This window comes from Eumetopias jubatus, unplaced genomic scaffold, assembly GCF_037043125.1.
Source record: "Eumetopias jubatus isolate StellerSeaLion01/CBP00866 unplaced genomic scaffold, mEumJub1_p1.0 scaffold_5, whole genome shotgun sequence".
Taxonomy (NCBI): Eukaryota; Metazoa; Chordata; class Mammalia; order Carnivora; family Otariidae; genus Eumetopias; species Eumetopias jubatus.
The window spans coordinates 103,404,908-103,476,996 of record NW_028274811.1 but is presented as its reverse complement, the minus strand read 5'-3'; the positions used below and the strand labels follow the sequence as shown (position 1 = coordinate 103,476,996).

At 43.7% G+C, this 72,089-nt stretch overlaps 1 long non-coding RNA gene across 4 annotated transcripts; it reads left to right on the top strand.

Annotated features, from left to right (window-relative positions):
• The first annotated feature begins 34,085 nt into the window (after positions 1 to 34,085).
• Positions 34,086 to 67,132, top strand: LOC114211845 (uncharacterized). Of its 4 annotated transcripts, XR_003609850.1 has the most exons (3): positions 34,086 to 34,312; positions 48,744 to 48,800; positions 63,548 to 67,132. It is a non-coding gene; the product is annotated as an uncharacterized LOC114211845 (long non-coding RNA). The 4 variants fall into 4 exon arrangements; XR_003609852.1 differs by lacking the exon at positions 48,744 to 48,800 and having other exon boundaries at positions 34,086 to 34,192; XR_003609851.1 differs by lacking the exon at positions 48,744 to 48,800.
• The last annotated feature ends 4,957 nt before the right edge of the window (positions 67,133 to 72,089 follow it).

The following is a 72,089-nucleotide window of genomic DNA, read 5'->3' as shown; positions in this document are numbered from 1 at the left end:
AGAGCCCAACTTGGGGCTCCATCTCACTACCCTGAGATCATGACCTGAGCCGAAACCAAGAGTTGGAGGCTCAACTCATTGAGCCACCTAGGCATCCCCCTCTCTCTCTCTTAAAAAAAAAAAAAAAATTGGAAGTTTGTACCCTTTGACCAGCATCTCCCTGTTTCCTTCACCCCACAGCCCCTGGTAACCAGTACTCCATTCTGTTTCTATGAATTCAGCTTTTTAGATTCCACATGTAAATGAGATCATAGAGTATTTGTCTTTGATTTGTTTCACTTCACATAATTCCCTCAAGGTCCGTCCGTGTTGTTGTGCATGGTAGATCTTCTTTCTCATGCCTGCATAGTATTCCACTGTATATATGTACACACCATATTTTCTTTGTCCTTTCATCTGTTGATGAACGCTTAAACTGTTCCCGCATCTTGGCTATTGTGAATAGTGCTACAGTAAGTGTGGGAGTGCAGATACCTCTTCAAGATGCTGTGTCCACGTTCTTCGGATCTATACCCAGAAGTGGGACTTCTTGATTATATGGTAGTTCTATTTTAACTTTTTTGAGGAATGAAGTAAGACTCTTAAAACTCCATCCACTGTTGCTGGATTGGGAGGTTTTCCAGCCTGGCTGTTGGGAGCAGACAAGGCTTCCCCGTCCTAGGTGAGCTCCGGTGTTCCCTCTCGCTCTCAGGCTGTTTCCTCGCCGGCAAGCGATGAAGCCCTAGAGGGGACTGCAGATTCCCAGGGTCACCTCCGTGCGGCGCTCTCCTCTCCAGTGCTCTGGCCAGCTGACTAGCTCTGTGATCTTCCCTGACTCTGTCTCTTCAGCTCAAGGAGTTGGCTCAGTCTTCTTTCTTCCCCACTCTGGCTGGAAACTCTCAGACCAGTGAGCAGGGCCATCATAGGGGGCTCACCTCATTTATTCCCCATTCCTCTGGGACCACTACCCTTTGTTGCCTGTTAGCTATTCTCCGGGAAACCATGTTTCATGTGTTGTTTTTCAGTTGTTTCAGGCAGGAAGGTAAATTCGTCCTTGTTCCGCCATCTTGGTTGGCATTGAAAGTTCCCTCCAAGTGTCATTTACCTTTTGTTTTGAGATAAAATTCACATAACACAGAATTTACCATTTAAAAATTTCAACCATTTTGAAGTGTACAATTCAGTGGCTTTTAAGACATTCACAGTGTTGTATGAACATGACCACTACCTACTTTCAGAACATTTTCACCCTTCCCCCCGCAAAAGCCTGTACCCATTGAGCAACCATTTCTCATTTCATTTTTTTTTTTTAAAGATTTTACTTATTTATTTGACAGAGAGATACACAGCAAGAGAGGGAACACAAGCAGGGGGAGTGGGAGAGGGAGAAGCAGGCTTCCCGCGGAGCAGGGAGCCTGATGCAGGGTTCCATCCCAGGACCCTGGGATCATGACCTGAGCCAAAGGCAGACACTTAACGACTGAGCCACCCAGGCGCCCCTCTCATTTCATGTTTAAATGATACCCCACTGCCCTGAGGAGAAGGCCCACGTGACTCCCAAGGCTGCCTGGTGGCTCCTAGGGTGAAGAAGTATGATTCCTGTCCTGGAAAGCTCTTCTGATTTGCTGGCTCACACCTATCCATCCTTTTGCTCTCCACTGAGCTAATTCTCTGACCAGAAGCCTTTCTTGATACCCCAAAGAGGGGGCTACATTCCCTCCTATTTGCTCTGCCCCACACACTGAAACTTCTCCTAGCACTTCACATGCTAAGCTGTGTCTGCCCCTTTGTCTGGCTGCTCTTCTGCTACACTGGGAGCCAGTTCAGGTCTGCTGTGTGCCCTTGTATTCCTGTGCCTGGCACACGGTAGGTGCTCAGGTATTTACTGAAATGAAGGTATGTGTCATCCGTCCCTGGAGACCCAGGTTCTAGAGGCCCAGTGACTGCACCATGCCCACTGTTAGCATTGTGCTGAGTCAGGGCCAGGGACTTTGGCTTTATCCCAGGTTCCCCCAGAGAGAGAGGCGGGGGTAGAGCACAAGCCCAGGGGGCCAGCTTCCCACCTGCCCTGCAAGGCAGCTCCCGGCCTGTTTGAGTTCTCCCAGTACTGCCTGCCTGTGTGCAGAGAAGGTCAAGTCGACAGGGTGGAAATGGGGACTCATTTTCTTTCTTTAGTAACTGCTACCGATGATGATGTTTTGACAGCTTCTCCTCTGTGCTGGGTGGTGGGGGATGCTTCACAGCATCCTACTAGATTCCATAGCTTTCTGGTTCCTTTTGGTTAAAACCAATTTTTGACTTAGAAGGTAAGCCTCAGTCTTATTCATTTTAAAACTTCAGTCTCAAACTCATTGCAAGCTCTTCTCCTCCGCCCCTCCCCACCCCCACAGGCTAGAGCTGGGGCTGGAGCATGGGTGCTGAACACACCTCCTCTCTCCCCTGCAGATGTTGGGCTCTTGTGGGCCTCCTGCAGCCCAACGCCAGGGAGGATAGCTGGAAGGAGCAGAGACTGTACTCGTGTGACAGGCTGCGTGTTGGTTATGAGCCGTGTCCTGGCTTCGGTCTGGGTGTTGGGCTCTGTGAGGGGCTGGTGGCCTCCACTCTGTGTAGGGGCATGTGTGACCGCGTGTTTCCACATGGATGGAGATTCCCACCCCTCTGAGAATGGCAGCCATGCCTCTTCCATGCCTTTCCTGGGTGGGGCTTCCTACTGCGTTGTCCAGGACCCCCTCCCTTAATAACCACTGGGGTCCTTTTCATACCCTTTGAGGGCCATGGAGAACAGGCATGGGGTGAAGGTTTCCTGGGCACACCATATCTGAGGATCTTCAGGCCCTATAGTCCTGGGCTACTCCAGCAGGTGAGAAATCTCTGGACCAGGAGCAGCCACCAATATTTAAGTTCAAGTCCCCACATGCCAATGATCCTCATTTTCTCTCTGTTGTTTGGTAAGAAGACTAAAAAGGAACCATATTCTTAGGCTCCCAGAATGCTCCCCTAAGAGCCCTGTCTCACTGTGCTTGGTTCCGTGGGTAGCACCAGGCAGGCCCACAGTTTCTGCAGCTCAACAGGCATGCATCTGGAGGACAAAATACCATTCTCCCCTTCTCGCAGGTCCCAGTCCTCAGGTGTGGTTCATTTGGAGCCAGTCTTGGCCACAGGAGGGGGAGGAACCCCTTTCTTTCACAGTGGACGTGGCTCTTCCCTGCAGACACCAAAAGCTAACCACCTCCTTTCCTAGGCCCCTTTCCTCTCCTGGTGGCTTCGTTCTGCCTCTCTTAGCAAGTGCAGAGCTAACTTTAGGACATGCTGTATGTGATGACTTTTGGAGACCTTAGCCACATGCGCTCAAGCAACAGGGCAATCAGTGGCCCATCTTCCATTCTTCTGCTCCAGTTAGAGCAAGCGCTTACTAAGGGGTGGTTTATCTTTTTTTTTTTTTTTAAAGATTTTATTTATTTATTTGAGAGAGAATGAGAGACAGCATGAGAGGGAGGAGAGTCAGAGGGAGAAGCAGACTCCCTGCTGAGCAGGGAGCCCAATGTGGGACTCGATCCCGGGACTCCAGGATCATGACCTGAGCCGAAGGCAGTCGCTTAACCAACTGAGCCACCCAGGCGCCCCGGGGTGGTTTATCTTTGCAGCCTTCAAGTCCACAGCCCTGCCTGGGACAGACAGTTTGTGGGATTGAATTACAGCAGGAAGTTGGACAGCAAAGTGGCTGCCTGTATTCCTGAATGCACAGGCTCCCAGGAGGATCTGTGACTACACTCCTTATGAAGAGGCCTCTTTTCCTGTAAGAAGGGGTTGGATTGACGAGCCACTTCTCTGAGCACACAGTGGAACAGACTGCAGGCGCTGCCTTCCTCTGGTGCCTGAGGAGTGGGAGAGGGTTTCCATGGTGATGGCACGTACCATCCCTGCCCTCCATGTTGCAGGGCCACTGCAGAGGTGGGAGCTGCCTGCCATCGGTATGCTGCTCAGAGCCCAGGCCACAGCTGGTTTTTGGCTTCCTGTACCCTTGCACTGACCCTGGAAGGGACAAAGCCCATCGGGGGCACTATGGGAGACTAACCTGGAGGTGTCAGGGGAGAGCACATAGTTAAGAAGCATCTTCATCTTCCTAGAAAGATCAAAAGCTAGTTGAGCACAGTGTTCTGGATTGGTAGGTTGAAAACTGGGCATGTAACTAGAGCAGTAAAACAGATCGTCTTTCCGTCCTGCATTGTAGGTGGAGGCAGAGGGCTGAGGATTGTGTGGAGAGATGCTGACAGGGACGGTCGGGTAAAGAGAGGGAAAGCAGGTACTTTGTTATTTACAATTGTATGTGTTAGATGACTTAATAAGCTCTTATTTTTTATTGTTTCAGAATCTGCACAATCCAATTCCCTTCATTCATACAGAAAATATTGAGTGGTCCCTATGTGCCAGGCACTGTTCTAGGTACTAAGGATATAGCACTGAACAAAACATAAAAATCTCTGCCCTCAGCCAGAAACCACCACCTATCTACAAAATAATAGTAAGGTATACCATATGCTAGAAAGTGGTGGGTGCCATGGAAAAGATAAAGTAGGGAAGGAGAAATGTCCTATGGGTGAGTGGATGGATGGGTGGGTTGAGATTTTAAATAGATTATGGGGGTCCTCATTGAGAAGGTACTTCTGAGCAAAGATTTGAAGGAAGTGAGAAAAGAGGGCTGAGAATATCCAGGGGTAGGACTATCCAGGCATAAGCGAGAGCTAGTGCAAAGGCCCTGAGGTAGGAATGGACTTGGCATGTTTGAGGAATTGCCGGAAGGTCAGTGGGGCTGGAGCATAGTGAGTAATAGGGGGTTAGGAGACAATGCCAGAGAAGTAGCAGGGGCCTAATCATGTAGGACATTGAAGGCCATAAAAAATGAGTTTGGATTTTAAGTGTAGGTCCCTGGGGGGGTAAAAGACTATTGGAAATAGGGTATTGTTGAGCTGGGAAGATGGAGACTTTGGTGCTTGAAGGTCAGATTATGGAGAGTTTGAAGTTATTGGTAGTGATAATGTCTAGCAGATGACCACAGGAATGAGTGACAGGCACATGGAGGACAAGCTCATGGGAGAATTGTCCAGTAATTTTGAGAGCAGGGTCCTGAAAGGAAGAAACAGAATGAAGGAGTGGTGTTAGAATGGTACTGAGTTAGGAGCCGAAATCTCCAAGGAGGGAAGGGAGTGACTCAGGTCTTTGCAACAAGATAGGCCAATGGGTAGTATAGTCTGATGACATGAGGTTCTGAGCTGGGACTTTGGGGCAGAGAAAGGGAGAGTGGTCTGGAAGCAGCAGTGAGGATCCCTGGTGGCAGTGGATGGGGCGTCCTCTTCACTGATGCTGACAGGAGGCCAGGGGGAGGGTTGGCAGCTGGGAGCCAAGGTTCTCCTGAGGTGTGATGTATACCCGCTATTAAGAACTCCTCTTTATCTTAGTGAAAACTAAATGGGAGTATCACTGCTCAATACTAGGTTTCTTAGTCTGGGTGAATTTGAGTGAGGATATTTCAGAAGTTCTTTTCCCTAGAAATGGACTAATAGGAATTAACAGCTTATACTTCTTGGTCTTTAGATTGAGGCATCTGAGATTAAAACAGCCCCTCTTTAGTGCTTGTAGGATTCTGTCTTGAGGTTCATCACCGCCCTTTATTATATAAAGGCTGCATCCAGGGCATGGAGGAAGAAAAAGTTGACTGAGAAGACATGCAGTTGGCAGGAAAAGAATAAGAATGGAGAAAAAAAGGAAAAAGGAAGAAAAAGCAGTTGAGAAGTCATTAGGAATGTTTCAGGTGGAATGAACTCCCTGCAGAAGTGACTCTCAGGAAGACAGGGCCTTTTGCTCATTTACCCTATAGATAGTGGTGCTTCTCTGAGAGCAGCCCGAGACCCCAGGGCTCCCCAAGGCCCTTTCAGGGGTGCATGAGGTCAAGACTATTTCAGTAATAATACTAAGATGTTATCTGCCCTTTGCATTCCTGTTCTCTCACAAGTGGACAGTGAAGTTTTGCAGAAGTTACATGAAGTGAGATATCCCAGCAGATTGAATGCAGAAGCAGATAGAGAATCTGGCTGTCTTTCTAAAGTCAGATCATAAAGAAATCCATAAAAATGTAAAATAATGTCAGTCTTCTCACTAAATATTTTTTTTAAATCTGGGAAAATAGAGTTATTTTTCATAAAAATATAATAATATTAGGAGGGCTATTGCAATGTTTAAATCAATGAGTAAATATTTTTGAAATTCCCATTTTAATTTCTGCAATATCCACAATAGCCCAGATATGGAAAGAGCCCAGATACCTGTCAATAGATCAATAAAGATGTCATATTATATATAATTATGTATAAATATACACATATTACATACATATAATTATATAATATATACATATATGCATACCTATGTATATATGTACATATAAATACATATTACATACATATAATTATATAATATATAATTGTATATAATACTATATTTAATGGAATATTACTCAGCCATCAAAAAGAATGAAATCTTGCTATTTGCAGCAGTGTGGGTAGAACTAGAAAGTATTATGCTAAGTGAAATAAGTCAGTCAGAGAAAGACAAATACTATATGATTTCACTCATACGTGGAATTTAAGAAACAAAACAGATGAACATAGAGGAAGGGAAGGAAAAATAAAATAAAAACAGAGAGGGAGACAAACCATAAGAGACTTAACTCTAGGAAACAAACTGTGTTGCTGGAGGGGAGCTGGGTGGGGTGATGTGGTAATTGGGTGCCTTAATAGGCCTTAATGCCTATTAAGGCAGGCACTTGATATAATGAGCACTGGGTGTTATATTCAACGGATGAATCACTAATTTCTACCCCTGAAACTAATAATATACTATATGTTAACTAAATGGACTTTAAAAATTAAAAATTTCTAATACTATAAATATTGATATCCATAACCCTTATAAACAAAAGCTCTTTGTGGTCCTTAATAAATTTCCTTTTTTTAGAGAGAGAGAGTGAGAACTGGTTGGAGGGGCAGAGAGAGAATCTTATGCAGGCTCCACGCCCAGCAAGGAGCTGGACATAAGGGCTTGATCTCAAGATCCTGAGATCATGACCTGAGCTAAAATCAAGAGTTGGATGCTTAACTGACTGAGTCACGCAGGTGCCCCTGGCCCTTAATAATTTTTAAGCATAAAGGAGTCCTGAGACCAAACAGTTTGAAAACCAGTGGTTTAGTAGATAAGAGACCAGGCTCTGGAGTTAGTGCACTTGGGTGTGAACTCAGGCTTTATGATCTTAGGCAAGTTACTTAACCTGAGAGTTGGTTTCCTTATCTGTAAAGTAGACTACTTCAATGCAGTTATTATGAACAGCAAATAGAATAATCTATTGATAGTACTTTGCATAGTGTTGGACACAGAATGATCATTTTATAAGTGATTACTCTTTCATTATAGAATGGCTCAGATATCTATCACATGCATGACTGTGCTAAGTCCTGTGAAGGATGTAAAATGCATTAAGTCATGGCTCTTACTCCTGAGGGCTTTGCTGCCCAGCAGGGGAGAGATTTCCAGATTTGTGGTTGGCACCTTTGGTTTTAATTTCCAGCCCTGTCCTTGACTAACGACCTGACCTTGAGTGAGCCACATCCTGTGGGATAAAGTCAAATAATAAAGTCATCCACTCTGGTCCGCTGAGGAGACAGTAAGTTCCCACTTGTAGCTTTCAGGCATCACTGCCTCCTGCCTCAGTTTAACACTTGACTTTGTCCTTCTCCTTGAAAATTACGCTAAATTCTCTGCTTTCCATTTCCGAATACGCTTTTCCTCCTGAGAGAATGTAACCAGGCCACGAGAGGGAGCCCCCTGCCTTCTTATTCATTCATTGCTGCTTTCTCTAATTTGGAAATCTTTTAGCTGAGTTCCGTGGCAAGTGCAGATTTTGTCTTCAGGACAGTCTCAGCTTGGTGATGTGGTAAGTTTTATCTGAAAATCTTGACTCTGTTTTTTATCAGTCAATACTTATTGAGACTTCTTGAAATAAGACTGGGGAAGATGGGTTGGTGGTGGAAGGGATACTGTTGGTTATCCCCACCATCACCAGACATCATCAGGCATCTATCCCAATGCCAGGGCCATGCTAAGTGCTTCCCGTGAATCATCCAGTGGAATGTCAGAGCAACACCAAGGGGTGTTTTTAATAGCTGGAAAGCCAGGCTCTGATGGGGTAGGTAACTGGTGTAATGTCCATCGTGATGGAGCTAGTTCAAGTCCAAGTACTCTGAAGGGAGAGTTAAACAGTGATCCTGGATTAAGAGGCTCCAGGATTGATTAATTTTGTAGAGAAGTGTGCTGATTACAGAGGAGGGTGATTGCTGTGAGCTGGAGTGAGGGAGATCTGGGCCTGGTTGGAGGCAGGATTTGGACAGAAGAAGACCGGAGACAGTTTGGTCAGGCAGGCAGTAACACTTTGTATAATGAAATCTGCCATAGGGGCTCATCAGCCCTGGCTGTAAACCTTCACGGTAGGGAGCAAGTCTTACTTTTCTAGGACAGTGGGTCTCAGTCTTAGCCGACATAAAACCCCCTTTACTATCCTGAAGTGAAATTCAAAGGCAGTACAGATCTATGTTTACAAGTACGCTTATATATAATACACAGGAGAGGACTGCATAACAATTGAATTTCAGGCTTGCCTCTGTACACACACACACCAGAAAACAAAAAAACTGGCCTCACTACTTTCCAAGCTGTCCACCAGGGGGCGGCACATCCCTTCCGTTGCTGTGAGCCGCCCACCCAGTCCGTCCGCCCCGCCGGGACTTTGGGGCTGCTTCTTGCTCCCGTCGCAATCGCGTCCTGTTAGACTCCTCCCAGGGTGGCGGGATGGTCTCCCTGAGGGCCCGTGAGGGGTGAGGGTGGGGTTATAAACACAGGAAGTCAGAGAGTGTGGGGCCGAACCTCAAGTTAGTGTGATAGATTTCTAGTCACGTGAGCACAGCACGATTAGAGTCCTATGCTTAAAAGTTGTAGTTATTGTCATTTGCTTTTTAAAAGAGTGATTATGAAGTAACACGTTTGTTTTATTTTCATTGAAGTTTTCGAGGTTACTTTGTATCATAACAAGCGATCAGTATTCGTTTAATATTTTTCCTTAAATCGATCAAACCTTTCTTTAAACCTTTCTTTAACCTAAATACGTATGTTTAAATGGAAACTTTAAATTAATGTATAAATGGAAAACTTGTATCACCTAGCATAATTATAGGTAAGCTATTAAAAAAAACCACATAAAACAGTGTTGCTACATTCTTGCTGATTCTTTGTTTCCCACCAAAGGTCCATTCTCTCTTTGTAGAAGGGAAGTTTAATAAGTACTAAAGAGCTGTTGCCGACATATTCACACGTAACTGAGACTCTCCTTGATCAGGAGTAAAAGAGAAGTCAAGGGGTATTTTTTTCATTAGTTAAGAGAATCCACATTATTTAAAACTTTTCTCTGTATGTCCCTAAAATCATCTCCCATACAACAGAGGCCAAAATTTCTCCTGCTCTGGGACACTGGTTCAGCAGGTGACTTCCTGGACTTGGGGTCAAGGGACTATTCACTAGCTGTGTGTTCTGCACATGTCACTTACCCTCTCTGGTTCTTTATGTCCTCACCTGTAACTTGAGAAGGTTAGAAGAGACCTCTGAAATTCCTCTGATATAGTTGAAGACTCTCTGAAGCCCCATGCTCACTGGAAGATGGGAGCACCTTTCTGCTTTGTACTTAGAACTTTTGATGAAGGGCGCTGGAGAAAGTCAAGGATTCTCACAAACCCCAACCAGCACACTTTCTCCTGAGAGGAAATTTAGCCTAACATTGCAGAGCAGCTAAGAGCTGAGTATCTGGAACCCATGAGACCTGGATATAAATCCTTGCTCTGTCTCCTAGTTTTGTGACCTTAACCAAGCTACTTCTTTGGCCTTACTTCCTTATCAATAAAATAGGGATGGTAATTGTATTTATCCTTAGTGTGAAGATGAAATTATAATATGTATGCAGCTACTTACTACAGTGCCTGGCCCATATATTAGCAGTTATTCCTGTGTGTTGTGGTAATTCAGAATTGGTAAATCCTAGAAATAAGCCATTGGGGGATGCTGTTTGGTGGCCCTGTCCCCAATATTTTTAAGCTGATATAATGAAATGAATGTTATAGGCACCCAAGATAAAAGGCCTTGTCCCACAAAAGTGAATGTGAATGTACAAGGTTGTCCCACCCACATGTGGCCTTGATGGTAATGTGGGGGCCAAGCATATCTGTGTGGGTTTAGGACTAAAAAAAAATTAAAAGTTATTTATTTATTTTTGTTGTTGTTTTAAAGCACTAGCTGAGTGACTTGTGGCTTTCCAGCCTATAGGCTTTCTGCATCTCTGACTGGCCCCTTGGTACAGGTGCCTGCAAGTGTGTGAATAGGATGAGAGAGTGGGCGGGGGATAGTAGAGGGCCAGGGTTTACCCTTGATCTGGCCTACCACTAATGCAGGCCTGTTCTAGGCCAGATGGGGGAGGACAGGGTGGCCGGGGCACCAGGAGCCTGGTGTTTGGAAGACCAGCACTGCTCAGGCTCAGGGACACCTATCTATGAGCTCTTGCTACCCCTTCTGGGACATCCCAGACCAGGGAGAATTCTCTCTCGATGAAGACACCTTGTTGGCATGATTGTGTGAATGCTACTTAAAGCAGAGAGAATTCTGTTATTTAAGCTGTGGACCTGGATTTTCATTCTGACTTGACCACTAGTGAATTCTGTGACCTTTCTGAACATTTCTGTTTCTTCTTTCCTTATTTGTAAAATGAAAGATTAGGTCATACCAGTGGTTGTAGAGTTACAATGTGTGTGTGTGTGTGTGTGTGTGTGTGTGTGTGTGTGTGGTAGGTAGGTCACAGAGGCTTTAGACAAGCTGATGACAAATAGACTTCCTCTCCAAAAAAATGTATGTCCCACACATTTTATATAAAATTCAGGGTGTTTTAAGACTCCCCTGGGAATCCATTCCAACTTGCAAGCCACTAATTCTGTGCTTCATTCAGCTTACAAGCTTCTGTGAAGCCTATGCCTTCTAAGTTGACTTTCCTATGGAGCCCAAACCAAATGAAGGACCTGTCCATTTTTTTAAACATGTGCTTAGCACATTCTTCTGTCACTCCACTTCAGCCAGCCTCAGCCCAGCAGGGCCATGGAGAGATGTGCCACCTGGGCCTCTGCACGAGGCCACGCAGGTCATTCCTTGCACAGGGCATCCCAGCTGATGGCCATGCCTTTTCCTAATTCACACAAAGGTGGGACATGGGCCAGCAGCAGATATTGCAACATTTACTTGGGCACCAAAATATAAGATGCAGCAGGTGGTTCTCCACCCAAGGGCTTGCTCTCCCTGTGTGGGCTCAGTAGACGTATTAATTAGTGGCTGGGGAGAAGGGTCATTGAAAGGCGAGAAATATACACCGAAAACTCAGGCCAACACTGAGCTCCTTAAATTACGAGTCTTGTGGAAAGTAACTGGATTCATTGGAGTTCTTAGTTGCCGGTAACAGAAACTGATTTGCTGACTTAAGCAGAAAAGGAATTTATTGAAATCATGTTGGGTGGTTCACAGAAATGTCAGGCAAGCTACAGACCAGACACGAGATAAAGGGCAGTGACAAGGGTGCTCAGGTGTCTGTCACAATAGCAGTCTCTGTGATGACGCAGCCTCAGTCTGGCATAGATGCCACTGTCCTCAAGCAAACCAGGCTTGTGCTGCTGCCCCTAGGAGCGTGGGATGGACAATGTCGCTGTCACCACCCCAGTAAAATGAATTCTCCACAGCCTTGTTTCACTGCAAATGCACATCTCATTGGCTGAACCTGGGTCATGTGCTTAACCATCCCAGCTGCGAGGGACACTGGGAAAGCCAGTGACTGACATTTCCCACTTCTGTAGTGGGAGGTGCTCTCTGCTTCCCACCAAGACCAAATGATTGAAGACAGCTCTCCAGCATCAACAGACATTCTGCAGAAACAGAAACCAGCCAGAGCTAGCTTTACTCAAAGAAGACTCTCAGAAGCTACAGGGTGTTTCAGGGCAGGAGGGAAGCCAGACCTCTGGAATGGCCTGGAACCAGGTACTTGAAAATCAGACCTCTTTCTCTAGGTCTCATCTCTGCTTCTCCCGGCTGCTCCTTCATTTTCTCTCTTTGCATTCTGACATTTAATTTTTCAGTCCAGGAGGCAGGATCTTGTGGTAAACATGGGGTTTTTAGAGCCCCCTCCTGTGGCTCTAAGGGTCCCTCCCAGGAAGGAGAGTGAGGCATTCACTACAAGAGGTGGTTTCCACCCCCTCACACCTTCATTCTGGCCTCCCAGGATGGGTCTCTGCTGATCTGTATGGTTTTCACCCACTGTGGAGGTTGCTTGAGGTAACCTGAACATCCCTCCTGATGTCTCTCTGAGGCTGCAGTTAGAGGGCTTCCTCGGTTTACTGATGGAGGGGTCTGGGGTCTCAGACTTGAGCTTCTGACTGTCCTGTGAATGAGCTGGTCCACATGCAGTGCTTAGAAGAGTGCTCAGCATGTGGACAACTCTCAAAAGATGTTGTGTCCCTGGGATCTCTTTTCTTCCAAAGTGTATTTCTTTCTTCTTTTTTCTTTCTCTTTCTTGGCTCCCCTTGTCCCTTCTTCATTCATTTTTTCCCCACAAAATATGTACCGAAGGCCTTCTGTGTGCCTGGTACCATTCTAGGTACTGAGAACTCCTCTCTGCCCCAAGGCTTTCATTTCAGTAGAAAGCAAGTGCACAAAAGCATTTTTGCTGGTGACAAGTGCCCAGAAGGGGGTGAACATGAGTGGCGTGGGGGGCTCGGCTCCTTCTGGGAGAGGGCTCCTTTTGGGAGAGGGCCACTTTGAATTGGTGATTAGGGAAGATGCCTCTGGGGTAATGATTATGAACTGAGAAAGGAAGGATGAGAGGGAGGAGCATGTGCAAGAGCCCTGAGGCGAGAACCAGCTGGGAGGAAAGAGAGCAAGCCTTTGTGGTTGGTGCAGGACAGGGTGAGTGTGACGGGACGTAAAAGTGGGGGAGAAGGCCGAGGCCACACCAGGAAAGGCTCTGTGACAACAGGGTTGATCTGAGTGCAAGGGGTGGGGAAGCCAGGGGAGCTATTTAAGTTGGGCCCTGTTGTGATCTCATTTACAGTAAAAGAAAATTGCTGTTAGCAGAGAACTGCAAACTGAGGGACGTTCTACAGTCACCCAAAACTAAACAACAAAGACAACCCAACTGGTCTGTCCTCTTTAGCAAGGTCGAGGTCATGAAAGACAAGGAAGGGCTGAAGGACACTTTCACATTAGAGAGAGGTAATGTGTGATCCTGGACCAGTGTTATTATTATTATTTTTTAATTAACTTCTTTGTTGGCTTATTAGTTGTAACTCTTTGTGTGTGGGTGTTTTTCTTCTTCTTTTTTTTAGTGGTTGCTTTAGAATTTATAGTATGCATCTTTAACTCATCACAGTCCACTTGCAGGTGATATTCTATCACTTGATACTTCATATATAGTGTGAGAACCTTGGAGAGTCTACTTGCATTTCTCTTATTGTCATGCGTTTGTACTTTCTCTTATTCCATATTCCAATGTCATTATTTTTGTTTGAACTGTCAATTAGCTCTCAAAGAGATTGAAATCAGAAAACATGTTTTCTCCCCTCAGGTCCTCTTCCCCCCTTAGTGTTGCTCCGATTGCCAGCTGGGGTCTCCTCTTCTGTGGGCTGAACTTCTTTATTTCTTGACGTGTGGATCTGCTGGTGATGAATCCTTTCAGCTTTTGTAATGTCTGAAAATATTCTTTATTGTAGGATTCTAGTTTTTTTCTTTCTTTCAGTACTTTAAAGATGAAGCTCCCCTGCTTCTCATCTTGCATATTTTTCAATGAGGAGAAATCTATTATTCTTATCCCTGTTGCTCTGCGCTTAAAGGCTTTTTCTTTTAATAGCTACTTTTCCCCACCCCCAAACCGCCCCCATGTCACTGATTTTGAACAATTAGATTATGATGTTTTCTTCATGTTTCTCCTGTGTGGGGTTTGCTAGCTTCTTGGATATCTGGGTTCATAGTTTTTATCAAATTTGGGAAGTTTTCATCCTTTATTTTTTCAAATAGTCTTTTTAAAAAAATATTTTTATTTTATTTATTTTTATTTATTTTTATTTTTTTTAAAGATTTTATTTATTTATTTACTTGAGAGAGAGAGAATGAGAGATAGAGAGCTTGAGAGGGAAGAGGGTCACAGGGAGAAGCAGACTCCCTGCCGAGCAGGGAGCCCGATGTGGGACTCGATCCCGGGACTCCAGGATCATGACCTGAGCCGAAGGCAGTCGCCCAACCAACTGAGCCACCCAGGCGCCCTATTTTTATTTTATTTTATTTGAGAGAGAGAGCACAAGCCAGGGGAGAGGCAGAGGGAGAGAGACAAGCAGACTTCCCACTGAGCGGGGAGCCCAATGCGGGGCTCGATCCCAGGACCCTGAGATCATGACCTGAGTTGAAGTTAGATGCTTAACCAACTGAGCCACCCAGGCACCCCTCAAATGGTCTTTTCTTTCTGCCCCCCAACCCCTTCTTTGGGGCTCCAGTTATGTACGTATTAAGTCTCATAGCTCAGTGATGCTTCTTTTCATTTTTTCCCCAGCCTTTTGCTTTGTGTATTTCCATTTTGTGTAGGTTCTATTACTGTGTCTTCAATTTTACTAATAATCTTTCTACAATTTCTAATATGCTTTTTTCTTTTTGACACATGATTTTATATCTTTCCAAAATCATTAGTATTAACTCCATGTCAGAACAAACCATATTAAAGGGTGGAGAATTCCAATGAAGATTTTAAAAATATGTATTTTTTTTAAAGATTTTATTTGTCAGAGAGAGAGAGAGACAGAGAGCACAAGCAGGCTCCCCACTGAGCAAGGAGCCCCAGGTGGGACTGGATCCCAGGACCCTGGGATCATGACCTGAACTGAAGGCAGCACTCAACTGACTGAGCCACCCAGGCATCCCTAAAAATATGTATTATGACTTTTTGGAACTGCCAACAATTATCGTGATAAAAGTTTCCATATAAAATTAGAAACTACAATCTTTAGTGCTCTTTAACTACAAAAGTAGAAACAATGTGTCCATATGCATGATTTTGCCTAAACCATTCCTCAAAGTTGGACTCAGAAACATCCTTCTTTTAAAGATTTCAGGAGGAGAAATACTTCTAATAGCTCTCCTGGATGATCATTATGTTTTAATTTTAGCACACAGTTTCTTATGTCTTTAAAAACTTCCTCTGGTGTTAATTGAGGTCCATTTCCAAGAGCAATACCTGAATTGTCTTATCTAATAATTTGTATCAAAATATTTCATCACTGTTTTGCTATTATATAACTAATCCTAAAGAAGAAGCACTATTATATAAAAGGGAAATATCTCTGAATGCCAATATACCTTGATTCTAGTACGGATTCTTTCATTAAGTAGTTATGGAACTTTGAGGGAATCCATTAACCTCTTTTGGCTTTTTTTGCACTCATTTCTTTAAAACAATGAGTTTTTAGCATATGTCTTGATTACTTTTTTTAGAAAGGGTAGGGCTGTGGAGAAAGAGTAGGAGAAAAAAAGAAATGTCTAAAAACAAATATGATTCTCCAGAAAAAGTACTCATTTTTCTAACCTGCTCTTAATCCCATCCAGTATAATTTTCAGATATAGTTTTCAAGTCTAGAAGTTTGATTTGAGTCTTTTAAAAATATATTCTCTGACTCTACTTACCTCTGAATATATAGACTATAGTTACAGTAGATGTCTTAATGTCTTTGTCTGCTAATTCTAACATATGTGTCGGTGTAGGTTCTAGACCAGTTTCAACTGATTAATCTTTCCCCTCGGTATGGGTCTTGTTTTCCTGCTTGTTTGCATGCCTGATAATTTGTTATTGGATGCCAGACATTGTGCATTTTAACTTTGTGGGTGCTGGATAGTTTTCTTTTCCTATAGGAAATTCTTTGAGCTTTGCTCTAGGATGCAGTTACTTAGAAACAGTTTAATCCTTTCAGATCTTTTAAGAGTTGTTAGACCAGAGAGGCATCTAGTCTAGGGCTAATTATAGCTCTCTACTAAGGCAAGATCCTTCTTATTACTCTCTCTATGCCCCATGAATTACGATGTTTCCCAGCCTGCTTGGGGGGACCAGTGCTGGTTATGCTGATGCCGAGTGAATGACAGATACTCTTCACTTGAATCCTTTCTGGTGGTTCTTCCCCCAGCCTTGAATAGGTTTCTCACATGTCTGCCAGGATCAGTACTCTCTTGAACACTCAAGCAGGACCCTGTGTGGAGATCTGGGGCTCTCTCTGTGCCATCACCTTCTCACTGGCACTCTCTCTCGTGACCTCTAGCCACTGGACTTCAAGGAATTTCAGATCTGTCTTCTTAACTGGAGGCATTCCCTGGGTTATGCCTCCCCCTCCTGTCATGGCCTGGAAAGTCTTGTAAGGTAGTGAGCTGGGGCGACTGTGGGACTTCCCTCAATAGTTTCCTATTTCTGAGGCATCACTGACTTTCATTGCCTCATGCCCAGGGTCTCGAAAACCTTTGTTTCATATATTTTGTTTGGTTTTCAGTTGTTTCATGTGGGAGGATAAATTTCATCCCAGTTACTCCATCATGGCTGGCAGTAGGTGTTCTTCTGTTGGTTTGGTATTATTTAAAATAAAAAGTTAAAAAAAATTCTAGTCGTTTTGTGTATGGAAAGAATAGAAGCAGGAGACATATGGTTGAGGGAGAAAGAACGGTCATTTGGAATTGGCTGGTGACAGTGAAGTTGGAGAGAGGTAGTTGCCTTGGCGATTTGTTTCATAAATAGAATTTCCAACACTGGTTGGTGGATTAGATGGGCAGCAATGGGTGTGAGGCTTGGTGTGAGGGGAACAAAGGAATCAAGATGGTCTTCACATCCTACCTTCTTGACCTGTTGCCTCCTGAGGTTTAAATTAAGCTCTTGATTCAAAGTAGCAATATGATATTTCAAGAATATAGTTCCTAAAGCCAAGTGGTATCATCCAGGTGGTATTTCCTCATTGGAAAGCTGGATGTTCGTGAAGGCTTGATAAATTGGTGGGCCACTTCATGTCTCATACACTCAAATACATGACATGGTCTATGACTACAGAATAAAATCATTGGTACTTGGGAAAAATATTTGCTCTCAAGTTATGTAGACTTCCCAAGTTTCTGGTTTTCAAAGATTACATTTCAGTTGGGTAAAACCTCCCTGTTACCTGTGATTTCCAGAGCTAATACTCTTTTTTTTTTTTTTTAAAGATTTTATTTATTTGACAGAGGAGAGAGAGAGCACAAGCAGGGGGAGCAGCAGGGAGAGGGAGAGGGAAAAGCAGGCTCCCCACTGAGCAAGGAGCCTGACGCGGGGCAAGAGCTAATATTCTTTTTGGGGAAGGAAACACCTGGTATCTGTTGAAAATGGCTTTGCTGTGGGGATCATGATTAAGAATGTACTAGCAGAGTCAATGACAGGGCTTTTCTTCTCATCACCTTTTAAAGGATAAATCTAGTTTGGCCAAAAGAGGTATCCCAAAGAGGACAATGGTACCCTGGTCCTCAGCCAATAATGTTAGACCAGGCATTTGACCCCAAAGTAGCAAATTAATGGGTTTGTAGCAGCCCATGATGGGAGCTGGTGTGAAAAGATGGGCTAGGCCATTGGGGTCTCTCTTTACTGAGAGTGTTGATATAAGAAATATGTGAGAGAGCTGAAATTGTAAAGAACCTGGACTGGTCCTGATGTGGCTGATGGACATTATGCTTTTTAGGGCATACTGAGTCACTTGAGATCCTTGACATGTCCATTCCCAGAGCTCCGCCCCAGACATGCAGATTCCATGGCTCTGGGTTGGGGCTTGGGAACTGTCCAGTATTTTAAACCACTCCCTGGGGGATTCTGATGCATCTGTCTGGTCCAGGACCACATTTTTATTCTTTTTAAACTTAATTTGTTTTCTGTACTTTTATTTCTTCACTTAAAAAATATTTTCAGGGACGCCTGGGTGGCTCAGTTGGTTAAGCGACTGCCTTCGGCTCAGGACACGATCCTGGAGTCCCAGGATCGAGCCCCACATTGGGCTCCCTGCTCAGCAGGGAGTCTGCTTCTCCCTCTGACCCTCCCCCCTCTCATGTTCTCTCTCTCATTCTCTCTCTCTCTCAAATAAATAAATAAAATCTTTAAAAAAACCCAAAAAAACCAAAAAAAATATTTTCAAACTTAAAGTTGCAAGAACAGTTTAAGAAATTCTCTGTACTCATTAACCAGATTCACTAGCTGTAAACATTTTGCCACGTTTGCTTTTCTCTCTTCACACACAAGACACACATTTTTTTTTTCCTGAACTGAAAGTAGTATGTACACATCAAGCCCTTTTATTCCTAGATCCTTCAGAATGTATTTCCCAAGAGGAAGGCTATTCTCTTACACAACCATAGTAGAGTAACCAAATTCAGGAAATCTAAAATCGATACAATACTATTCTCACCTCTTCAGTCATTATTCCAGTATCATCAGTTATCCTGAGAGTGTCTTTATCCGGCCTGGGAGCCTACCCAGGGTCATGAATTCCACTTGACTGTCATGTCTCTTTAATGTCCTAAGGATCACATTTTGAGAAACACTGCTGTAAAGCTAGTTGGTAGGGGGAAGAGAGAGTCAAATTCTCTGAAAAGAGCTGAATCACAGGAATGGCAGGGCAGAGATGTGAGGGCAAGGATTCCTGCTCTGCTGTTCTTGCAGGCTCCTTGGACTCAGGGCTAGTGTCTGTGGAAGGCTCCAGCTCTTCCTGCTGCTGCACTGCAGGTCTTAGATCTGCCTCCATGACCAGCCTTCTTAATTCCCTTGCACTTTCTCCCCCACCTCCACGGTAAAGGCAAACAAGTAGGTCTCCATCATGTGCAACTGAGAATGAGAAAGGAAAAGAGAAAATGAATAGGAAGGAAGGGAGTGGGAGAGAGGAGTAGAACAAGAGAATACATCAGGCTGTCCTGCTGGTAGACCCACAAAGAGCAAGATGAACTTGGGCAAGCTACACCATATTTTCAAGCATCAGAACCAACTTCAGAATAAAATTGCTTCTTAGTTTTTGTATCCTGAGAGTGAGGTAATGATTGTAAGAATCTTGGGAGCTATTATTGTCAAATGAGGGGATAGGAGAAGTCTGTAGACAAGGTTCTCTACTTATGAATGTCCCACCTCGTCACACCAAAATACCCACCTTCACGTGGATTTTGCATGACTTTTGTTTTGTTTTTAGAGGGAGTGAAAGAAGGAACTCAGTGCACATGACATTGATGGGGCTAAAAAAAAAATCCCTATTTAGAAATCTGATATAAAAGCAACATCATCGTTTTCAAATCCACTTGGTTCCGACTCATTGGCTTGACTTGTGTTTCTGCACAGGCTTTGAGGGGAATCTCCCACGGCCATGTGCCCAGAAGCAATCCTAACGGTGCAAACTGGAGCTGCAGGGGCATGGTCTGTGCTATGTAATGCTGGCGCTAAGAAATGCTCAGAGAGTGATACCTATGCATGGAGTCCTAACACTTTCCAGCATGATCTGGTCCCACTATGGTCTCCTTTCTGCTCACTCCCCACCTCCCACTCTCCATCCTGCCATATTGCATCTCTTTGCCTCCGCCACATCTGGTGACCACTATGTTTGCTGTCTACTCTGGAATATTCTTTCCTGGTTCTTAGTCCTCTTAAATTCGCTTCTCTTTCTGTTCTCTGCTTTGAAATCACTTTCCTAAGCCCTCACTGACACCCAAGCTTGGAGAAGTTGCCCCTTCTTGAAATCTCAATATCACATGAATTCTTCTGTCCTAGCATGATTGTGATTGACTGTTAACCTGCCTGGACTCCACAGTAGATTTTGAGACTGTAAGATCAAGCTCTGTGTTTTCTTTCTTTCCTTTTTTTTTTTTTTAACTTTTTATTTTAATTCCTGTTAACATACAGTGTTATATTAGTTTCAGTTGTACAGTTTAACGATTCAACAATTCCATACATCACCCGGAAGAGTTGTGTTTTCTTAACTGTTATATTTCTGGTTCATGGAATAGTACTTAATGTACAATAAGTACTCAATAAATATTTATTGGATGAATTAAAGAGAAGCTTGCTTAGATCCTCTGAACGGTTTGGAAATTAAAACAGAAAGAGTGAATTATGTTTGGCAACATTATATATACTCACACGTAATCCCCCACTTCTCCCTCCGCCTGATATGGAAAACTCAGATTTATTGCATTAACTAGAAATCTGGAGTTTGTCTCCAGCTTCTTCCTCATCTTCCCCAGCTAAATATCCAGAACCTAGACAGTCCACATCCTGGGTCTCTGAGGTTTCATCTTCCCCTTTCCATCCTCACTGCCACTGCCCTCATCACCCCCTTGTTAGGTCAAGAAATTCCATTGCTCCTCAACTTTCAGTATCTGTTTGTTTTGGAAGCTCCTCATCACAGCATTTGAAATCTTACCCTGATGGGCCCCACTGGTCTCTCAGGATGCAGGTCCCCACACTGGGCTCCTTGGCCATTCCTTGGGGGCCTGGTACCTTTCTCTCTTAATTCCTGCTGCTTCCTCCACAAGGAGTTCCCACCTCCCACACCCACGGAACCTGCTTACCTATCTGGCAGTGTTGAGTTTAGATTCCGCTTCTAAGCTTCTTAAGAGTGAGAATACCCCTTTCTTTGTGAATCTGTTTTGTTCCTGACTTCAGCTAGCATATTTGGATAGGAAACGGTATGGGTTGTCAAAAACTAAGAGGTTCTGGATTTTGAAAGAGCAAGAAGCTAGAGTCAAATAGAGAAAGAAACCCGTCAAGCAATGTCCTGTGCTCCTTGCCATTTACTAAGAACTGGGGCTGTGCATTTTTTTAAAAAGATTTTATCTATTTATTTGAGAGAGAGAGAGTGCACTAGCTGGGGGGAGGGGTAGAGGGAGAAACAGATTCTTCGCTGAGGGGGGAACCCAACATGGGGCTTGATGCCGGGACTCCGAGATCATGACCTGAGTCAAGGGCAGACACTTAACCCACTGAGCCACCCAGGCGCCCCTGGGGCTGTGAATTTCACCTGCCCTGTCTTCTTTGTTCTTTACAACAGTGGTTTAGAGTGAGGTGGGGGGCTGGGGAGGAGCAGGCTCTTTATCCTCACCCTGCTGATGAAGAAACAGAGGTTCAGGGAGGTGACCTGATTTCCCCATGGTTGCTCAGTGGTAGATTCTTGGAACAGCTCAAGTCTACTCTGCATCCCTCCAGTGTGTGAGCTGGTGACCACTGTGCCCTACTGAGGGGAGGAGCCAGTCTTCGGGCTCTCCACATGGCTTGTGCGTGCAGCTTGTCGCCTTGCACATAGGAAATTGTTCCACAGTCTTTGAAATGAAGGTATTGGTATTGACAAGAGTATGACAAGAGTATGATCTTTCATTATCTTCCATCTATCATTAATATTGATAACAATATGGCATATAAGTGTGACCCTTTTGTTTATTTAAACAGAAGTTCTGTACCTGAGTAATAAAAAAAATTGAAACAGTACAAGAGCATATAGAATGGAAATGAGGTTTTTTTTCCTCTCATTCAGGCCGCCTAGTCTAATCCCCAGAGGCAACCGCTGGTAACAGTTTCTTGTTTATCCTTCTGGAAATATTCCATGTATAAATCAGCATATGTGAATATAGATTTCTTTAAAAGAAACACAAGTGGGAGTCTACTATGCATTGCTCTGCATCTTGATTTTTTCATTTAGAAAGTGGTTCTGGAGAATGTTCTATTTCGCACATACGGATCTGCTACATTCACTTGAAGGGCACCTAGTATTCTATAGAATGAATGTGCCCATGATTGAGTTAGTGAACACTGTGTTGATGGGCATTTAGGTTATTTTCCCTATTTTGCTATTACAAACCATGCTGCAAAGAATACCCTTGCGCACTCTTCTTTACCCCCATGGTGAGTGACCTGTAATCCCCTCACATGTAAATGTGTACCATTATGGGTTAACTCTTGGCAATGGCTTCCCTTTTAAAAATAGGAGCCCAAGGCACAGAGGTTTTAAAAAATCTTTTCAAATGAAGGGAGAGAGGAAGGGAGGAGGTCAGAAGCCTCTACATTTTCAGAACAGGGTCAGATAAGTTTATAAACATGGAATGATTATGGTGTCCCCCCTCTACCCATTAGTAAAAATCACAAATTAATATAACAAAAAAGTTCAGATGTTTCCCCACAGGGACCACCTCAGTGCTTTTGTTCAAGTATCTATTGCTTTTAAAACATTCCTTTTTTTGGTGTCCCTACTTTTTCTGAGACCCCAGTTAGGGGCTTAGCCTGCCTCCAAGCAATGGCTGGAATGAGAGATGGAGCTGCAGCAGGAACAGTGGGTCCCAGGCCCTGAGATCAGCCCGGCCCAGTGCTCAGAGTGGGACTGAGCCTGAATTCACAGCCTTGGCCCAGCAGCCTACTCTAGAGAAGAACACACTGAGACTCAGATGTCATGTGGCTGTCAGAAAATAATTGATACCATCTTAACCCAGGCCTCCTAACTCTCAGGCTGGTGGCATTTTTAAGTAAGTGAAACCACCCGTAAATAAGTGTAGCCCTAATGCTTCATTTTTATTTCACAAATGCAAATAGCATCAAGAGATTCACGAGCCTGCTCTAGGTCAGTGGCACATTCAATGTTGGCCGCCCCCTGCCCTGAAAGGATGTATTGCCCGAGACAGACATATGATTTAAGCTGTCCTGTTGGGAGACGTGGAGAATGATAGTCCCTGGGTACCAGGGGCCTGATGTGTGCTGACACCACCCACCTCTCAGGCACTCCGATGGCCTGGAGGATGACCATCTACTGCCTCTCAAATAACATTTCAAGGCTGTCTATTGTATTCTCTTTCTCGTGCCCTGTCCACGTGGCTTCGAGAGCTCCCAGCCACTGCACTGATCAAGGTAAGATCTGAGCTGGTAACACTTCCTGTTGAAAGAACCATACAAGTTAAAACTTACCAGAGACCATGCATGGCAGCGTGGGTAGTTGCTGGGAGTCCTTGGGGACAAAGAACCTCCTGGGAGCTCTTTGGACTTTATGAGCACATGACCCTCCTATTTATTTTTTCTTCATTCTGGCCCAGGTGCTGACAGTGGGGTGTGGTGCTTAAGGGCAAGCTCAAGACTGAGGAATATCTGGATTCAAATCGTGTCTGCACTGCACGATGTAGGGTGACCTTGAGTGAGTTCCCTTCTCAGCCTAGAGCAGGCTCATGATTCTCTCGATTCTGTGTGCACATGTGAAAATAAAGCTAAGGATTTTGGATCATGGTGATATATTAGTGGCTTTCTAGGATTTCACTTGCATTAAAAAGGTTACTGGCCTGAATGGAAATCTGAGTTGAAGCTTGGTAGGTAAGAGCATGGTTCTGAAACCAGGGTGGTTGTATTTGGATCCATGCTGTGGATTCTTCTCCCTCCACCCCCCAACTGAGTAACCTTGGACAAATCACGGCATTGCTCTGAGCCCAAGTTCCCTCAGTCCTAAAAGGGGGTAACAACTGTACTCACTTAACTCACAGGTTACTATGAGGATTGCCTGAGACGTGCACAAAGTGACACAAGCAAATCACACGAAATATGCCCTATGGTTAGATGCAAATGTGTGTTTTGAAAGACTTGACTGTATCTCCCTTGTTCCCGTCTCCAAATACAGTGTGTCTTTCCTTTTTTCTATACTCTAATATCCTTTAATTTTTAAAAAGATGTGTGTAATAAAAGACGCTCACACGTATGTGCAGTTCACTCACATTCATTCAACACATATTCATTAAGCTTGTCCCCTGGGCTAGTTACTGTGTGCACATGACATCTACCACGATAAACAAGAAAGCTGTGTGATATGCTAGAAGGTGATAAATGCTGTGGGCAAATGGTGGCAAGTGGATACGGGGGGCAGTACTGGGGTGTGTGTGCTGTTCAAAATGCGGGGTGCCTCCTTGCACAAATCTTGAGATTTGATCAGAACCCTGACGCAGTGAGTGGTGGAGACCGAAGGGAGTTCTGAGGAGCAGCATAGACACCTTTGTCACTCACTGGAGAGGGCAGGGGTGAGGGTAGAAAATCGGGTCCCGGAGCTTGGAGGTCAGGTGGGTGTAGATCTCACTGGGCCGTGCAGGTCATTGGGAGGATTTTCATTTTTGCTCTGAATAAACCAGGTTCCACTGAGGTTTTTGAATAGAAGAGTGACATAATCTGATGTAATTTTAAAACAATTATTTCTAAAAAGTTACTCTTTTCAGCATTGGTCATTGAAACAAAGACTGGAAACAGACTAGATGACCATTAGTGAGGCATTGGTCACATAAATGCAGTCGCAGAAAAGAAAGCTCATTATGAATGACTAGGATCCATGCTGTGGGCTGAGGTTTGTGTCCCTGCCCCCCAAATGTGTGTGTTGAAGCCTAATCCCCATTATAATGGCATTTAGTGGTGAAGCCTTAGGGAGGTAATGAGGTCATAATGGTAGAACACATGATGAGATCAGTGCCCTTAGAAGAAGAGACAGCTTGCTTTTTCTCTCTGCTCTCTATCATCTGAGCATACAGCAGAGGTGTCCATTTGCAAACAAGAAAGAGGGTCCTCATCAAGAATGTGACAGTCCCAGCCTTCTGATCTTGGACTTCCAGCCTCTAGAATTGCAAGAAGTACATGTTTGTTGCTGGAGCCCCCGTTACGGTATTCTGAGACAATACGATATCCAAGATGTGTTGTCAAGCGAAAAAATGCAAAGTGCAGTGTTTTGCGCCTTGCATACATACAGAGGTCACTGTATTCACATTAAGTATCTCTGAAAAGATACATAGGAACCTGACAGCCCCTGGGAACGTAGAGCCTCTGGAGAATGGAGCGAGTAGGATCCTTCTTACTTTATCTGCTTTTGCCTCTTGAATTTTGAGCCGTGTGAACATATTACCTATTCAAAAAACAACGATCAAAAGTAAAGAGTGCACCTGCTTGTACCTAGTCAGATGATATAGTTTGTGTCTAAAGAAGTTAAGAATTGCCCCTTCTCTGTTCCAGTGCTACCCCCTGAGAAAAACCCATGATGTATATTTTTTTCTACATCTTTCTCTATGTTTAAATATGAGTGTATAAAACATGTAAACACATCTATGTTTTCTTCTTGAAATGAAGAAACCAATAAGAAATGAGATTATGTTATATTCATTAAGCAACCTGATTTCCCACCTGCTTTGCAAAACCCCATGGCCATTCTCTGGACCCAGCCAATAAAATTAACGTTTATTATTATTACTTTTTTTTTTTTTTAAGTAGCAAAAGCATCCATTATATGACTCTGCTGTGGCTTACTTAGCAGCCTGTACTTGGAGCACATTGAAGTTGTTTTGTATGTGTGTGCCTCTTCTGACAGTGTTGCAATGCACGTCTTTATATGCCTTTCAACTGCTTTCAGATTCTCCATCTTGACTGCTTGGGGGAGTTTTATGGGGTGGGGGCAGCCAGTTACTTCTTCCCACTTGTGAAACTTTACAGGAGGTCATATGAAAAGCTGGGCTTTGGTCCAGCTCTGCCACTCCCCACCTCATTGTGTAACTTTGTGCAAGTCTTTCCCTTGTTCTCGGTCTCAGTCTTCCTGACTGTCAAAGGGAGAATTGGACGAGGTGAACCTGAAGGGCCTTTCTGTTTCTAGGATCTTCATGGGATTGCAAGTTCTACAGGAGAGGGACCGTGTTTGTTTTATTTTCTGTTGTTTCTTGAATATTAAGCACATAGTAGACCTTTAATGGATATTTGTTGAACAAATGAATGAATGATGCTTTTTCTTGTTTAAGGTTATGAAGCACAATCATAGCAGAGTGGTGTGAGCTCGTTTCTTTTTTTCCTCTACATCACACTGCCTCTCACCTCAAATACCCTTGACCTTTACATCTCGTAACCACATGATCTTTTGTTCTTCTCCTGATACTCATGTGATGTGTTTTTCACTGTCAATGTGTCTTTTACATATTAGGTCAGGGTTCTAATCTTAGTGCCATCATTTACTACCTGTGTGTCCCTGGGGCAATTTGGCCCTGTTTCCTCCTCTAAAAATAGGAATGGGAGTTTAGTAGTTACATGTAGATGTGCTTGGAGGTAAATTATCTAAAAGAATATGTGTAAATTGCCCAGCAAAGTGCCTGCTGGACAGTGGGTGCTCAGTATATGGTGGCAGTCATGGTTTGAGCATGGTGTAGCTTAAATGGTGGGCATTTCACCTTGACAAGTGAGGGTTGGTGTCTGTTGGATGGGAGACACTGGCTTAGGGGCTGTGGTGATTCAAAGTTGTGTGATAACATGACCTGTCCTTCAAGTAGCTCATCACAAAATCCCAGAGACATCAATTTCATAGTGAAATTTTATCAAAATGGTTAAATATATTGTTGCAAATCATATTTCTTGTTCTCTCTTCTCGGGTAGTTATTACATTAAAAGACTCATAGACACTCACCATGGAGTTTTATGCATTTGACTTACTTTCTGTCCTTTTCTTATTCCAAATGCCTGGACCATTTTTCAAGTTGTGTTGTTGGTTTTGGAAGGTACCTTAGAAATTGAGGTGGGTTGAAATAGTTGAGGCAGGAAAGGGTGAAGGCAGCTGAAAGCTTATTTTCTTTCACTTTCTTCACAGAAAGAAAGTCTGAGACTCAATCAAATTCTGATGTAGAGAATGCCTAGAACATGGGTCAGGTTCCAGAGAAAGAAATAGCAAAAAATTATTCATCTCAGAAAAGTGAATCAATTAGAGCTTCTTATGTGCAAGTTACAGAAGGCCAAACCAAACTGGCTTAAATAACAGTTCATTGCTTCACAATGTCCACAATAGCCAAACTGTGGAAAGAGCCAAGAAGTCCATCGACAGATGAATGGATAAAGAAGATGTGGTATATATATACATATATATGTACGATGGAATATTATGCAGCCATCAAAAGGAATGAAATCTTGCCATTTGCAGCAACATGGATGGAACTGGAGGGTGTTATGCTGAGCAAAATAAGTCAGTCAGAGAAAGACATGTATCATATGACCTCACTGATATGAGGAATTCTTAATCTCAGGAAACAAACTGAGGGTTGCTGGAGTGGTGGGGGGGGTGGGAGGGATGGGGTGGCTGGGTGATAGACACTGGGGAGGGTATGTGCTATGGTGAGTGCTGTGAATTGTGTAAGGCTGTTGAATCACAGATCTGTACCTCTGAAACAAATAATACATGTTTTAAAAAAAAGAAGAAGAAGAAGAAGATAGCAAGGGGCGCCTGGGTAGCTCAGTCGGTTAAGCGACTGCCTTCGGCTCAGGTCATGATCCTGGAGTCCTGGGATCGAGTCCCGTGTCGGGCTCCCTGCTCAGCAGGGAGTCTGCTTCTCCCTCTGACCCTCTTCCCTCTCGTGCTATCTCTCATTCTCTCTCTCTCTCTCAAATAAATAAATAAAATCTTAAAAAAAAAAAGATAGCAGGAGGGGAAGAATGAAGGGGGGGAAATTGGAGGGGAGACCAACCATGAGAGACTATGGACTCTGAAAAACAAGGGTTCTAGGGGGGCGGTTAGCCTGGTGATTGGTATTAAAGAGGGCACGTTCTGCATGGAGCACTGGGTGTTATACGCAAACAATGAATCATGGAACACTACATCAAAAACTAATGACGTAATGTATGGTTATTAACATAACATAATAATAAAAATATATATATAAAAAAACAAACAGTTCATTGCTTCATATAACTGAATTTTTCAGCAGTAGGCTAGCCTCAGGTAGGCCTGATCCAGGGACTCCAGCAGCGATATCATCAAGAGCTTTCTTTGGTGATGGCTTCATTTTCAGCTCTAACCTGGGGCTCTCCGGCAGCTCCAGACTCCTCCTTATGGTAGCACATAGCTGTGGCAGCCTCAGCCCCACATTTGTAGACTGCATGGTCTAGTGGGAGAGAGGGGGGTCTCTTTTGGAGACTCTTCGCAAGCCTCAGATTGCTTCTCTCTCATTGGCCTGAATGGTTCATATATCCTTTCCAGAGCCAATCATCATTGTTCACAACAGTGATTTAAGCCAATCAGTGAGCACCTTTGGAGGGGAGTATTGGATTAATTCCACTCAAAATGGTAGGGTTGACAACAGGGGAGAGGTGATTTCATAAAGGAGATCTGGAATAGTGTTTGGAAGGGAAATGGATGCTAGGCAGCCAGTACATAATAACTGTCGATGAGAATAATCAATCGTCATTTATGGAGTACCTTACTGTGTGTTGGCCGTGGTTCTAAATATTTTACACATATCAATTCTCTTAGTGCTAATGAAAACCCTACGTGATACTACAATTTTTTCTATCCCTAGGATAAGGCAACAGAGGTGAGAGAGATCAAGTAAGTTGACCCCTTGGTAAGAAGGAATGAAAGAAATTCAACCTGAGCAGTCTGGCTCCCGACACTTTGCTTCAACGTTACACCATGGTTTTTACCAGACCCAGGCTGGGACCGAAAGTAATTCTCTACAAAATCATTTCCTTAATACCATTTGCTGTAAATGATATTTTGTCTTGGAATGTTTTTTTGAAGAAAGAAGATGATGTTCCTATATTGCTCTGGATCATTCCACGTAGTTGAAAACTTTTGGGTAGTTTCAGGGTCCTTCTATGCTTTTTCAGAGTACATGGGAAAGACAAAGTACTTTTTGCTTAAGATTACTTTTACATTTTACTTTGATCTATAAATACTCCCTGTTAATGCTTTGGATATATGTTTCTAGCCTTTTATCTGTAATTGTTTACTAGCAGCATGGCTAGTGGTATTTTCCCCAGCCAAAGCTTTGAAAGGAGTGGAGCAGAAATGTTTGCAGAAGAGAAGCAGCTTGGTGGGAAGATGTTTATGAACCCTGCTTTCTGACCTCCTTTCCCTTTTCCCTTCTCCTTCTTCCTTTCTTTCTTCCTTGTTCTCTCACTCAAACTAATATTTCCCCTCTTTTTATAAAGGTAGCACACTTGGATTTTTTTTTTTTAAAGTAGAAGTACCGATGAGAATGTCAAAAAGATCTCACGTAGTCACGTCTTCTATAAATAACTACTCTTATCTTTTTGGTGCGTTACTTTCGCTTTTTCTTGCAGAAATTACACGACAACAAGCATTTTGTAGTATTATTTCCCTTTTGAAAGATTTAAAAAAATGTTATCAGAGTTCTTCATCATTAAAAAAAGAATTCTTTATCATCATTTTAAATAGAGTGGATATGCTTATTTGGTAGATGCACCATAATTGGTTTGATCAATTCTCTATTTTAGATGACGAGATTTGTTGCCAGTATTTGGATGTTAAAGCAGCTTTACTCATGAACATTGCTTGGCAAAATCTTTGCTACATTATTGATGCCTTCCTTCGTTTGCTGGGTCCGAGTGTGTCAGTGCTCCAGCATTTGTCCCCTGCTGGTGGTGGGGATGCTCTGTTTCTCTTCTGGGCCTGCTGTGGTGTTCCCACCTCCAGGGAGTCTTGATTCTCCACTCACACATTTTCATTTCAGAAGCAGGCTCTCCAGATGCAGATCATTGTCTTCCTGCTTGTTTATATAACAGTGTAGTATGCTCTCTTTCCCCGGTGCAAAGTTTGAGATAGCTGTCTGGATGTCCAGCTCACAGAAGGGCCACCCAAGAAATAATGAGATATTTAGTAGGTGAACTTTTTGCTCTGTCGTTTTCAAGGCCTGTTATGGACCATGTACTATGTTTGGCATTTTTATTGCTTTTTTTTTTTTAATTTAAGCTTTTACTCGGAGGTGTCAGGTAGAAGTTTTTCCTGATTGTGTTAGAAGTTAATCAGAAGCTGAGTTAGTTTTTCTCAGCTGGAGTCTGATGTTTGGCTCTCTCTACTACTCCTTGTTGCCTTTCCAGGTGTTAACCCCATTCACAGATGAGAAACTAAGACCATGGACTGGGCATGCGTGCCCAACAGTATTGTGCTATGATGGTGGGAGGGGGAGCCTGGTGCCGCTGCTTATCATGCCTTGTATACAGCACCGGAGCAGAAGGGCGCTGGGCTACATGGCCTTTCCCTTCCGAGAGTGGAAGTCCACCAGGTACAGCTGGCCCTCACTTGAACCTGCAGGGACAAGGGTCTGAATCCTGATTCTGGGCTCCAGCTGAACTATAAGCCGATCGAGATACCAACTCTAACCCTTACCCCAACAGAAGCTGTCTCTTTGGGGATTTCCTGGGTTCAAGAACCCCAAGCATCTCAGTTACTGAGTGGGATGGAAACACAAACATCATCATGACATTTGGGGGTATTTTCTTTCATAGCCATCAGGTCACAATTTCCCAGTATTTGATCAAAGAGTCTGAGGGCCAAAGACCTCAGGTGGAGATGTCCTCATCGTTCTCAGGGGCATGCTTTTTGAGGGTCATCTTTCCAGTTTGACATTTTTGTACCCCTGGTCCCACACAACGATATTTAAGGTGGGTAGTGGCAAGATTCTCAAGTTTCCTGTCTGTGCATTGTGAAACATGGAGAAAAGCCATCACTTAAATATGGAACCAGGTAACATATCCGTGACTCCGGACAATATGTGTGTGTATGCGCTTGTCAGTGGCTCGTGGGGGAAAATTGGTTCCAAAATTAAAACAAACAAACAAACACACAAATCAAAGTTGATAACTGTTTAAGTGCCTCCCCAACATAACATCATAACAGTGTAACAACTTACGAACTTTAACTCAGCTCATATATCAACATTCATTTCAGTTAATATAGTATTATGCAAAATCAAGGCCTGCCTCTATGTAATATTTACTGTGGGATGTGGATGCATTTGGAAATGTCTAATACAATGGTAGAGGGTTAGGGGCAGTGAATGAGTTATTCAAAAGGAAGGGTGGCTCTGCTTGGATTTAGAATAAAGCAATGCAGGGCTCAAAACTTTTTGTACTGATGTTGTTCCCATTGTTCTCCAAGTAACGGGGTAGAAGATATCTCCAACTCAATAATCCTATTAATTTTTGTATTTGTGAGGGCCAGTAAAGAGCATAGTGTGGCATTTAGTTAGACTCCAAACCAGGAAAGGCAGTGTCCTTGTCCCCCAGGAAGATTTATAACCGTCCCACAAGTCCCCTCCTCTTGTCACTGGCTTCCTAACTCTGTACCTGGGAAGGTGTTTAACTTCTCAGAGCTTCTGTCACCTGTACATTCTCGTTTGTGAGATGGAGATGGTGAGACCCATTTTATGAGCATTAAATGCGATCATGTAGGAAAAGTGCTTAGCTCTTTGCCTGGCATATAAGTTCCATAAATGGTGTTTAAGTTCACCTCCACTTTACCTGCCCCCAACAAAATAAAACAAAAATGATATAATCAATTTTGATCATAAAAGGGTGCCCATGAAAACCTGGCTCAAGATTTAAAGTCTATTCCTACTGAGGCAGCAGGCACACAATGGAGCCATGTAGACATTAAATCCTGCCTCTTGCGTATTTCTGGAAAACTGTACCAGATGGGCCCCAGGTATCATGAGGGATCCCTTAGGAATGCAGAGGTCAGGTTAACTGATTGGAATGGGGTAGTGGGCTTGTTAGCAGAAACCAGCCAGGCCTGGGTTCTTCCTATTCCTTCCATTTGAGTCTAGTCCTAGTTAATGGTGAAGGGAAGGAAAAATTCCTCTCTACTCTCCAGGCCTTCCAGCTGAATTAAGAATTAAATTTACATGAGACAGATTAATAGAAAAATACCCACAAAATTTTATTACACCAATAGTGAAACGGAGATCTAAAGAAATGATCAAGGCAGGCAGTTTTTATGCTTCTTAGGCAAAGAGGCAATAAATTGGTGAGGAATTGGCAAGACAAAGCAAACTTAACTCCGGGAGCTGCCAATCAGAATTTGGGCTGGGTTAGTAAATTAGTGAAAGGTAACAGTGTTGTTTAGATAGACTTCTGAGCTCTAAATTTCCTATCTCTGGTGATAGTTTTCTCTCTACCTCCTGGTACAGGGAGGGTACCTCTCACATGGGAGATTTATTTCCTGCTTTCAGGGGGACAGAGGAGGCTCTGAGTGTCCTCCTTACACAGGCTGTCTCTTCAGTGACTTTTATTTAAAATCACCAATATGCCAAAGTGGCACATTTTGGGGGAGCCTGCCCTTGGTCCCTACGCTGGATCTAAATGACTTCGCATTTCATCTGAAGATCATCACTGATTGACATTACGCAGCTCTCAGCTTTTATAAAAGTTTCACAAGTAGGTCATCAACTCCTTAGTTCAACGTGGAACCTTTTATGATCGGTTAAGAATACTCTTAACTCTTCTGGTCACCTTATCCTCCCTCCCTCCCATCCATCCAGTGTTTCAGCAAATGCTGAATAGTGCCTGAAGGTCAGCTTGGCCCACACCCCTAAGAAGCTCCCTTTCCCAGAGAGAGAGTCTCGCATCAGCAAACAGTTTTGATGTTGACCCTCGTGAGAGGCAGTGTAATGCCGTGGATGGTGTTCAGAGATTGGAGGAGGGGAAGCCTTGGTTCTGGCCCTGGCTCTGCTAACTTTTAGCTATGTGCCCTGGAGCAAGTCTTTAATCTCTCCAAGCCTCAGTTTCCTTATTTGTAATCAGGGTTTAATAACAGTATCCACCTTCTGAGGTCGTTGGGAGGATTGAGTAAGAACCTGTACATATGTAATGTATAGTGTGTGGCGTATAGTAAGTGCTCAATAAATATTTGCATTTTAAAAAGTTATCTGTAATAGAAGTTCAATAAAACCTTTTGGGAGCCCAGCAAGGGGAGCAGTGAAGACTTTCTGGGGAGGTCAGGGTATGACTAACTCTACCTGGAAGCAAAAACCTTTGAACTGGCTCTTTTCTGTCCTTGAGTAAATTTCCAGTATAGGGAGGTCCTACTGCTCTTCGTTGGGAACCCTACTTTGCAGCTGCACACCCCAAGGCCGTTCCAGTTTGGGGAAAGGAGCAACAAAGGGCACCCAGGGAAGCAGCTACTAATTGAGTGACTTTGGGCAAATCACACTAACCTCATCACAGATAAAATTCCCTTATCAGTGATATGGGGCTCGTACTACTGACTACCTGACATGCTTGCAGTGGGATCAGGACAGAGCTGCATGCGAAACGTTCAGCGGAGTGCCTGGTGCAGGCGAAGTGCCCATTACAAATGAGCTATTATTGTTATCCTTAGTTGAGTGAGATACAAGATGGCTTTGTCTATCCACATTTTGGAGAAGAGTACTGGGAGAGAAATTTCTGGGTCTCCTGGCTGCCACTTCAAGCAGCCAGTTTACACTTGAAAGCATCCGTTCAAATGGTGAGCAAATCCAGGCCTTCTGTGGCCACAGCAAGAAAAAGAACTTTCTGCCTGGTCCTCACTCTTTCTGATTCTTTTTTTCTTTCTTTGCTTTATTTCTTTAAAATAAATGACTGCACACATGTTATTTATTTATTTTTGGTTAACGTTAAATTGAGGTTTTGACCGAAACTCAGCCTGCACATACTTGAAAAGCCATCAGGCTTGTTGGGCCGCGGATAAAGGTCTTGGGATTTCCCCACGGGGCTGCGGAGAGTACAGACAGGAAGCCCGGGACCGAGCGCCTGACCAGAACTTCCTCGGGGGAGGCTGGAGCAGAGCACGGCATCCTGCTCAGAACTCTCCAGAGTACTCAGGCCAGAGCACTGCTCTGCTCCAAGGGGCACGCTGGAAGAGGGACCCCAGCCCTGACCCGTGGGTCCAGACCCAGCAGACAGCAGGAGGCTGAAGCCTCCCCCAGAGAGAGGCTGACACTCTCAGGCTGGAACCTTCCATTCTGGCCCAACCTCTCCCCCCTCAACCCCCCCCTCCCTGCGCTGAGGAGGGAATTGAGAAGGGACTTTCCAGAGAGCGTTTGCGTGCAGGGTGTGGAAATGGAATAAAAGCATATGCAAATAGGCCTTTGCGTGCCTTCCTCTACTCCAGTGAGCAAGAGCCTTTCTCCAGAAAGATGCTCTTGCTCCAAGACACTTGACAGCTCTCTTCCTTCCCTGGACGGCGGTGGCAGCACCCAGTGGAGTGGTAAAACCTGGGTAGGAAGCCATGCCCAAGGGGAGGCCTGGATGGACAGGAGGAAGGAGCAAAATGAGGAGGGGGAGAACTGGCTGCTGAATTGGAAAAGATAAAGTCAAATGAAATTTTAGGAGCTCTCTGTGAGTATGAGCTGGGAAAAATAATCATTGCAAGCTGATTTATTATGTACTTATCTTCTGTCTGAGAGGCAGCAGGCTTTGTACAGTGGATTATTGCCGAGAAAATGGCACATTAAAGATATAATCAAGATGTTTAAGGCATATTGAATGACATTAGAGTTAAAATAGGTGAGACTCTTGTCATGGTCTATAAATATAAAAATGTCAGTGGTTTGTAGATATTTCCAGTGCTTTAGTTAAGCTGTAGCTCCAGTTCCAAAAGGAAAATATTTTTAACCTTTTGTTAGTTTCAGGGTGGGGTAGGGTGGGGTTGGGAAGTGGCATAGAACCTTTATGGATCATAAAACAATATGCTTTAAACTCTGGTGTTGTAGACTGTGGCCTCTGTCTAGCAAGTCATAAACTTTCTTGCCGTGACTAGCATGCGAATATTGCACGGTACCTATTAGGTGATCTGGGGGCTTAGGGAGTGGCGGATTATGGCTGCTGTATTTTGTTTGTTGTTTCCTATTCTTGATCTCATTCAGTCTTTGGATATAAAAGTTTTTCTTTAATCTTTTTTTACATTACTGAACTTGACTTGTATATTAATTGGGCAAGTAGTGTAGCTCTTCTTTCTTGAAAGCTTAATTACTGTATTATTGTATTTTCTTGTCATTTGGGACCTTCACATTCAGTGCCCATTATTTCATTAGCCTGCTCGGGCTTGCCCTTGGTTTTGCCCCAAACCCTTCTGATGGCAGTGCTGGGCTGACATTTGCCCCCAAGTTGTTGATGATGGGTTTTTGAACAGAACACATTTATCTTCAGTTGTTTGTTTTTAATGAAAACCACCTTACTGTCCTTATGCATTATAGTCCTCAGGACAGTGTAGCACCAGGGCCAGAAGCTCTTTATGGTTGGAACTCAGTGAGGGAGAGGAAGGTAGAAACCTTGACTTTGGGGTTTGCTCAGACTGCTTGGAGTTGCTTGGATTGTTAATGTGTGGGGTAGGTGGTGGTGGAGTCTTCTCTTGGGATTCCACCAGGCCCAGGTATGGGATGGGGCGTGGTGTTGCCTGGAAGGCCAGTGATGCTTCTCGGTCTTCCTGCCTTTGAATTCCTATCACCCCCCTTTTTCTGAGGCCCCTTTGGGAATTCAGGGTAGTCTCATCTTCTCAGTGTGGGCCTTCGGGTTAAATCTGTAGCAAATACTTGTTTTCTCTGGCTGTCAGCAAATTATAATCTTGGGTGCGGTCCCTAAAAGCCAGCTTTGGGGCACTTTTTGGATTCAAGGTGATTCTTCCCACTAGCTCTATAATCTGGCAAAAATTCCTTACTTTGGTCCTGGCCTCAATCTTAATAATAATGATAATGATAATAATATTAATAAATTAAACATTTTTTAGCAATAACTAATGAAGTATTTTTATGATTTACAGTTTGCAAAGCATTCTCATAGGTCATGTAATTCTTCCATAAAATTTGTAAGGTTAGTAGAGACAAGTAGAATTAGCACATAATGGGAGCTTATTAAATATTTGTTGAATGGACCTGTTATAACCATTTTACTGCTAAGGAAATTGAGACTCAAAGAGGTCAAGTGACCTACTCAAGGCCCCACTGCCCCGGAGGGACTCGAATTCGCATCTTCTGACTTTTTTCCTTTCCAGACCAGCTCTGATATAATAGTGTTTTTTTTTTTAAATTTTTTAAAAAGATTTTATTTATTTATTTGACACAGAGTGAGACAGCAAGAGAGGGAACACAAGCAGGGGGAGTGGGAAAGGGAGAAGCAGGCTTCCTGCTGAGCAGGGAGCCCGATGCGGGGCTCGATCCCAGGACCCTGAGATCATGATCTGAGCCGAAGGCAGTTGCTTAACCAACTGAGCCACCCAGGCGCCCCTGATATAATAGTGTTTTACATGCTATTTGTTGTCCTTTGTTTTTGATGCTCTAAAAAAAAAGATTCTGGGAAAATGTAAATGGATGGCTATACTATCAAAGGGGTGACAGAGCCTTGCCTGTACCTCTGTGTACATGTTTCTTAGGTTCCTTACTCTTCCAGGAATGTATATCCTTCAGGACATGACTATTTGGATACATACCTTATTGGAAGATAAAAAACAAGGTCATGTCAAAAAAATGACTGTCTTAGATTTTTACTATTTCTTGGACTTTCAGGCATTACACTGCATGGATCCAAAACTACTACCAGAGTTTTGGATGTGGGGCCGAACAATTTTCTCTAGCTTTGTGTCTTGCGGTCCTGGGGAGAGTCACACAGTGCTATCATTTTGGCGGGGGCTGGTGTTCAGGGAACAGCAGTTGTCTGGCCCTATAGTAGTTGCTACAGCTGCTCCCACTGCTGGAGGAAATGTCACTCCGATCAGCTCAGATATTAGAATAATAAGAAAGGAACCCCTTGTTCTACCAAAGCCGAGACTTCAGCTGTGGGGTTGTGCCCATGCACCAGTAACATTCCATCTGCTTGCCAGGGACTTCCTTCAACCCCGTGATACCAGGAGCAGAGAGAAGGAAGAATTTCCCTCCTAAGTCTAAAGCTAATTAGAGAGGAACGCCAGTGGGTATCCGCCTAAGGGCCTTTCCCTTTGACTTCTGTAACTGGAGACTCAAAAGCGTTAGCTAAGAAATTTCTCCCAGAGGAAAGCTGGAAAAACCATTTGGATTACTTCTTAACTGAACTGATACTTCCCCCCCACCCTTTCAACATGCAATGGTATCACCACCTAGGTGGTCTCAGACTTGCCAGTCTGTTTTTTAATGGTTTCTGCACCTTGTTTAGAAAAGCCTTTCTCAAGTGAAGGTTATAAAGATTTATTCTGACACGAAACTTTATAGTTTTAGTTGTTATCGCATTATTTATTTATAGTTAGCTCTTTTATCCATCTGAAGTGTATTTTTGATATGGTGTGAGACAGAGCTGATGTTAATTTTTTCCTTTATGGATGTCAGTTTTTCCCCTCTACTGTCTTTTTTTTTTTTTAATAACTTTTTAACTTTGGGATAGTTTTAGAATTATAGAGAAGTTGCAGAGATAGTACAGAGAGTTCCTATATATCCCTCTCAGCTGCTTTTTTATTTGAAAGGATATTTTTGCCTGGTCCTAAATTCCCACATATACACGGATGTCTTTCTAGAATCTCACTTTTATTTTATTGATGCGTTTGCTATTTCTGTCCCAGTATCACGTGTTTAATTAATATTATTTCCCGACAGTTCATAGCTTTTGGTAGGGAATCTGAGATCTCACAGGGCTTTTAAGGGGTCACATCCAGAGTTCAGGCAGGGGAGGGATTAGTAACCCTGTTTATGGATGTTGCTGCTGCTGAGGGGATTGGCCAGGAAGGAGCACATGCATCTTGCTGGGACATAGGGAAGGAGGTCATCGTTAGTGACCTGCCCCTTATACAGAATGCCCTATTCTCTGAGCACAAGCCTTGGACACAATGGCAAAGATGAGGCTCTGGAGTAGGGATTCTCCTCAGTACTATTGACATTGGGGACTGGTAATTCTTTTTTTTTTTTTTTTTAAGATTTTATATATTTTACAGAGAGAGAGCGCAGGAGAGAGCACAAGCAGGGAGAGCAGCAGAGGGAGAGAGAGAAGCAGGCTCTCTGCTGAGCAGGGAGCCCTATGCGGGTCTTGATCCCAGGACCCTGGGATCATGACCCGAGCCGAAGGCAGATACTTAACAGACTGAGCCACCCAGGCGCCGTGGGGACTGGTAATTCTTGGCTATGGGACTATCATGTGCATTGTGTAGGATGTTTAGCGGCATCCCTGGCCTCTACCTGCCAGATACCATTGGCACCCTTGACTACTCAAGACAATCAAAATTTTCTGCAGACATTGCAAGTATGCTTAGGTGTCACCACCCCCTCAACCCCTGCAGTGATTGAGAAGCACCTCTCTGAAGTCAAGCTGTGTGAGTGTTGAACCCTGGCCTTACTAGGAGGCCCTAGCCATGTGCCTCCATTTCCTCCCATGTAAATTGCAGATGAAAATCATAATGGCGCCTGTCTCCTAGGATGGTCCTGAGGACCAATGGAACAAATACACATGAAGCACTCAGAACGGACCCTGGTAGGACAGCCCCTAGCTCAATGTTAGCTATTACTATTATTTAAAAAAGTCCTTTATATTTGATTTCACTCCTAATAACCACACAGACTTCCCATTTTTCTACTACCTCCATATCTTCTCCACTGTGGAACAACTGTGTTGAAATCAATGGTATTTACCAAAAAAATTACATGTCTTTGTTAATGAAATGGAACTCTATTTTCAGAGCTCCATAACTGCTAATTAATCAGCTCCCATGATAAACTCATCTGAGCTGCGTGCGAATTTTATTTGCAGCTACAGAAGAGCAATTCCAGTTAGTTAACAGGCTTTTAAGTGACAATCCAGCTCTGTGAGCAGCAGAAAAGCCCAGAAATGATTTTCTAAGCAAGGTGGTAACGAGAGTGGGAAGAGAGAAATCTGTGATAAGGAGAAGACTGAGGATTTACATGATTCATTCACTGGATGGCTTCGGGAACGCTGTGTTCATTTTCCATTGAAAGGCACCATCATCTTGCAAGGCAGAGGGGAATGGATGGAAGACGTGTCTTCCTGCAGTTCATGTCACTTAGTTGCCCACCCCCTTCTTTTCTTCGTAGCAGTAGTTTTTGTGACACCGTAATGTTTGCTATTAAGCTTGCCTGAGAACTCTTGTGGGGATGATTATTTTTAGTGTTTAAGAAGATCTGGCTGACATGGAGCTGTGGGCTGTCTCTACCTTTGTCCAAAGGGCTCACTTCCTCAAGTGAAACCAGGATTTGGCTTGAGAGAGAGGAGAGGGGAATGACCTGGCCTGGGCTGGAGGGGCAGCAGGCCGGACAAGGCTCATTAGTTTGATGACTTTGGTGAGGCTTGGTTAATTCACTTTGCTAGGGCAGCTGGCTGATTGGCAGCCTGGGTCCTGAAATTGAAATAATTAGGCTGAAAATTCCAGTTCTTTTAACTTGCTGACTGCGCTGCCTTGGGCAAGTCACATAACCTTTTCTCCTCTCTGGAATGATTTTGATCATAGTACCTACCTTGTAGCTTTGTTGTGAATTTGAAATGAGACAATTCATTCAGCTGGGTGGCTCGCACATACGTACTTCATACGTCTAAGCTATTATGGTAATTGTTATGATGATTATTTATTTGAGTGTCCTGGGCATTGTGCAAGGGATGGGGAGGCTACATCCAGGGCAAATATGACATTTTGTGCCTCTACAGGGAAATACACACTAGAAATTGGAGTGTTTCGACAGGTAAACCTTGAAAGCTGGGGAAGAGGGAGGGAGTCAGAGAAGTCTCCAGAGATGGTACCTTAGTAACCACAAAGGCATGGACCCTAGACATGGGCAGAGCCTGTACACAGGGGGACAGATAATCAAGGTCATGGACACAGGGGCATGGAGCTTTGAATTCTTTTTCCCCGAAATAGAAGAAATTACCAAATTTGAAGTGGATAGGCTGGAAGACCAGAGAGAAAAGAATTGTCCACTTTTGCTGTATGAATCCGGCCATCAGACAGTTTCTGCAGACTTGAAGCGTATTTTGTATTAGGCGAGGCTCTGTTTCCTGGCTGACTGGGCCCCAGAGCCTAGAGGTGCCAGGCACCTGATACATGGCTGCGATCATTTGTTTGGGGAGTTGTGTTCTGCTAAGTCTCTTTTCTCATTGCAAGAACTTGCCTCATGGTCATCAGCGGATTTTGTTTTACACAGAGGACTAGGGAAGTTCAACACTAGTGGATAACCCTGCGGTTTTTTACTGGCAAAGACTTGTTGACCCTGTTTCTTTAGTATTGCCATGTGTGTTCCAGCTTTCCTCCTAAGGCTATGAGCAGAGATCTAAATGAGATAATTATGCAGACTATTTAAAAACTTTTTAAAAATGAAGTGCTATGTAAGGAACTATATATATATATTTTTTTTTGAGTGAACATATAAAGCAATTTGGATGCATCTCCTTTACACCTTTTGGGAGTGAACTGGAAGACAAGGATTAATTTAGCTTTGAAAGGATTTTAGATTTGTAAAGTTATAATAGATTAGTAGCTCTCCTAAAAGCCTCACATACTGAAAATGCATTCCTTTATTCTAACCCTATATAGCAAGAGCAGAATGCTACAGTAGTAATTTTGTTTGGCAGGATTATATTTGTAACAACTTTTGGGTTAGTTTTTATTTTTCCCCTCAAATGGTGGGGAAAATACATAAGAGAGAAAGGGATGAATTCTTGGAAATAGAAGTGAATAACTCTACTATCATAATGCACCAAGACCAAGTCAGGTGAGAGATTTCTTTTCACAGGATAAATTATACATTTGCCCAACAGAGTTACACAATGGAACTTTGTCTTAGAAAAGAATTTAACTTTTTATTGATTGAATACAATTCCGTTTTCCTGGGCTCTACACTGGGGAAATGCTAATAATGGAGAAAACAGTACTGTTGATAAGTGTAAAGGGTCAGTGGTTAAAAATCCTTTGTATTGTTTTTGGTTTCTATTTTCTGACTGCAAATCTCATGAAGTTGACAAAATGACTCATAGTGCGGAGTACATTCTGGTAAATAGGAGGCAATTACTTTTCTGAGTTTCTCTGTCCCATTCTCCATTGTGGCTGAGAAATGATTCTGGCTGTACAGTTTAAGTTCATTTTGGCCTGGCTGCCTGAGCAGCCCAGGAGCGAACTACTGCCATGCTGGAGATGCACACTCTGAGGAACCTGAGGTTGGAGGGTCTCGGTGACTCCATCCAGGCAGAGCTTCTGACAGTCCCTGTTCATGCAGTACAGTAACTGTTCAGAGTGCCTGTAGGGAGGTTGTCTGGAAGTTAGGTGGTCTTCACAATGAGAATGTGCTGGTTGGGCAGATGGTGGGAGAGTAGGAACAAGAGATAATCTTTCCATGGGCAGAGAGGAGTCGTTAGTTATAAGAAAAGCCTAGAATTTATTACAGTATAATTACTCAAGAAATGTTTTCTAATCATCTGCCGTGTGCAATGCACTGCTGTTATGGGGTGGGGCTAAAGGGGTTGAAAATGTCATACCTGTCTCTGAGAAAGTCATTGTGTCACCAGACTTACACTGATGTATTCAAGACCTTGCAGGCTCCAGTGTTATATTGCGTGATTAGGTGATGGATATGCAGGACTATTTCTTGCCACACCAGCCCAGAATATTTAAAAAGTGCAATGGGGATCCCATTGCTTCCCTGCTTCCTCTGTCTTCTATTAGGGTCAACTCCAAATTCCTAAGCAAGGCCGATATGAAGGGCTGCCTGGACCACCCTTACTTCCACGCCATCCCTAATCTTGTTATTGGCTCCAGCAGAGGGGCCCCTGCCTGTCCCCACTTGTGCCTGGTCACATCCTATCTCAGAGTGTTTGAATATTCTGTTCCCTCTGCCTCAACACCCTTTTACCTGATCCTCACCAGACCACAGCCTGTTTATCTTTCAGAATTTCTTCTTCTTCTTTTTTTCAAGATTTTATTTTTTTAAGTAATCTTTAAACCCAACATGGGGCTCGAACTCACAACCCCAAGATCAAGAGTTGCATGCTTTACTGACTAAGCCAGCCAGGTGCCCCCACGATTTCTTCTTAATGTCACTTCTTCCTAACCAAGAGGTTCTTCATGGGATCTTGTGCTTTTCCACTGGTGGCACTGCTCACATTTGAGCTCACTTGTTTTGTATGATTGTTTCTGAGATCTTGGTCTCTCCTGTTATTTGGTGATCTCCATGGGGTCAAAGGCAAGGTCCATGTTCCTTTTGCTCCCTGCTGTATCTCCAGCATTTGTCCCAGGGCCTGACATCGAGTAGGTGCTCCATAAATGAATGACAATGAATAAATGAACAAATGAATGGATGGATGGATGTTGTGGAAGGAGAGATTCGCCTGGGCTGATGCAGTTGTCCTTTCAAAGCAAATGGTCTCTCCTACTAGGGCACTTGGCATGTTGTACTAAATGTCCCGTTTGTCTGCCCTCATGTACCCATAAGCTCCTAGAGGACAGGGATTGGATCATAACGATCTTTTCATCTTCAGAGTGTGGCTCACATGGAAACTCAATGGTAGTTTGTGGGATGAAGGATGCATTGTGCATGAATGGAGGGGGACTTACCTGGTTTTTTTTTTTTTTTTAAAGATTTTATTTATTTATTCATGAGAGACAGAGGGAGGGAGAGAGGGAGAGAGAGAGAGAGAGAAGCAGAGGGAGAAGCAGTCTCCCAAGGAGCAGGGAGCCCGATGCGGGACTCGATCGCAGGACCCTGGGATCATGACCTGAGCTTAACCATCTGAGCCACCCAGGCGCCCTTATCTGGGTTTTAAAGCATGCTTGGGGATGAGAGGAAGATGGAGGAAAAGTGAATTGAAGCATCCACACAAAATAGCAGTAAGAGTTGGGAAGCAAACAAGATTAGGATTAAGGAAAAAAGCTGAAAACCTGAATTAGAAAAGTACTGGGTAGCCACCAGACACGGCTTGACAGGATGTACTCATACTACAGATCGGAGGGGTGGGGTGGAGAAGTCACTTGGAATTTCCCCAGCCGAACCTAATGTCTGTCTTTCAGCTTGCTGTTCACCTCATGAACTTTAGCCATTCAACAAATATTCATCAAGCACCTATTCCATGCATTCCCAGTGGGGGGAATAATGCCCCCCAGAGCATAGAAACTGGCTATTTGGGGGGTGAAAAAAATCTTATTGTTTTTATATATGAAGCATAGACGTACATATGGCACATAAACAGTGTACAGTCTGTGGTATTAAAATTTCATAGTGGGGGCGATTAGGAAAATATGTCTAAAAAGGCTCTTTCAGGGGATGATAATGAAAAAGAGTTCTCGGGTTGAGAACCGACTGACTCTGCACTGAGCATTATCTGGTCAAAGTGCACACTCCCATGGAGTTTTCATTCTCGTGAGGCAGATAGATAACAAACAAATAAGTAACCAGAACTATCCCAGAATAAGAAATGTTATGAAGAAAAAAGGGGATGGAGCACATGGGAGTGAGGGTGGGCATGTTTGTGGTTATTTTAGCCTGGGGGTCAGGTGATCCTGATGAGGTGATACTTGAGTCTGAAAGAAGGGAGAGGTGAACGTGGCAAATATTTGGAAGAGGAGCATTTCAGGAAAAGGCAATAACCTGGGGGGAATCGTAACAGCAAGGAAGCCACCTGTGTGGGAGTGGATGAGTGAGGGATGGTAGGAATGAGCCTGGAGATGGGACGGGTCAGATCACACAGGTCCGCTGGCCATGCTAAGGGGTCTGGACTTTGCTCTGAGTGGGAAGGAAGCTGTTGGAGAGCTTTATTTGGGAAGTGGCATGATCTGATTTACCTGCTGATGAGATTCCTCTGGCTGCTCTTTGGGGGTAGACTGTAGAGGCAGGAGTGGAATGGGGCAGTGAAGAGGTGGTTGCCGGGGTTTAGGTGGCAGGTGATAGGGTTTTGGGTGAAGGTGAGGGGTTAGGGTCCCGTGTGCTGTGAAGGAAGAGCTCTCGGGATTTGCAGAAGGTTGAATGAAGGGTGTGAAAGAAATAAGTCAGATATGCCACAGTTTTAGCCTGGGCCCCTGGGTTCCATTTACTGAGCCAAGGTGGCCTGTAGGAGGAGGGTGTCTTCCTAGGGGCCGGTCTTAGAGTGAGGTCTTCCTTCCACCAGCTGCTGGCCCCTCCTACGTTTCGTTATTTTTCATCTCTATACATTGCCACCTTATTTTCCTTTAGGGAAGAAACTTTTTAAAATTTTTATTTATTTATTTTTAAAACTTCTCCAAGAGGCAGGCAGTGGGGCAGAATGGTTAAAGTGTTAGTTGGTGGGGCGCCTGGGTGGCCCGGTTGGTTAAGCATCTGACTCTTGCTTTCGGCTCAGGCTGTGATTTCAGGGTCATGAGATTGAGCCCCCTGTCAGGCTCTATACTCAGCACAGAACCTGTTTGAGATTCTCTCCTTTTTGCTCTGCCCTGCGCACCCCCCCCCCAACTCTCTCTCAAATAAAAAAATGAATAAAATCTTAAAAAAAAAAAGTGTGTACTAGGGTGAGTGTTTTAACTGCTTACCTTCTAGTCTTACTTCCCTTTTTCTTCCTCTTCTTCCTCCTTGATTTTTTTTTTCTTGTCAAGTAGAGATGGCAACAGTATCTACTTCCTATGGCTTGTGAGAGTGAAGTCAGATTTGCATGTGAAGTGGCTTGTGTGGGTCTGGCAAACAGTTGTCAATTGGCAGTTATTATGTTGCATGGCTCCCCCCTTCCCATTAGATTTTTGGGCTGCTGGCTCTTGTATCTCAGGGTCATCCATGTTGGAGCATGTTAGGGTGAAGGTATCACTTTTTCTCCTTCCATGTCTTGGTTTTCCTTTACATAAAAGGGGGAAGCAAGACTTAAGAGATGAAACAGTGGAGTCCCTCCAATGCAGGTATGTACATTGTTTATTGCATTGTATTCTAAGTATAAAAGGCTACATTTAGTTGAGGGTGATAGAGAAGCCATTGCATGCCATCCAGGGAAGCAAGTGCCCAGTGGATCATCCCGAGTAGGTGGAATTGATGCTACAGCATGAGCAGTACAAGACGTGTATATAGTAATCACCAAATTGTGTGGATCCAACAAGAATAAAAATGCCTGGAGCTCTGGCTTAGGGCCATGCGTGAATGGAGCATGAAGCCTGGCGTGGAACAGGAGTGGAAGGCACAGGTGTAGCACAGCGACAGATATAAACAAATGTATAGAAGTATAAACAGAGATGAAAATAAGTGGCTGCCTCTTTCCTTCTCTGTATTTGTGACAGACTTTGTTAATCCATCACATCATTCATTCCTGATTCTGATATAAAACTATTGTTTATTGAATGCTTACTGCATGCCAGACACTGTGTTCTAGAAACATTACCTGGCTTATTCCCAGCAACCCAGTGACCTAGATCTATTATTATCCTTACAGAACAGGTGAGAAAAGTGGGTCTGAGAGAGGTCAGTCACTTGTCCAGGATCACGCAGCTGGACAGTGGCTGAGCTGGGATTACAACACTGTCAGCCAAACTCAAAAGCCTGTTCTCTGATTATTTTGTGTTACTACCTCTAGATATGCCCAGATGCTACCTCAGAATCTTTCTCCCTGGTAAATTCATTCTCATCTGCTTCATTAAGATTTTGAGATTCAGGTTCATATTACAGTTGACATTCATTTATTTGTTCATTCATTCATTCGTTCATTCACTAATTAAACAATAGTTTTGTGCATCTACCATATGCCAGGCACAGTGTTAGGTGCTAAGGATTCAGTAGTGAGTAGGACATAATCCCTGCTCAGGGATCTAGTTAGTGGAAGGATCACTTCTTGTTTATGACTCTCAGTGGGTAGGAAGACTCAGAATTTGTGTGATTTGGGACTAACATAGTTAGTCCTTCCTTTCCTTTCCTTCCCTTCCCTTCATTGAACCAGAAAGTATCCCAATTGATGATGGAAATCAGCAACAATCTGAAAAATGAATTATGATGCCCCAGCATGCACCCTGGACAAAATTGGGCCAGGCATCACCTTTTTCTGACTTGACTGATTAAGCTGTTTGATCTTGGGCCTCTATTATAATTCATGGTCAAGCAATGCTTTCTCATGCATTGTTCACTTTGCTCCTTCCAGCATCTGATTGGAAAGAGGAGGTCTCTGATGTGCGGAGAAGTTATGTGACTTGCCTACTTCTTGCAGTGGTAGGAGACAAGCTGGGACTAGAACCCGGTTCTAACTTCTAGCTCCTTGTTTTTATTATCTCATCATGCTAACATCTTAATGTCTTTACACTTTCTGTTTCCCCATCTATAAAATAAGGAAATTAAGCCACATGATCTCTAAAACTAACTTCCTTCTTTCCTTCCTTAACTCTGGAGTACCTACCATGATCCAGACATTATACTAAAGCACGAAGTAATATTATGGAAAATGCACACACACACACACACACACACACATCAAGGAAGTTAAAAGACAACTCACAGAATGGGAAAAAATGTTTCCAAATTGTGTATATGGGACTTGTATCCTGAACATAGAGAAATTGTTACAACTCAATAAAAAAGACGACCCACTTAAGAAGTTGGCAAAGGGGGTGCCTGGGTGGCTCAGTGGTTAAGCGACTGCCTTCGGCTCAGGTCATGATCCTGGAGTCCAGGGATCGAGTCCCACATCGGGCTCCCTGCTCAGCGGGGAGTCTGCTTCTCCCTCTGATCCTCTTCCCTCTCGTGCTCTCTGTCTCTCATTCTCTCTTTCTCAAATAAATAAATAAAATCTTTAAAAAAAAGAAGTTGGCAAAGGATCTGAATACACATTTTTTAAAAGATTTTATTTATTTATTTTGACAGAGAGAGAGAGACAGCGAGAGAGGGAACACAGCAGGGGGAGTGGGAGAGGGAGAAGCAGGCTTCCCGCTGAGCAGAGAGCCCGACGTGGGGCTTGATCCCAGGACCCTGGGGTCATGACCTGATCCGAAGGCAGACGCTTAATGACTGAGCCACCCAGGGGCCCCTGAATACACATTTTTTCAAAGAAGACATACAAATGGCCAGTAAGCACAAGAAAAGATACTCAACACCATTAACCATCAGGGAGATGCAAATCAAAACCACAGTGAGATACCACTTTACACCCAGTAGGATGGCTATGATCAAAAGAAAGAGAATAACAAATATTGGTAAGGATGTGGAGAAACTGAAACCTCATACACCGCTAGTAGAGTTGTAAAATAGTGCGGCCACTTTAGAAAACAGTCTGGCAGTTCCTCAAAAGGTCAATCATAGAGTTACCACATGACCCAGCAATTCTACTCCTAGGTGTATACCCAAGAGACATGAAAACATATGTCTACACAGAAGATTGTACACAAGTGTTCACAGAAGCTTTATGCATAATAGGCAAAAAATGGAAACAACCTAAATGCCCATCAATTGATGGACAGATATACAAAATGTGGCATATCCATGCAATGGAATATTATCCATTCATAGAAAGGAAATGAAGTACTCATACATGCTAAAACACAGACAAACTTTGAAAACATCATGCTAAGTAAAAGAAGTCAGCCACAATAAGGAAATCACTTATTGTATCATTTCATTTATTTAAAGATTTTTATTTATTTATTTATTTATTTGAGAGAGAGAGAATGAGAGATAACACGAGAGGGAAGAGGGTCAGAGGGAGAAGCAGACTCCCTGCTGAGCAGGGAGCCCGATGCGGGACTCGATCCCAGGACTCCAGGACCATGACCTGAGCCGAAGGCAGTCGCTTAACCAACTGAGCCACCCAGGCGTCCCTCATTTCATTTATTTAAAATGCACAGAATAGGCAAATCTTTAGAGACAGAAAATTAGTGATTGCCTAGGGCTGGGGGAAATGGGGAGTGGCTGTTAATGGGTATTAGGTTTATTTTGGGGATGATGAAAGTGTTCTGATGATTATGTTGATGGTTGCATTCTCTGTGAATATATTGAAAACCAATGTTATTGTACACTTTAAATAAGTGAATAGTATGGAATGTGAATTATATCTCGATAAAGCTATTATATATATGTTAAAAACCCTAGCATGGTCTCTGCCCTTGTGGAAAACATAATCTTGCTGGGAAGATAAATATTAATCAAATAATTATACAGAGAGATTTATAGTTACAAATTATGGTAAGTGCTATGAAGGGAATGAACTGGATATTATGAAAGAGAATAGCAGGAGGCTAATGGGGGTTAGCGAAGAGGTATTAGAAAAACTGTAACATTCAGGTGCTCCAGCAGAGATCCCCAAATAGCACTGGCTTAGAAGAGGCAAATGTTTAATTCACGCTGGTGCGGTAGTGCAGGTGTACCCAGTCTAGGGCTCATATGGAAACCATACAATTTTTAAGGATCTTCTAACCTGTTGCTCTTTTTCTCCCTTGGAGGGGCTCTCCACCATGTCTACAGTCTAAGCAGTGAGAAGGAGAAAAGAGGCACAGGAAGGCTCATCACTTCTGCTCAGAGCCAGAACTCAGTCACACAAGACTGGGGTGTACCGGGTGTTCATGGGCCCAGACTAAATTCTGGGGTTCTATTACTGTGAAAGGGGGGAAAACAGAGGTTGGGTGAACGGTTAGCAGTCTTTGCCATAGATGGTCTCTCTGAGGAAGTGACATTGAAGGTGAGAACCTAAGGATGAGTTGCTGTTAAAGAGAGGGAAGAGTTAGGCAAAGGGGATGACGTATGTCAGGGACAGGAAGCAGGAAAGACCAGCTATAGTATTTAACGCTGTTTAATGATGTGCATGTCTACCACACCCATCCCTCCCAATGCTTAGAACTTCTGAGTGCCGTGACTTGACCTGGGTTTACCTGCCTTTTTTCTCTCGTATCTTACAGGGCTGGGGCTGGCCAGGACTGCAAGGAGGGGGGCTTCGTGCCGACTCTAGAAGGCCGGTGTGTATCCTCAGCTTTGAGAACTGAATTCCATGGGTTGTGTCAGTGTCAGACCTGTGAAGTTCAGTTCTTCAGCTGGGATATCTCTGTCATCATGGACTCAGGGATCCTGCAGACAGCAGACCCAAGGGTGGCTGAAGAATTTGGAAGACTGGAGACAGAAGGGCAAAGTCTCAGACTCTGAAGGAATAGGGAGGGGGGGCTCATGGGAAAAGCACACATTCAATCACGAGAAAACTTGAGTTCTATGCTGAGCAGGGTTCCAGCTAGCTAAACGAATGCTCTCTGCAAGTCATTCTTATTATGGCTACTGCCACTACTAGTTTACATATATTGATTACTTATGACGATCCAGGTACTGTACTAAGGACTTTACATGCTATTATAGAAGACTCTTGGGGAAAATCACCAATGAAGCTTGAGACACCTAGCACTGCCATGCAATGGTATTTTTCTCTCTTCATGGGATCAGACAGAATTAATAGAATGTTACAGTTATTCTTTAGCATGGATTGCTGAGAGAACTAGTCTCTCTTAAAGATGAGACTTACGGGTACATCCCTCTTATGGTCCCCCTGTCCCTTTACTTGAATCTCTACTTCCTTGCCTTCTATAAATACATTAGGGATACATTGTGTCTTTATATTCCAAGCAAGGCAAAAATAGGTTGTAATTAGATCTTACCAGGATCCCTAGTTTCTCCCAGGGAAAAGGGATACAGAGGTTCTGAAGGCTCCCTCCATTTGCTGGCGTGGTTAGCTATATTTTGTGGGTCAAGCTCTTCTGTTGTCTTCCTCTGTCACCAAGTCAGTTAGGTCTATTCTGAGGCTCAGGTTTGCTATGACAATGATGACAATTTTTACCTTTAGGCAGAGGGCTGGGACTGTATAAATAATATCTGGACTTTCATTAGGTTTTAGATCTGATGGGGAATAAGGAGTGTTCTTCATCTCTTGGAAACTCATCTTTGATTCATCGCTGTCTGTTGGTGTGCTGAAATGTCCATCTCTTTATAGCCTACAGAATGAAAGTGTGGTCTGGCCCAGAGAGGAGAGGCACGCACAAAGCATGTGCATTCTCATATTGGCTTCTCAGTGACACTGAGTCAGTGATACTTCTTGTAATCACACAAAGCCTCATTTGGAAAATAGGGACTAAGTAGCAAAAGGATATTGTATAAAAATGTGTAACTACATTCATGGATGTAAGGGGTTGCTTGGTTGTTATGAAAGCCCCCTGGCATGGGTGTGGAGCCTGAGTGTGCTTTCTGGTTATACCGATCCTATCAAGAACCTCCCCCACCCCTCTCACCCTGCCCACTTCCGCCTTTTGCTTACTAGACCCTTAGTCAGTGACTCATTCCTGGACCAGAACGTTGGTGAAGGTCACCTGTGACCAGAGATCAGTGTCCTTAGACCTAGACTACTGGACAAAATCCAGAATTTACACCAGAAGCTCCACGTGCTCTGGGTTTCAGACCATCTGTGCTGTGAACATGGACTTAGACCCAGAACTCTGATTTACTACAAAAGTCTCATCCTTACTAGAGATGAACTCTTCTTAAAGCAAACCTGAGAAATGAAATGTGAAATACACACAGACACATACACATGTGTGTGCACACACATGCACTGAAAAATAGCATGGTAGGTCTGTGAGTAGTGGGTAAATGTTCACTATATATAAACTGTTTCATTTCCTAATTTGTATTAAGATTCCATTAAGTAATACATATCCTGAGGAATTTTGAGGTTTTATTTGTTTTGTCAAAACATATTTTGTATAAGTGGAAAAAGCAGGTCACAAAATAACTTAGATTATATGACTCAACTTATGTAAAATTATAAATGTATATAGGAATATGTGCATTGAAAGATGTACATGAGTTTATTAACAAGGATCATCTCTGGGATGGTGGGAATTGAGATGGGTTTTCTATTCTTTGTAGTTTTCTCTATTGTTTGATTCTTATACTGAGCATATTTAATTAAAACAATAAAGTTATTGAAGGAAATTTCACACACAATTATGATGGCTCTAGACAGTGCTAGTGCTGTGCATTTGTTGGAAGTTATGTTGCAGAGGTGTGCCATGGAAGACTAGAGAGAGGTTCCTGATGTGTTCAGTGAAGAAGGTAAGCATAGTCCCATATACAGTGTGATTTTTTTTCAAGAGGAGCTGTGTGTGGTGTGTGTGTGTGTATGTATGTGTGAGTTCAGTGGATTATGGGTGGAAAGGTAGCAGGTGATTTTCTTTTCTGCCCAAATAAGAAAAAAAAAGAACCCTCAATGTATGCGCTGCTTTCCAAGAATCCATCCACAGTGTAAACCAGTGGTTTTTCAAAGTGTGTTCCCTGAACAAGCAACATTAGTATCACCTGAGAACTTGTTAGAAATGTAAATTCTCAAGCTCCACCCAAGACCCACTGAATAAAAAATTCTGGGAGTGGGGCACAGCAATTTCTGTTTTAACAAGCCCTTTGGCTGACTGATGCACACTGAGGTTTTCGAATCATGGGTGTCAGTCAAGGGACATCCCCACTCCACTCCACAGGAACGCAGCTGATGTTGACGCAAAAGATGCTGTCCCGTTCCTACATGTGTGTATACAGGTATTCTGCAAAACTTATCTCCGAGAGATGAACAGCAGGACCACAAAATCTCAAGGTCCTTACCAATGATCTTTCCAGGAGGGAATAGATCTCTTAAGTTTTTAAGCTACAAACTTTAAGTGCATGAAATCACCTGAAGAAGTGGTTAATTAAGGCAGATTTCTGGGCCATTCCCCTGACCTATAGACTTGGCATCTCCAGGGTACTGTCATTTTAACCATCACCCCAAAGGGCTCCCATCAAGGAAGTTCTAGGAAGACACTGAGCTTTTGAAGGCTTTTCAAACTTCTTTCTTTCTCTCTCTTTTCCATGTATCTTATGTTTCTTCTTCCCATTTTCTCCTTTCCCTCCTGCCGTGATTGATGGGCTCTCAGAAGCAGATTCATCATCCTTTCCGCTCTGTGCTCGGGAGAGAACAGGTCAGATGCTCCTGGAGAGGTGCTTTGGGAGTAATAATAGTAATGGAAGCATTGATTTGCCATCCTCAAATAATAGGGGAAGGTCATGATTTATCAGCTCACATTGATGAAACACAATGGGAAGCTGGACACGCTGCTCAATAGCTGCTTCATATTCATGCTGCGTGGCTGTGGAGACACGTGATTCAGGAACATGGTGGCTTCCTAAATTCTCCCAGTAGTCAAATCTTGGTTAGTTAAGGTGCAGATTCCCACTTAGGGTTCTCCAGAAAAGTGGTATCTCTCTATATGGATGATAGATAGATAGATAGATGATAGATAGATGATAGATAGATAGATGCTCCCGTTGATTATGGAGAATGGCAATTCCCAAGATCTGCAAGGTGAGTCAGCAAACTGGAGACCTAGGAGTCTGAGTCTAGAGGCCTAAGAACCATGAGAACCAAGGTGCAGTTCTAGTCTGAAAGAGCTTGAGAATTTACATTTTTAACAAGTTCTAATTCCAAAGGCTCAAGATCCAAAGAACTGGTGTTTCAGTTTGAGTCTGAAAACAGGGAGAAACCAATGTTCAAGTTCAAGAAGTCAAGGAGAAGGAATTCCCTCTTACTCCCAGGAGGTCAGCATTTTTGTTTCTTTCAGACTTTTTTTTTAAGGTTTTATTTTTATTTATTTGAAATAGTGAGAGGGCACAGCAGAGGGCAGAGGAAGAGGGAGGAGCAAACTCCCCGCTGAGCAAGGAGCCCGATGCGGGGCTTGATCCCAGGACCCCAGGATCATTACCGGAGCTGAAGGCAGATGCTTAACCAACTGAGCCACCCAGGCACCCCTCATTCAGGCTTTCAACCGATTGGATGAGGCCCACCCACATTAGGGAGGACGATCTGCTTTTCTTAGTCTACCAATCCCAATATTAGTCACATCTATAAACCTCCCCACAGACACACCCAGGGTAACGTTTGACCAAATATCTGGGCACCCTGTGGCTCAGTTAAGCAGACACATAAAATTAACCTTCACAATTTCTTTTTCACATATATTTTTTTCACATCTAGACTCTCTTTCTCTCTTTCTTTGATAGTATTTCAGAAAGGTAGCTCAGAGCTTGGGTGTCTGGGTGCTTAAAGAGTCTCGAAAAATGCTCTGGGGGGTGAATAGAGAACCAGGTATCTTGCTCAGTTGCCCTTTGCTCTTCATAGCTCTAAGGTGTTTTGGGAACAGTTTTTGAAAAAACTATCTTGCTCCTATCTCCTGGGGCAGCTCTTTGAAGTAGAAGAGCTAACTGATTATTCTTGAGAAAGTACAGACAATGTAATTACAACTTTCCTATAATAGGTGTTTACAGGTGCCTTATATATAAGGAAAGATATTATCTCTACTTTCTAGAGGAGAAAACTGAAGCTCAGGGAGGTTATATACCTTGCTTAAATTTCACACACTGTTTAGGGTCACAGCCAGGATGTTAAGGCTGTCTAATCAGAGCCCATGTTTTTTACCAAAGTTTGAACTGGGCTTTACAGTTTAGGAAACACTTGAACACGCATGGTCTTTGTGGAGCACAGCATTCCCCAGTGAAGTAGATATAATCATAATTTTAGAGATGGGAAAATGTTTTCAAAAGGTTATGTAACTTTTCTGCTCCCTATGTCATACAGCTAGTAACTGGTGAAGCTGGGCCTCAAATCCAAAATTTCTATAATAAAAAGATAATTTTTATTTAAAAAATTCATAGGAATACACACAAACTTAGAAGGAGGGAAAGAAAAAAATCCCCTGCCTCTATTTCTCCAATGTGACTAAAAGGAGACCAGTATACACTGAAGCCCACTCTGACTTATTCCATTGCCTCTGTCTTTGGTAAGCGGAGTGAGCCTTTTTACAGGACCAATTTCACCCTCTGGTGCACAGTCATACTTTAAAATATGTTAAAATTACATTGTTGGTAGCTTTTAAGAAACCATAATGTATTTTTGCTCTGGGTCCTGTGATGCTACTAAGACTGGTCAGATTCCATTTGTCTCTGGGCAATGAATGTGTTTCTTTGTTTTAAAAATGAAATTATTTTTCTTTTTTTTAAAAGATTTTATTTATTTATTTATTAGAGAGCGAGCGAGAGAGAAACAGCGTGAGAGGGGAGAGGGTCAGAGGGAGAAGCAGGCTCCCCGCTGAGCCGGGAACCCGATGCGAGGCTCGATCCCAGGACTCCAGGATCATGACCTGAGCGGAAGGCAGTTGCTTAACCAACTGAGCCACCCAGGTGCCCCTGAAATTATTTTTCTTATTAAATAAATAATATGAGTTTACTGCAAAGAATTTTGAACACGCAAAAAAACCATAAAAAATTTGTATTGCACAATGATTATGGTGTTCCCCCCCCCCCAAAATTTGGAAAGTGCAGAATATCATAAAGGAGAAAAAAGTTATCTATAAGCTTAGAGATTGCCATTTTGGGTTATTTCTTTTTCATTTTCACTGTTTTTAAAATACAATTTGGATCATCCCTTAAATGTAATTTGTGTGTCTGTGTGTTTTTTGTTATTTTACATTTTATCATAAGGATTTCCCCATGTCCTTCTGTGGTCTTTACTGTACACTTTAAATGGCTGCATATGTAGTTCATGGAGTGAATGTGCCTTCGTTTACATGATCATTTCTCTATTACTGGACATTTAGGCCCTGCACCTCCTGACTCCTAATCTCCCACATTCATCTATCTATCATCTATCCATCTATCTATTATCTATCTATCTATGCCACATACCTGTCTCTATTTCCTTTTAGCTTTTTGCTTACATTGATTCAGGCATTGTGATGGCATGAGGAGCATAAAACAATGCCTAGTAGCTTATTCATGAATACATAATGATGCTAGTGTTCAGGATTTTATATGGACCAAGCTCTATTTCAAGACTTTGAATACATTCTCATTAAAGCTTCTGCCTCTCACAATAATAGATACTGTTATTATTCCTATTATGCAGATGAGAATACAGAGGCACAGAGAGGTTAAGATAAGTATCAGAAAGAGTCCCTGGGTGGTGCAGTTAAGTGTCTGACTCTTGGTTTTGGCTCAGGTCATGATCTCATGGATCATGGAGTTGTACCCTGCTTTGCTCCATGCTCAGAGGGGAGTCTGCTTGAAGATTCTCTCCCTCTGCCTTTCTCCCCCCTCTCAAATAGATAGATAAATCTTTAGGGAAAAAAAAAGTATCAGAAGGCACTCATTTGTTTTGAGCAAGACATCTAGCTCACAGAGTCTTATGCAAATAGGCATTTGTTTTTTCTCATCTAGTCTGAATATGGGCATTTATCAACATTGGTTTGGAGGCTCAGTGACATCAAGACTGCTGTCACTGTAGTCTTGCCCTCCCATGCCTCTTGGTTTTAAAAATGGCTTTGATGGCTCTGGACATTCCATCCCACTTGAGGGCATGAAGAGTGGAACAGTTGGTGCTGACTGATCACGTCCGCCCCTTTTATCAGAAAAGCACATTTTCTTCCCAGAACTCCTTCCTTTGCCCAGCAGAATTCCACTCATGACTCATTGTGTTATATGTGACCTCTGCCGATTGCAGAAGACGCTGAAATTTTCCAACCTGTGGAGTGGAAGTTGACTAGAAGAGAGGGATTTGGTAAGGACCATTGGGTCAGCCAACCAACAGTAGTCACCACAACATACTTGCCAAGGTTAAGTGTTTGTCTTATTTGACCCAAGAGCCTATTTCATACAGGGGCTAACACCCATCAGCTGGGAATTGCTGTTTCTCACATCTCTGGCCCAGACCAGAAGTGGCCCAGAGCCTGCCAAACCTCATCTCTCACTGACTATAACACCATCTAACACATGCTAACATTTTTCATCAACATTAGTGTCACTGCAAAGTGCCGTTAAAAGAGAAGTGGTTTCATACATTATTTATCTGCAATGTGTCCACCGAGTCATTCTTTTGCTGAAGAGCTGCCTCCTTGGCATTTATAAACTGGGTAAAAATCTACAGCTCACTGGGTTTGTATCCTCAGGTTGTGGTAGAAGGAAGGGGGGATCCGTGAGCTGTTTGGGCTGAAAAAAATCTTTCAGCCCTGGGCACAATAATTAAATGCCTGGTTGCAGGTGAGCCGTGTGAACAGTACATATTTTGCAGATGATGGCTATATCTCACTTCATGAAAAAACGGCATTATTGAATTAGTAGGGGCCCCCCAAAGTATCATTTATTAACACCTTTCAGTTGTGGTTCATTCTAGAGCAGAAGTCTAAAGTAGCAATTTGCAGGAGTGTTGTGTTCAGGGCCAGGGCGGGGGTGAGTGACATGGCTGGAATGCCATACTGAAGGAGGTGCTTGCCTTCTCGCAGTCATGCAGCACCTCCCCTGCCCCAGCTTTGCTTCACCCTCACTAGCTGTTATAATTTAGAAATTGGAAAAATTATGCAACAAAGATTTTTTGATCATTTCTATGTGCTGGGTACTCTTCTAGTCACTATACAGTGATATAGTAATGAATAAATTGTCATTACTATCCTTATGGTGCTAACATTGTTGTCAAGGAGAGATTTTGTATAGAAATCTAGGTTTCTGACTTCTTGAAGTATCAGAAGAACTGGCAACTCTGGACTGGCTTTTCTTCATGACAACTATCACTGGGATCCGGGGAGCTGGTGCCTCCTTTTCTAGATGTGGCATGAGCTCTGTAGTTCATCCTACGCCCCACCACTCCCTATTGTCATCTGATGCTCAGCGTCTCCCATGGAGAGCATACCACTATTATTATTATTATTATTATTATGGCCATATTGCAGATGAGGAGACTGAGGTTCAAAGAGGTAAAGTGATGGGCCCGAGGTTTTCTAGCTATAGATGGTGGAGTGGGATCTGAACCCACTTCTATGTGACGTCAGAGGTTGAAGATTTTGCTCCTGTGCAGAGCAGTGATTCAGGAGGCAGGAACACAGAAATATCACCAAGCAAAACATGCAGCCCATATAAGATCAAATTAGAGAGGTGTGTTAGCAGGAAACAGATGGCACCCTCAAATTAGGATAACTCAAGCAGAGTTTCATAAAGAAGCTATTTACAAAGGCGTGGGCAGGGTGTAGGGAAACCACAAGGCATAGCTCAGAACCTCAGATTAGTAATAGCGGGGCTCCATTACCACTGCTATGGCAAATGAGGGGGTGGGTTACTGGGATTGGGGACATAGGACTATTCACTGAGAACTCCAAATGAAGCCAGCACTTGGGGACCCAAAAGGGAGGGAACTTGGAGAATAAACCTCCCAATCTCACCAAGTGCTCTCTAATTCTTCTTGTTGATCTCCTGCCAGTGCCAGACCTAACTGGAAGTCAGAGGGCCAGGAGCCCATTGATGCACTCCTGCAGGTCAGCCTCTGGGGGTACAGAGCAGGATGGGGAAGAGAGAAGAGGAGCAAACGAAGGCATCTAGCACAAGGGGCAAGCCAAAGCCAGTTAAGAAGTTAAGATAACTGAATTCAAGGTCCAGCTTTGATGGTGTTGGGGAAACAGTTTCTCTTCCTCATTCTCTTTCCCTGGCAGCCTTGGTCAGCAACCTCCTCTACCAGAAAAATTAATTCCATGTCAGAGAGTCCTCAAGTTTGTAACACGTAGCTTCAGACTTTTATCTTGATGACTTCCCAAATGGACAAAAGGCTGAACCATGGAGGGTGGTGGTACCCTCTTCCAGCTTTTCAGAGGATTGGCAGAGCACATTGAACCCTACCTGTAGGAAGCTTTATTTTAAAACATCTAAGACAGGTCTGTCTGTTTTTAAATTTCTCCTCTAAAATCTATTCAGCTTAATCCTCCTTGTCAAAAACCGTATATCCTGCTAAACTGAGCCATAAATTACCGCCACTAAAAATCATTTGCTTGCTTGCTTTTAGAATTCTCACTTTCTGAAATCAACTGGACCATGGCTTGGGATTTTCAGTAGAGGTTTTTATGAGTATTCCTTTCAGCATAAGTAACTGTAACAAAATCAGGAGCACTTTAGGGGACACTTTGATATTCAAATCGTTTATAAACCTAGTATACCTGGCTCGGAAAAAATGTGCTTCTGAGAATATATGGGGTGGGGGTGGGTGGGGAGGGACAGAGTTGCTGGGTAAGAACACTCCTAAGAGGAGCATGGCATCATAATTAATTTAGGGAATAGTGTGACACCATGGTACCTACAGCCTCCCTCTTCTTTTTGGGGGGAGGCTTATTAACAGAACCCCAGTATCATTCAGAGCAGACAAGTCACGTGCCTCAAAGAGGGCTGGCTTCTCCAGTCCCAGGGAGCAAATCATTTGTCCATTCTGAGCTCAATGACCTCATCACATTTATTAGCCATTGGATTAGCAGGGGGCAAAGAATGCAATTCTGACTAACAGGATGTGAGAAGTCTGCTGTGGATGCTTCTAGAATAGGTTCTTCTTAATGCTAGAAAGAGTGACATAGGAAGAGAGCCTCTTTTTTCACTGGATATTATCATAGCTGCTTGGGATGCCTAGAGCAGTGGCAGCCAGTTAATGATGTATAGGGGGCCAGGTGGCATGCTGAGGATGGAGGGCACAAAGATGCCTTAGGACATCATAAGTCAGTCAATCACTGAGGTAACCAACCCTGGTGCTCCCCTACCTCATGTCTGTGTATGTGAGACAGTGTGTTTCTTGTATTATTGCCACAGATACAGGAGGCTCAGATCTTTATGCATCACACAGTTGCATGACATTCAGGAGTTGAAGGGGAAGATGAACGGATGACTTTTTTTTAAATTTAATTTAATTTTATTATGTTATGTTAGTCACCATACAATATATCATTAGTTTTTGATGTAGTGATCCACAATTCATTACTTTTGTATAACACCCAGAACTGATGATTTTTTAAAAAAGATTTTATTTTATTTATTTGAGGGAGAGAGAGAGAGAGTGAGTGAAGGGAGAGGCAGAGGGAGAGAAGCTCAAGCAGACTCTGTGCAGAGTGCAGAGCCCAATGCGGGGCTTGATCCCATGACCCTGAGATCATGACCTGAGCTGAAATCAAGAGTTGGATGCTCACTTAGCTGAGCCACCCAGGCATCCCAGGAACTGATGATTTTGACACATTGTTTTCCTAAATTTTTTTTGATTCCAAAAATAATATACAAATGTAAAAATTCAATCAAAATGGAAATATTAAGAATAGAAACTGCAAGTCTCCTATAATTCTTCACCTCCTACCTCCACACATTAATGTAATGTTAAGAAAATAAGATCAGAATAGTCATACTTAGCATCTTGGATGTCTTTTGTATGAATACACGTAGATCTACCTCCTTCTTTTTAATAACTGTGTGATATTACAAATATGGATATATCATACTTTTAAAGACCTAATATAGGTGCTTTTAAACAATGTGACCCATGGGTAACTGTATTCATGAACCCCCAATCTCTGCCATCAGTCATCAACAGCAAGTTTTGCCGTCACTCAGAGAGGCACACTCAGGGAGAAGCTGTGTGGCCCAGCAGAAGGGGCAAAGGATCTGGGTCAGGCAGATTGGGGCTGGGATTCAGCCCTATGACACACCAGCTGTGTGATCTTGGAAAGTGATTAAACACTTTATGTCTCAGTTGTCTAATCCCTAACAAAGTGGGGGGGGCAGATAATAAACCCTACCTCTTGAAATTGTTGTAAGGGTTAGAAATAATGTATGAAAGCATCTATCGCCCAGAATGGTTGTTCAATGAACAACAGCTATTATTCTAAGAAAGGAGCCTCCTCCATGAAATAGTTTAACTATTTTTGGTTATCCTCACTGTGGATGCAACAGACAAATACCCACATGCACTTGGGAGTCTAAAATAATTTTCTGAAATTATTGAGCAGTCGTCCCCCAAAAGGTGAAAGGTAGGTCCATCCATGAAAGCAAACAGTCGAAACTCTCCATTGTGTTAGTCCTATGCAGAAGATGGCATAAACATTTAACCTCCATTTCATGGGCAGAGGCTTGCAGACAGAGTGTGAGCAATTTATCAAATAGGCTGGAAAAAGACATCATTCATAGTAAGATCTCAGTAGGCTGGAGTGACAGGCGGAATTAAACAAGGTGAGCTTTATTAAGAAAAAATGTAAAATTTAACCGTTTGGTTTCTTTCTTTTTTTGGTATAATATGGAATGGGAGAAATGTGACTTAATAGCAGGTATGAAAAAGGCTTAGGGGTTTTATGTAGCTGAAGTTCAATGTGAAGTCAGGATGTGATCCATCCATCTGAGCAAGCAAATGTAATCTTAGCCCTCATAAAGAGAAGCAGCAAATTCATAATAAGGAAGGTGATGCCTCCACTTACTTTGTCCACATCAGATCACCTGGTCTAACACTAAAAGGGCAAGTAACAGACATATAGGCTGAGGCTTTTTTTTTTTTTGCATGCCCATGGCAAATAAAAGCCATTAATCATATTGCATGGAGCTCGGCTGTAACCTCTGAGTCCGTCTCAACATAGTTTGTAAAGCAGCCAATATTTTTTGAGTGCAGTTGGCATGCAAAATGAAATGTATTGGTAGCCAGCAGACAGCAGGCTACTCCTATGATCTTCTAGGGGGCAGCCCATACTTCTATCATATGGTCCAACCTTTTACCAACCACAACAGATTGGATATGGACCCAAGGGCTGCCAATCTGCAGGCTGCATTGAAGAGCTTTATCCAAACCGTAATGAGCTCGCCCAATCTGATGATTTCTTTGGGGAATTTGAACTTAGGGGGTGGGTGGGTGGGGAGAACAAAGCAGGCAGCTGGTGACAGTCCCAGAAGCTCAAATGTTCATGGAGAGAAGCAGTGCTAGAGGCCAAGAGGGGGCATAAGGAACAGAAGAAAACAGAAGCAAGAATGAGGAAGCAGAAGCTATGAGGTGGAGACAATCTACAAGGGGAGAGGAGATAAAGAAGAAGTGGCAGCTGCAGGAACAGTGGAAGAAGAGGCAGAGAGCTAGACAAAATGGGGAGACAGATTTCAGGGCAACAGAAAGGAGACTTTGCAAGCAGGTAAGTGTGGGTGGAGATTGGTTTGGGCCGGGTGGAGAGTGAGCTGCTCATCCCTTGTGGTATTCAAGGAGGGGCTGCATGACCGTCAGTTGGTAGATATTGCAGAGGGTTGCAAAGTCCACAGAAGAGAGAAGAGGAGATTGAAAGGGGAAGTGTGAATTAGGAAGGCTCTGTAAATCAGGAACAGCCATTGAGGCCTGGCATCCTAGGTCTCTCATTGCCATGGTGACAGGCGGTGGGGAGGTAACAAGTCAGTTGTGCATCTGGGAGCCTTAGGTGGGGCTTCTTGCCATTAGAGGCACACCCACCGTCCTGGTCTCTGCCATCAAACAGATCCTAGCATCTAGAATGGGGATCCCACTTTGGGATTTGCTTATATCCTTATCTCTATATTCTTGCCCCTCATTAAACTGTCTTAAGCAAAGGCAGAGACTCCAATATTGGGGAAAACAGGTGGAGGCTATCTGATCACTCACTCAAACTTCTTGGGACAGGCAGCTGCATCTAGGATAATGAATACCGATGGACAGTTGTATTTGGTGGGTAAGAGTGTTGGTTCTGGAGTCAGAATGCTGGATATGTACTTGCATGCCTTTGAGCAAGTTACCTCTCTCTGCCTTATTTTTCTTGTCTTTTAAAATGAGATTGATACTAAATGTTATAGGCTTGTTTTAGATTGGAGAGACTAGCACTGTGCCCAATCCTTGATGAGCACTCAATATATTTAACTATTATCATTACTCTTACTGTTATGTCTCATTGAACTCCTGAAGTGTCTCTGAGAAGAGTAGAGTAGGTTTCTAGATTTAAAAACCCCATTTTACAGCCGCAGCAACTGAGGCAAAGAGTGGGTAAGACCTGGGCTGGTATCACACTGCTTTGGCATTAGTGTTAGAATAGAAATGACACTTGGTTTTTCTGACTTCAAGTGCCCAGGACAAAGACAAATTTAGTATGTATGTTCTAGAAGGAGGAACAGAACTTATTTTTTGAAAAGGCGTATATGCATGTGAGAAACATTTTTCAAAAAGGTGTGGAGTGGTGGAAAATACATCTCCATTCTTCCCATGGCCCTAACCTCCGGTCTTCTGGTCCCTTTCTGCTAATGGATTCTGGGCATCCTGCAGGAGCTGCTTCATGCCTGTACAAGCCTAGTGTATATAAATTTCTGGGTGCTATTTCTAAGGCCGCATGCTGCTCCTGCCTCCTGTTCTGGGCATGTGTGTGTGTGTGCACGCATAGGCAGGGCAGGCAGGGCAGGCAGGGCAGAATTTATGAGGGCAGAAGTGGTGGTCTGGGGTCTAAGCTTGCCCTTGGAAAGAGAGGCCAGCAGGTCTTGGGCAGCACCAGTGATAGACCAAGGCCAGTGTTGGGTGGCTGCCTTCTGCCACCTCGGGACTGGGGACCTTTGAATTCTCGATGCTGCTCAGCAAGGCACAGGAATGGGACCTGGTGGTGTGAATGCTGGGCCACTTCCCTTTACTCTGAATCTGGTTTTTATTCTCTTTCTTAAGGTGCTGCCATTCTCTTGCTCATTCCAAGCTGCCTGGAGAATCCTGATGGGGGAATCCTAGCCTCCAAGCTGCTGTATTATCAGGCCTGGGGCGCAGGACAGGTGTAGAGATGCAGGTCATGGAGGTGTAGGTCATGGGCCCAGGGGCCCCATCTCCTTGCCTCTTCTTCATTCTCCTGGGGGGAATAATAATAATCTTGTCATTTCCCAGCTTCAAGAAACAGTTTTTGTGTTCGAGAAACACAAAATTATTATTACTACTATTATTTGACTTCTAGAAGACATTCTCTGACATACACAGAATGGCCTTGACCGTGACCTATCCAGAATAGCCATTTTGTTTGGGAGACAAGGGATGGGCCAGTCGAGAGTGCTAGTTCTTTCTGGGGTGCGCAGGGCCAAGCAGAGAGACGCTCCTGAGATGAGACCCTCCCTGTCAGGGCTGGTTCTGCAGAGCAGATTTCCATGCTTCCTGGTTTCTGGTTCTCTCCAGCCTTACTCTTTGGTTTCCCCTTTGCCCGGCCTGGACTTTAGAAGGCTTCTGGGGGAAGGCCTTGGTGTGCTGCTTCTCTGAGTTTCCCTCAGCAGGGCCCTACATCTCTGACACCTGGCACTATTTAAAAACATTTCTGCCAGTCAGCTCCTTGCTGGCCTATGCTGGCCTGAGTGTGTCCATACATGGGGAACTCTCACTTCCTGAATTTCTCCATTTCGTTCTTAGATGGTTCTAGAGAGAAGAGCAGAACTGGAATTTATGGCCAGCGCTGTTTGAATTACAGCTACTAGGCTCTTGCGCTCAAATTCCTCTTTCACTTAAAAATCCTGTAGGTTTCGCTCTCAGGGTCTCTGGGTCTTGAACATTTCTCTTGGGGTTAGGTTTCCAGTGGCCTTTCTAAAACTTGGGTGGGCTGAGCCCATTGCTCCTGGGAAGGGGCATAAGTGTAGGAGAAATCCATTTGTCATGAGAGTGAGTCAGGAACGGGCAGGACAAAGTGACTTTGAGGGTCCTGTCCTTACACATTTGGACTCCACATTCTCTCATTCTATGAGGAAGTCAGAGTCGGTGATTTGGGGGCCTTATTGCCAGTGTGAGGAGAACAGGCTGCAGAAGTTAGTGTCCTGGGATGAGCCCAGCAGCTTTCCTCCTTTGCTCACTTTGCCTCTCTCTTTCCCCCAACAGTTTCCTGCCTGGGGCGGGGAGAGCCAGCCGCCCGAGCTCCTGAGCCCTGTTATTTAAAATTCAGCCGTCACCATGGCAACCTGCATCCTGCTCCATTTCAACCAGAGATACAAAGAAGCAGTGAAAGGGAAAGTTTAATAAGATTTTTTAAAAAATTTTTTATGAATCTCACTGACAGTGTCCATCTTTTTGGGAAATAGAAATGTTCCATTTTAGTGGCATTATCAAAATGCCATTCATTTTATGCCCCTTGGCTTCTGGAAGGTCAGCGTCACAACTTGCTTTCTATGGGCTGCTAACGTCACCCCTTCTCTCCCTTTAGAGCGGGTGAGGGTCTTATTTGGCCTTTAGGCTTTTTCAAAGGGTTTGGAGTTGGGCTCACTCTAGGGCATGTCTAGGGCATGTCTCCCATCCCACTTCCCTGGCATCGCATCAGAGTGATGTCAGGGCACTCGAAGCTGCAAACGTCTTTCAAGATCCCTTCCTCTGCAGTGCCATTTCTGTGTTTGTCTGTCTAGCAACTGTACCCGCATTCTGAGAGTGTTTCCCCGATCACCTTCTGGGGTGGTGGGCTTCTGGCTGTATCAATCGTGTGATTCTGGTGGGGCCCAGAATTTCACCTGACTACAGCGATGAGCACCAGTGGGGGCAGTCTTGGGACTTTTCTCTGATAACTGTTGAGAGAAAGTCCCTCTATTTTTCTGCCAAGGGGCGGAAAGCCTGGAGCTGCTGGAGACCCCCATATATAGGGAACCTGCCCACAAGGGGAGCAACGCTGAGGGAAGCAGAGCTGAAGGATGGAGAAGAGAAACCAGGCTGAGATGATGTTGCTCAATATCCTGGATTGAGTCAACCTTGAATCCATAGCTTTTCAGTTTCATGAGCAATATATATCCCCTTTTTACTCCCCTTAAGGCAGTTTAAGTTGGGTTTTCTGACACCTGAAAAACCAGTGACTTTGATGTTACATACCCCAAGATCCTTAGTTTACAAATGGGACAGTGGAGAGCCCATGCAGGGAGGCACCATCCAAGGTCACACAGAGAGGCGGCTCCGAAGGTCAGTTCTCCTGATGTCCTCACAGACTCTTAACCTGCTTGGCCTTCAGTTCTCAGGCAGATTTTCCTACTACAGCAGAGACAAAAGCTGAGCCTGTGGAGGCTGATCGTCAAAAAGTGTAATTATGGTAGCACCAGACTAGCTACCCGCCCCAAGGACGATGGTGAGCATTTGGGGTGATATTCAAGGGTCTCCACCTTCAGACGATCTTTGTGTCTTTTATAGACTAGGAGGGTCCTGAGACAGAGCAAGAAGGGTACTAATCACACAGTCTGCCGGGCACAGCCCCAAAGCCCTGAAATGTGGTTCTCCTTTCTCCATTGACCTGAGATCTGTTTTTTTTTTTATCCTGTAAACAGATGTAACTCAGTCATTCAACCAACACTTATGATTTTATTAATTCCATTGAAAAGTATCAATTGAAGGCCTCCTATGTACGAATTGCTGTTTTAAGGACATAGGTTGAGTAGTCAACAAAGTAGCCTCAGTGCCTGTGTTCAGGTTACTGACTCTTCAGCCTGGGCATGAAATAATCAGAGATACACAGAATCAGGGACCATGAAATAAAGTACCTGCTGCCATGAGAGCTTATGATGAAGGCACATTTCCAGAGGGGATGGGAGGGAAGCTGAACTGAGATAAGCAGAAGGGGCAGGAGTCAGTTAAGCAAAGAGTGGGGATCCGTGCTACGAACATTCAGCAAGGCTTGAGAAGAGCTAGGGGCAGGACTCTGAATTCACTCATGTTAGTAATTGCTGGGGGGGGGGTACCATACGCCATTGTCCCCCTCTTTTGCTATTTAAGGTCCTCTATTCCTGCCTCCCTGGGATCCTCAGAGCCCCGGTGGTCTCACGAGTCCCTGAGTCAGTTACATAATCTGTTTTCAACCCAGGATCCTTGGTGTTCTGGCCTCACCTCTCCGCAGGTTCAAATCTGCTGCGGGCCAACGTCTAGTTCGTCGTGTTTTTGTGTGTGAGGTTAAAAAATGTCCCCATAACCAGGCCTGCCTTTTTTTTTAGAGAAGGATGAGGGTTGCCTCCATCTCTTTTCACCCAATTTCCCTTCCTTTCGTTTGTCTGGTGAATGTGACTGCAGCAAAGTTTGCTGTCACTAGGGGGCAGGAGCGCCAAGGCAAACGACTAAGGCCCGCGAGAAGGCGGCCGAAGCCCGCAGGTAACATGCTCAGTCGGACAGGGTTTGCGCTGGTGCGGGACGCCTCAAGTTCCCAAGCTCTAGCTTCGCGTGTGTCCATTCAGATACACCGAGCGTACTTAAAATGGTAATTCCATGCTAGCGCCAGAAAAGAAATTTTTAAAGGGGGCTTTTGGTGAGGGTGGTTCCTATTGTCGGTAAAACAAAGGAATGGGGGTCTTGGATTAAAAAATAATCTTTAGGAGTCCTTTCAAATGTACAGAGGAGCCAGAGGGCTCCATCCCTAGTTCCCAGTGTGCTGTGTGACCTTGTTTAAGAGACATGAACCCTCTGGACCTAAATTGTTCTTTCGTTAAAGGATGGCACGATGTGAAAAGTCCCTTTTGATTCCAAGTGGTGAAGATGAAACCAGGGAACGGCTCCCCGCCCCTCTTAGATGCCCACTGGTATAATTTCTAACTTTGGGGGCTCATTCATATGAGGGAGTTTTGTTTTCTGACTCATACCTCCTTTCATTTTAGCAGGTGAATATACCTTAACACAAAGAAATGAAGAGCTATGGGTGGAGTTCTGGCAAGTGGAGAGAGAGATACTCTTGGCTCTTTCAAATCACACCAGGACAGTCAGAATCCACTTTGCCTTTGATGGGGAGGAGGCAATGGATCTGCTATGGGGACTGGATGAATATCTGTGAGAAGCAGACCTCTCTCTGAAACTCACGTCAAACTTTCCATTATCCTGGAATCCAGAGCCTTATTGGACCAGCTGAGACTGCCAGCTTGAGAACAGCATGGAAACAGAACTGCGCTTGGAGTGATGAGTGATCTCTAAGGACCTTTCTGCCCTGTCGTTGTAGAATTATAAGATTTATGCCCAGACAAGACCATCTCAGGGAGACTGGGTCTCACCAAGAGGTGGAGTTTTTGTCTAAAGCCGCAGTCTTGTTCTAAGAAGGGCCTTACCAGACTGGGTCCCTAAGGACCTGTGTTCCTGTCTACACTCCCCCTGCTGCTCAGGCTGGGGGACGATGGTGGATTGGGTTCTCTTTCCATGTGCTCTGCTATCAAACATCACGGAGATAAAAAACCAAAGCAAATCAAAACATGTGACAACAAAAGCCCTTTATAAAAACCTCCTTTCTCTGGTAGCATCAGTTTCTGGGATTTCACACACCATATTCCCAAAATACAGAGTGGAAGGGGTCAGCAGGGGTGAGGTGAGGCTCTGCTTGGACTCTCCTTCTTCTTTGGGGAGTGCCCTCCCGGTGATCACTGTCTCCCATCCCTCTGCTGCCTTATTGACAATAAACGGCTTCATGAGGTTGCTGCCATTCTCACATAACAAGATGCTATCAATACTTTCAATTTCAATTAATATAGATTAGCACTGTCTTTTTTTCTCTAAAGATTATTTTAATTTTGAGATACTTGTGTGTGTGCGTGTGTACACTTTTTAATCCCTTGAGATACATTTTAATGAAAGTTCATTTTTTGTTGGGTGGCATCAGCACCACCATTTTTGATGATTGCAGAATGTTCTATTATGACTGCCCCAAGATTTTAACAGGCCCACAACTCCCCACTCACCCCATCCATTGCACCTCCCATAGGTTGCCTCTCTTTACCTTGTCATGGGTAGAATCACAGCATCTTAGGGATCATCCTCTCTAGCCCATTCATTTTATAGAACAGGGAAATGGCTTCTAATCCATGGCAGATGAGGTGGACCCAAAGGGAAAAGGAAGAGACTTTGATGCCAGGGTGCTGGGCAGTTTACAGACTATTAAAAATGTCCCCTTACACATTTTTACATTCTCTTCCATGCTGCTGACAGAGAAGTCTCTACTGTCACCAGCTGATTGTTTATTGGTCTGACCCTCTTTCCTGTGCCCTAAAGTAGCATTTTAGGCCCCTCCTTACCCTCTCCCCTGTCTGTCCCACCTCTGCATCCCTCAGGATTGAATTTCCCAAGGGTGACTGCCACACAGGACCTACAACCCAGTCACAAGATGGCTAAGTATAAACTGTGCAGACTGCAAATAAGCCTCCATGATCATCTGCTCCTTTGTTTTAGCTTATTATCTTCCCAAATCAGGCTGGTAAGTGGCATGCGCATTGTCCATGCTGGGCAGGACCCAATGGGTGTTCGTGTCTGACAGGACATGCCAAACAGACCCAATTCTGCTGTAAGCCCAGTCATTCTCCATTTAGAGTGCAGCAGGGCCTGCTTTTCAGATAAAGCCCAGACTCCCCAGCTTTGATTTCCAAAGCAAATCACTGCAAATCACATCAATATTGGGAATAGATGTAATGGTCTGGCCAACGGCTGCATGCAGCCAGTCAGCTGGGGAAATGGAACCAGGGACAAAGGGATGCTGGGTGTGGAATGTGTCTCATCTCTGTCTCCTCTGTGTCTTGCCTCCCTCAGAGGAGGATGGTGAATTGAAAACAATGAAGTCAGTGATTCTGGGTTCTGTACTGTAGAGCCATCCTGCAATGTGAGATGTAGAGATAGTGACTTTCAGAGGCACACATTTTTAGGTGAGGACCTGTGATTGATTAGTGATGTCTGATGTGGACCCAGATTTGTTAGGTGTTAAAAAGCATGCTGCGTATTTGCCATCTGTGATCTGTAGGAAACCAATCTTAGTAGATAGGACTTATTAGTATGTAGGATGGGGTAGAGCTGCCTGAAAGTTACAGGCTTAGCTGAAGCCCTAAACTGTTGTGTTGAAGTAGCCATAGTGTTCAGGACTCCAAGGAAGATTGGTTTTCCCAGAGATTTGTGGTCCATTCTTAACCTTGGATGGCAATGGGGGCAAGGAATAGGGAAGAGACTGCATTTGGAAAGGACCTAGAGTATGATTTCTATCACAAAAGGGCAAAGGGCACTGATGGCCTCCATTGCTCATCTAATGGATATTTCTTCAGCCTTTATCTTAAATGAACCCTTACCAGTACTTGGTGCTACTGGCCATTTCTTCCTTCTTGAATTATGTTTTTCCCTTGGTTAAAAACACTATTCTGCTTTTCCTTCTGTCTCTCTGGTTTCTCCTTGGTTTTACTAGAGGTTCATCTTGCCCTGCCATTAAATGTGATGGTTCCTCAAGACTTGGTCCTAGGCCCACTTCTTTTCTTACCTTATACTCTCTCTGTCTAGGTGATCTTATCCTAGCCAATGACTTCAATTACCATCTATGTGGATACACTTGGCATTTTATATCTGAGCCACACATATCCACTCAGCTCCAATGGCCTATTTGACATTTCCACTTGGATGTCTCAAAGGCACCTCAAACTCAAAGCCTTTGAAAGCAAGCCTGCCATCTCTCATCTGTGCCCCACCTACCTGGGTCTTTCTTGTTCTTTCTTATCTCATTGAACCACACCCTCATCCAGTTAAGTAAGCCAAAAAGGTCACCCTGAACATGCCCCCTCCTTTTCCCTTCACACGTCTAATCCATCACCTAGCCTGGATAATTTTGCCTAATGAATATTATTGAGTCTGTCCACTTTTTCCTTTCATGACCACCATCCTAGTTCAAGCTACTGTCGTCTCTTAGTTGGACTGCAAATGGGACACCCCTCTCCCCCCAATTCTTTTCCTTAAATTCATTCCAGCTCCTGAGTGGTCTTTGTCAAAGGGTATGTTGGGTCATCCATTCCGTTCTTTCTACTCCCAGGTTTTCTACTCTGGTGCTGGCCTCCTGTTCACTGTGGTGCTATCAGAAGGACAGTTAAGATCCCCACATTCATGTAGGGCTCTCATTGTCAAAATACTTTTGTTCCCATTGTCTGAACTAGCCCCATGACTGGATCACAACCTATTTTAGGGATCATATCTGTTTCCCTTGCAAATGGTCTCTGAGAGGTGAATTAGCTCTTCTGAGGTCATCCAGCTACTCAGTGAGGGACCTCTGCCTTCTGACTCCTCAGACAAGGCTCACTGTTTCCCCTCCAGTCCCAAGAGGGCTCCGGGTTAGCCAGATGCTTCGTATGACTCAGTCCAGCTCTAACAGTCTGTGAGTCTGTGGTTTGTAGGGACCATGAAGAAGTTGCAAAAACATTCCAAAGGGAACTTGACAGGTGAGGTTGAGAGAAAATGTTTGAAGTGAAACTTGTTTTTCTTCGGAGTGAACTTTAGATCTGTAGCCCAGAGACAACAGATTAATTCTCTCCCCCTTGTGGATTCTTCTTTGGCCTCTCAGAGACAATGACTGGAGGTTGGGTTACAGCTTGATTGTTACCAGAGGAGGACTAAGGGGCTTTAATATTGCTTGGGAAAGGATTGAATGTAGGAGGAATGAAAACCCTCTCTGTTTTGACAAAGAGGACAAAGAGAAATGCAAACAACCACTGTGAATGAGCCCCTGTGACAACTTGAAATAAAAGCAGGTGAGTCATAGGAATGGAGAATTTGAGGGAAGAAAGAGTCAAAGCAATGAAGGGCCAGTGATTTTGTTCCCAAATGTGATCCATACAGTTTAAATCTGAGAACACACCAGAAGTTAGTTTCTGTATGTGGTGTAGATTGCTACATCTTCTCTTAGTATGTATGAATTAAGGGCTTCTCACGCTGCAAAAAGGTTGTTAATAGACTGAATGAGTCCAGGACAGACTCTCTTTGATGAAATGGCTATTCTCTATGAACTTTTCATTAGGCTGGACACAAAAATATAGATATTTCCCTATTCTGGGCATGAATATGACAAATGGCCAATCTGTGGACCATGTAGAACAGGGATGGTAAATAAGTTGAACTTTCTGTGAGATCCCTGATTAATTATATGGTGAAGACTGTCTTGAACACTAGGATGAGAAAGATTTTAAGGCCAAATGTGGGCTTGATGGGGAAAGGTGTAACGATTGATTAGCAATGTCTGCCATGGCTAGGAATGAGATAGTGGGAGTACAATACTGATCTGAATTCGTGCTACTCAAAGTGTGGGTGGCAGCTGGCTATAGGCCTACAAAATATTTGTTACTCATGATGAAATGATTACAGAAATGGGAAGTAAGCATTTAGAAACTTTATAGCAATTTGACATTGCTGCCTCATCCAAGTGAATAATTTCTGTATTTTGTAAGGTATTGATCTCTGATGGATTTAAAATAAAAACAAAACCTGGCCCTTGACCAGAGATAGTTTGAGAAGCACTGACCTAGAGGGATCTATTTGACCCCATTAGTTCCTGTGAAGGATTTTGAAATGCCCTGGACATGGGGAGCTTATGAATGCAGCCAAAATCTTACGCACATCAACATTTACATGGACTCATTCACTGAACATGGGTGTCTGCCAGCTTTCTTCCTCTTGGTTGGCAGAAGGAATAAGATAATAACTTCTCAGAGTTTGCCAGAAATGCCTTCCTGGCCTTCTCTACCCATTTCTACTTTTCATTTATTCCATAAAGCCTTCACTACCATTGATTTCTTCCAGTGGAGAGTTGGTGAGGCCGGCAACGAGGTTATGTCATTGAAGGTACTGGAGAGCAACCAGAGAGAGGTCTCCAACATCAGCTGTTGAGTTGGCCTGGGTGGCCACTGGGATCATGCATTAACTCATCCATTCTTTACCTATTCATGCATTCTTACTTATTCTGTCATTCGACAACTCTTTGTGGAATGCCAACTGTGAGCATCACAGTGCTAGGTACTGAGGATATAATGGTGACCAAGGCTGACAAGTTCTTTGCTTTCATGAAATGGATAGTCTAGGAGGGGAGACAGATATCAAATCAATAATGTATATAAGTAGTGATACAAATCTTAGTAGGTGCTGTGATGGGGAAGCATTGGTTGCTCTGAGAATATTAAAGAGTTGTGCTATCCTAGCCAGAGCTTCTTGAAAAGCCCCATAGAAAGTTGTGTGCCTGCTGGTGTGGCTGGACCACGATGGATCACTGGAGAGCAAAGGAGATGACTCAAGATGTTCCTGGAGAGGTGGGCGAGGGACACATTGTGCCAGGCCTTGCAGGCCACAAAAGGAGTTTGCACTCGATACCAAGGGCAGTAGGAAGCCTGATGGAGTTACAGTTATGGTTAGGACATGGTCTCTGCTCTCAAGAGGCCATCAGCCAGCTGGGGGAGAAAAGATACCTAAGCAACTAGCTACAATGTAACACGGTCTGGGTTATAAGAGGTATACATGCAGATGGGAAAAGATGGGGTTAGAGGGACTGAAGTGATTTGGCAGAAGAAATTCAACTGAGTCACTCTCCTATTTTAAACACTGTAGCTGCCTGTCCTTAGAATATAGACAAAATCTTTTTACATGACCCCACATGATCCATTGCTCCCTCCCTCCTCAGACTCTTCTGGGGCATTCTGTC